At 50.9% G+C, this 72,089-nt stretch overlaps 1 long non-coding RNA gene across 1 annotated transcript; it reads right to left on the bottom strand.

Annotated features, from left to right (window-relative positions):
* Positions 1–14,407: 14,407 nt before the first annotated feature.
* LOC132813939 (uncharacterized) lies at positions 14,408–48,017 on the bottom strand. The gene is made up of 5 exons (XR_009644226.1): positions 48,001–48,017; positions 43,144–43,349; positions 24,888–25,102; positions 17,464–17,556; positions 14,408–16,432 (listed from the first exon to the last, which is right to left on the bottom strand). It is a non-coding gene; the product is annotated as an uncharacterized LOC132813939 (long non-coding RNA).
* Between the last annotated feature and the right edge of the window lie 24,072 nt (positions 48,018–72,089).

Here is a 72,089-nt window from a genome sequence, read left to right as displayed (position 1 = left end):
CCTATTCCATAACTACTTAAACGTAATATTTATCCGTAACAGTCTTGAAATGTTAAACAAACACTTCCTGCCCTCTGTAACAGGATCGAGAGACTGCATGGGACTCTCCTGTCCCTGTATAACAGCCACGAGACATTTAATGACACATCACCCCTGGAATACGAGAAGCCACTAAACTGTACCTGATGGAGGTCCATCCCTTCTCAGTTACAGAAACAATGAACTCCAGGTGCCCTCTCAGTGACACCTCATACAGCGCAGCGACAAAATCCTTTATTTTGAATGATTTTGTTGGCAAAATGTGCTTATATTCCAGAGTGCCACTTTTTCAAGTAGCAACAGGCTAATATTGGCTGAATGGCCTTCTCTTACCCTTCCTATCCCCATCTATAAGAGGCCCATAGGGACAGAATTGCTTTGGCCTGTTCTAAGCAGCAGTCTCAATGTTCTGTATCGAGGTCATGAAAGGATTGATAACAGGGCATTAAAACCCAGGAATAGCCTCACACTGGTAGTAAGTACGTACTTTGGTTAAGGTATCTAGAAACTTGCCCACCGACTTTTTTTTTATGTAGCCGATCTGTTATATATAACTGCTTTCTTCATAAACAGAGTGGAACACATATAGACCCCTGCAGTGTTCTGTTAATAATCTCATATGCAAGGAAAAAGAAATAAACATTGAAAGATTTATGGTCCATCTCTCAGCACCCTCATCCATCCCATCCAAAACCAGTAAATGTTCCCCTTTATAGTGATATGAAAAGTGATGTATGGAACTGGTTAACTGATCCTATTTGTTCAGTGACTGTGATTAATGCCAGTCTCGATGGATACTAATTATCCCATGGAGGGTTTCCATCTTTTAATGATAAATTGGGCGCCGTTCAATGTGTTATTCCATGATTTGAGCGAGACCATCACCGACAGTACTGACAGGGATCAGCAGATCCAGAGAGAGGGGGAGGCGAGATCAGAATCTGAGAACATTGACTGGAATATTCCAACAATGGATCAGAATCTGAGAACATTAGACTGGAATATTCAACAATAGACAGGAGTTTATCCTATTATTTTGGCGTCTTTCTGCATATTATTGGTTGTCATTATCATCGAAGATCTATTACGCTCTTCGCATTATTCAATATTTTTATTATCCCTTCCTGGCTATCATTGGTGTTCCTGGTAAGTGTCACTGTCCATTTTTTTCTATAAACTAGTTATGACTGTATTACTGTTCTTTCACATAGTCTACACTTCTTGTCACTATTATTGTTCCTGTTGAAACTCTGAATCCAGATATTTACTCTACAGACACTACTACTACATCAATGAAGGTGTTCAATTACTGCCTCCCTCTGCTCTGGCAATGTTTACTCATGGGTCTCTGTGTTGACCTACTCAGTTTCAGCGGATAACCCGCAATATACTGTATCTTTGCCTTTGTTATTTAAGTATTAAGAGCGTGGAGGTCACTGCCTACTGTTCTGGTTACAAAACTCCACTTCCTTCCAGTGTTTCCATCCCATGCCTGGCCAATGTTGCACTGAAGCAGACGAGTCATAACTGTGGGAGATCACTTTGACCATGAGCTGATTCCTGACACCATGTCCTGACCACTTCTACTTTGAAATACTCACCACTCCACAATGTATCTCACTGACTTATTCCATCTCCTGTTGAACTTTGAGTTATAAAATACAGTCTTAATGAAGTTAATAATCTGCTGCTGACGCTCCTGGCTTCAAACCTGTTGAAGCAAATCTGATTCGAAACTACACCAACCTCATCCATCTGTCATTCATGTTCACGCAGATATATATTGCTATTTTTATGCAATGACTTTATTTTAACATTTTCAAACACTTTACCTCATCTGTCCTGAAAATTCTCTCGTTTTCTCTCTCTCTCAATTAAATAAAAGCCTGCAGTTGTTCGCATTTAAAATAGTTTCCTGCATGTGCTCGTTCCTTCTCAATCATTGAGTTTCGCATTCAACCACGCAATCGCGAACGCGCACACACTCTCCCTCATTCTCTGATGAACACACACATACACGCAGAGAGAGCAAACCTTCCCATTGTAGGCAGTCATGTGATGCAAGTATAGTTAGCATATGATGTAAAGTTGCAATGCTTTCCATACTGGGCAGATACTGCAGTTTACTGAGGAACACACTAGCATGGTCTGCACAGCCTCCATGCTGGGCTGTCATCTTGTCCCAGTTTATGTTGTTGGTGGTGTTCTGTCCAGCAGATTCAGAATTTGATGTAACAAACCATTTCAGCTGATCTGAAATGCCTCTATTCAATGTTCTCATTCTTGTAATTTTACTCTCGAAAATCTCACTTCTCCAGTCAGTCCCGCTGCTCTGTCTTTTTTCCCCATATTTCCACACCATCTTTTCAGTTAATTAACTGTCTGTTTCTGTCTTTAATGTGAATCTCTGTCCCTCTGTATCTGTCCCTGGCCTTGAGTTTTGGCTATGCTTTGTATCGAGTGCTTGCACTGTGAAGCTCAGAAACAATGAAATGGTGTGTGTCAGGCTGTTTTCACTTCCCGGTATGTCCCACGTGATGGCCCATGGACAGGCGTGTTTCAGAAGTTATGCGACACATCCTTGTAACTTGTGAGGGTACCTGTGTTTGCCAACTCAGGTGACCCTGCGCTCAGTAACACGGGAAGCTCATTGAGTAAAGGACCAGGCATCTAAATTGTGTGACAATGCAGTCACATTCATTTTTAAAAAAGTTATTTTTCTCTTTTTTTAACAAGAGATCTTAATCCAAACTGCCTACTGTAAACGGCTCAAGTAAATAACTTCAGGGTTTTTGGGTTTTAATAAATAGTAGTAACAATGGTCAGCTCGCACAGACCAGCTTTCTCGTTTTTTCCTTATAGCTGTAAGTCATTAGGTGCTTGTGTCCCAGAAGGGTTGGAAATTTTAGTAAATTATCCCTAACTGCTATTCTCTCTGAAGCTTCAATTGATGCTGTTTCCTCCTGGATTGGAGAACTGTCTGTCTGAATGCTCCTTTTTATCATGGGGTGTGTTTAGGTGATGTTAGTATATTGGAACAGTTCATTTGTAGAAGGTTTTGTATCCATTGTTCTGTTAAGGTTTCCAATAGTGAAGTTATTCTAAAATCCTCTTATTTTGTATGGATTTTCATTAGAGGGTTTAAATATATTGTGTTTTAATTAATAGTGAGAGGTTTGGCGAGTAGCATCACATCTGGAAATTCTACTTCGCATCTGCCTTTTAAAATAAGAAAATGTTGGCATCAAGCTATTTTTTGGAAATAGTTCGAGGCAGTCTGGTTGGTCTAACTGTGGCCTCTTGTCTGGTTCAAATCATTTGGGTTTGAATTACAATCCCTACAATATGCAAACAGGCCATTTGACCCAACAAGTCCACACCGACCCTCCGAGGAGTGAACTACCCAGAAACATTCCTCTGCACTATTATTACACATTTACCCCGACTAAGGCATCTAACCCACACATCCCTGAAAACTACAAACAATTTAGCATGGCCAATTCACCTGATATGCACATCTTTAGATTGTGGAGTAAACCAGAGCATCCGGAATACTCTCATGCGGACACTGGAGAGTATGCAACGGAGATTATTGGGTTCAAAAGTCATGTATGGTAGTTGTTCGGATGTTGAATTCGGCTGGTTTAAAACGTGTTTTGTGTCTCAAAATTCTTTCAGTCACTAAGAGTTTGTTGGGTGTGGAAGCAGTGAAGTTGGGGGCTTTACAAAAGGTAACAAAGGCAAAGCTGTAGGAATTGACAGACAAGCTGGAGTTGGGGTTGTGTTTGTCTGTGAGAAAATGAGAGATAATTACAGCTATAGCTCAGCAATTACATTTGATGGAACCGCCATCAAATCTTTGGAAATGGCTGTCATTCAATTTGAAATGAGGCGCCTTGAACATGAGAAGGAATTGAAACCATTAAATTAAAATGAGAAGTAGAAATAAATGAAAGGAAATGAAAGAGAAAGGAGAGAGAAGAAAACCAGAGAGTTTCAACTTCAAAAGTTAGTAATTAGAGAGGAAAGTTGACATAGAAGGTGGAGATGAAGGTCGATCATAGGCTGGATGAGGAGGATAGTGAGTATGAGCAACCCTTTAGTAGCCAAAAGCCTGATGGGGTTCTGTTTAAATATGCCCAGGCATTATCTAAATTTGATGAGAAGGATGGGGAAGCATTTTAATTTCATTTTGAGAAAGTGGCTAAATAAATGCAGTGATCAGTGACCCTGTGGATTTAGTTGATCCACACAGAGCTGGTAGGTATTTCCATCCCGATCAGTGGAGGTCTCTGGCCAGTATGAGGAGGTGAAGAAAGCCATCTGAAGTGCATATGAGCTTGCGCCAAAAGCTGCAGACAGCGTTTCTGGAATCTAAAAAAAAACCTCCCTCGTTAAACGCACATGAGTTTGAAAGAATCAAACAAAGTAATTTTGAAAGGTGGGTATTAGTATTAAAAGCAAAGCAAAGCCATGGCACTCTTAGAGAGATTTCTTATTTTGGAAAAGGTTAACAATTGACTTCCTGCCGTCGTGAGAACTCGTGTGCAAGAGCAGAGAGATGGCAAGGTGAGAAGCTTAAATGTCTGATGATGATGATTGGGTTCAGAAATCAAAGTTTTGTTTCTGTGAGAGATTATGAAGAATGTGGGAGATCTTCATAAAACATTTACCTGTAAGAGTAAGGTTTACTGGCCAAGGCCAGGAGTAACAGGTAAGGGTTTTCAGCATGAAGAGGTACAGATGTATGTAATTCTTTTATTCTGAGACATGAGGAACTATGTCATTCAGAAGGACTGTTGGAGAGATGAGAAGTGCTCCATTATGTAACGTGTGATTGAGTATCCAGTGCAAACATCAACAGATTTATTCCACAATAGGGAAGGAGGCCTTGAGCTTGGTGTTGGTGTTACAACATTTCAGCATTTAAATTGTGAATAACATACCTGAGACAATTCTTTATCACTGATCGTGACCCCATAAAACGTTTGAAGACATTCAGGTGAAAAAATGCCAGTCTGTTTCGATTGAGCTGATTATTGCTGCCATTCAATTTGAAATTATACAGTTGACAGGGCGAGAAAACTAAGTTTTGACACATTCTGGAGACGTGGATGAAGAAAGACAAAGGCATTCTGTGGCATGAGTAAAATGACTCAAATCGAATCTCGTTGTGAACATTTACATGCTCAGAGTCAATATAAATATAAACATTGCAGTCATAGAATTACAGAGTCATAGAGATGTGCAACATGGAAGCAGACCCTTCAGTCCAACCCGTCCATGCTCCAGTTATCCCAACTCAATCTCGTCCCACCTGTCAGCACCCGGTCCTTATCCCTCCAAACACTTCCTATTCATATACCCATCCAAATGCCTCTTAAATGTTGCAATTGTATCAGCCTCCACCAAATCCTTTGGCAACTCATTCCATACACGTACCACCCTCTGCGTGAAAAAGATTGCCCCTTAGATATCTTTCCCCTCTCACCCTAAACCTATGCCCTCTAGTTCTGGACTCCCCAACCCCAGGGAAAGACTTTGCCTATTTATTATCCATTCCCCTCATAATTGAGTGAACATTTATAAGGTCACCCCTCAGCCTCCGATTCTCCAGGGAGGAAATGAGCTCCAGCCTGTTCAGCCTCTCCCTGTAGCTCAAATCCTCTAGTCCTGGCAACATTCTTGTAAATCTTTTCTAAACCTTTTCAAGTTTCACAACATTTTTCGATAGGAAGGAGACCAGAATTGCATGCAATATTCCAACAATGGCCTAATTATGTCCTGTCCAGCCGCAATATGACATCCCAAATCCTGTACTCAATACTATGACCAATAAGGGAAAGCATACCAAACACCTTCTTCACTATCCTTTCTACCTGCTACAAATAGAGGAAGATTAGGAGATCTAAAATGAATCCATCTTTGTATATTGATAGATCATTTTATTAAAAGTGGAGTTGTGAGGATACTATCACTATAAAAAGCTTATTTTCTCTTGTTTTTTTAAGGGAGGTTTAAGGCAGAGGTGCGGAACGGCTGTCTAAAAACAGTTTAAGTAAATAACTGAGGAGACCTTTAGGTTTTATTAAAACGGTTATAACAAATGAAGGGCAGTGGCCAGCTCTCCCAGACCAGGGTTTCTCGTTTTGTTTTTGGCTGCAGCATTCAGAAGCTGTTGGAGATCCCAACAGGGTTCGACGAGCTTCAATACATGATCCCTAGCTGCTTTTCTCTCTGAGATGGTTGTTGATGTTGATTTTTCCTAGATCAAAAAATTGCATGTAAGAATTGTATTTGAATTTATCTTTGTGCCAAGCAGTGTATACCAAGAAAGTACGGTATCTATTGTTTGTGTAAGTGTACCAACATATAAGCTATCCCAAAATTTTCTTTGACTGTGCATTAACTAAAGCATTTGAATAGATTATATTTGGCTTAATGTTGAGTGCTTTGACCAGTCACAACATATCTGGAAAACGCACTTCACATCTCTCTCTTTCAAATAAGGAATGGTTTGGGTCTAAGTGGCCTTCTTAAAATGTTTTGCGAGGATCTGTTCTGGTCCACAATATTTGAAGCCGAGGGGTTTCTGACTGACTCCTGTTGTTGAAAAGTTAGTGGAGTTGCTGGGGATGGTTTGCTGGGGCTTGTGCTCTGAGCTGCCTCAGACATTCAGGGAGACCGGAGGATTTGCGACCCAACTTTGGATGGAGCATGGGGACTATGGTATCAGCATCTGGGTGTGTAACATGAACACCAAATGGAACAGAGGCTGCAGACAGGGGAAGCTCTGAAACCACGGAGTGAGTGTGAGTAGGGAAAGGGATCTGCTGTATCCACCCGGGTTTTCCAGGAACAGCTTCCCAAGTTACACTTAACCCAGGAGCAGAGTGTGAGGGGATCTGGACTGAACACGGATCTGGTCACAGAGCAGTGTCACCTTCTTCAACACGACCTGCAGCTTCACACCAGGGGGAAGACGGTGCTGCCGGTGGCTATTAGGGTCACAGTTTCATTCAGCTTCTGTGATCCGAAACTTTCCAGGCCGGAGTCGGTGACAGCTCCATCATCTCCCAGTATCTCAACATCAATGTCATCATTCAGTGATGGAGGATGTATATGGTGGATGAGGTCAATACATTGCTTCTCCCTCAGCGGGAAGCTGCCAGGTGTATCCATATTTTCCCAGTATAGTGGGATTCCTGAAGGTGAACATGGTATCTGCAGAGTAGCCATATAAATGGGAGAGTTAGAGGAACTGAAGGAGCTCTCAATCTATTATGTTACAGTGTGTCCATGCACAATACATTATGTTGGTGAATACCCACTGTCCTGAAAGCAGCCACAGTTTCCTTCATTCAGAAGCAGGCAGCCATTTCCATCGTCTACGGGTCTCCATGTAGAAAGGAATAATTGTATCTTGGATAAAGGCCATCCCCTTGATACACATTTCAAAACACCATCCCCACCACCAACCAACCACATCAAAATATTCTATGTGAACGGAGAGCAATGTGGTCAGTTGGAGTGTCAATGAGCAGACGATGAGGATGAGCAAAACCTTCCATGTCTAAAGGGTCTCCGTGAACCCCACAGTATACAGTATCACTAAGTCCTGTAATTCCTCTCCATTTCAATAACATACTGCCTTCCATTATTCCTGTAAATGAAATTACAGGTTATATCATGTTGTATTGCTCCTTCCAAATTTATGTCCATTGCCTTGAACTTTCTGTATCTATTTGCAGACACTCCACCCTCTCTTGATAATTTAATATCTTGCTTATCCAAGCGACATCACCAAGCTCAGTATCTGGATATCTGTTTCCAACCTCCTGATCATTGATGTAATTGTAAATAGTTGAAGTCCCCGCACTGGTCACTGTGTGACTCCAGTGGTGACGTTCTGACAAACTGATTGAGACTGACTTATCCAGAGAGCCTGCTTCCTGTTTGATAGACAGTCTCCCTCTGTACTGTGTAACACGGTCGAAAGGCTGAGTGTGACGAGGAGCATCAGTCAGGAATCCTACCCCCTCGAACCAGCTCCGCCATTAAGTACAATCATGGCTGATGTATATGGGACTCTGTTCCACTTTCCTGCTATCTCTCCATCCTAAGACACCTTATTTGCAGGAATCAGTTGAGGGAACTATCTCTGAGCTCCTTCCAATATAACAATACACTTTCTTCATTGAGTAGAAAAATTCTTTACACACTACTCCAATGTGATCTCACTAAGATCCTGTACAGAGGCAGCAAAAACATTACCAGGCTGCTGAAAGGTTCCCATCCAGTTTAGAGCAGTCTCAGCTCTCTAGGGTAATACACAGCATTGTTTAAAAACATTGTCCTTCTCTACTCCACATACATAACGGGAGATCTGGAGAAAATCTGACAATAATGCTTGAGAAGAGCATAAATAACATGGCGAGATGACCTCTACCATTAATTTTAATTAGAATCTGACCTTAGGGGAGGTGCCAGAGTACTGGAGAACGATTAATACGATTCCACTTCACAGTAGCCATGATTTGGAGATGCCGATGTTGGACTAGGTGTCCACAGTTAAAAACCACACAACACCAGGTTATAGTCCGACAGGGTTTAATTGGAAGCACACTAGCTTTCGGAGAGCCGGACCTTCTTCAGGTGATTGTGGAGGACAAAGTTGTAAGGCACAGTATTTATAGCAAAAAATTTCAGTTTGATGTAACTGAAACTAAACATTGAAAGTTAACTTGATTGTCTGTTGAGTCTTTCATCTGTTCGAATACCATGATAGTTTAGCTTCTTCTGTGTGTAAATCAAAACCTTTTTTTAAAAGTTGCATTCTCAGGTTAACTGTAACAATTGGTTAGTTACACAATATGTCGAAAGTGTTAGCGCCCTGTGTTCTCTATCTATGTCATGATGTGTAGATCGATTCTAACGTAAAAAGTCAGATAACAGAGTTTTACTGTATTCATGCAGTTTTTGAGCAAAGTACAATGTAACTCTGCAAGTACAAATTCACGCCACAAAAATGTATGTGCGCATGTGGGTCTTGTGCGTCTGTCTGTGTGTATGTCTGTCTGGCTTGGGGGTTGTGAGTGTGAGATAGAGTGTATATGTGTGTGTAGTGATTGCAGAGTGTCTTAAGTCTGTGAGCGGGTGCATGTGTGAGTGTGGAAGTGTATATGTGTCTGTGGTGGGGGTTTGTGAGTTTCTGTGAGATAGAGGGTATATGTGCCTGCATGAGTGTAGAGTGGTCTAAGTCCTAAGAAGATGCATGTGTGAGTATGGGAGTGTGTGTGTCTGTAAGAGTGTGCGCGAGTGTCTGGGTGCGTGTCTGTGTATATGTGTGTCCGTGTGTGTGTGTGTGTATAGGAGTGACTGTGTGTGTGTGTGTGTGTGTGTGTGTGTGTGTGGTGTGTGTGTGTGTGTGTGTGTGTGTGTGTGTGTGTGTGTGTAAGTGTTTCTGTGCGTGTATATAGTGCAATGGCGGTCACCTGTAGTATGACATGAACCCAAGGGCTCGGTTGAGGTACCGAACTTAGCTATCACCCCTGCTTGGCCACTGTTCGCTGTTTCCTGTCCTGAAGTCTGCCTTGGAGGATGGTCACCCGAAGGTCCGAGGTCGAATGTCCTGTACCGCAGAAGTGTCCCCAACTGGGAGGCAACACTTCTGTCTGTTGATGTGTGGTGTGGTGCCCATTCATCCATTGCCGTAGCCTTTGCTCGTTTTTCCCAATGTACCATACCTCCGGGCGCCTATGCCTGCAACGTATAAGATAGACAATGTTGGCTGAGTCACATGAGTACCTGCCACATACATGGTGGGAGGCGTCCTCACATGTAATGGTAATACCCATGTCCACATTCTGACACGTCTTGCAGCGCCTACAGTGACAGGGTTGTATGGAGCTGTCCTGAAAGCTGGGCAGCTTGCTGCAAACATATGATCTGTTTGAGGTTTGGCCGTTGTTTAAAGGCAAGCAGTGGAGGTATGGAAGGTTGGCAAGGTGCTCATCCTCGTTGATAATGTGTTGCAGGTCACGAAGAACATGGCATAATTTTTCAGCTCCTGGGAAGTACTGAACAACGAAGGGTACCCTGTCGATTGCCCCAGCAAGGTACCGTAATGACTTCCTTAGGAGATAGACACGTGCTCCTATAACAAAGTGACAAAACCTGAACACAATACTCCAAGTGCGGCCTTACCAAAGTCCTGTATAACTGCAACATAAATTCCCAACTTCCATCCTCAATGTCCGGCCTGATGAAGGTCAGTGTGCCAAATGCCTTCTTCACTGCCCTGTCTACATGTGACTCCACTCTCAGAGAACCGTGCACCTGAATACCAAGGTCTCTCTGCCCACTACACCCCTTAAGGCCCTCCCATTCGCCGTGCAACTCCTACCTTGAGTTGAGTTTCCAAAATGCAAGACCTCACGTATCTATATTAAATTCCATTTGCCATTTCTCGGCCCACTTCCCCACCTGATTAAGGTCCTGCTGCAATTTCTGATAAACTTCCTCACTGATCATGCTCCCACTTATTTTAGTGTCATCTGTAAACTGACTAATCATACCTTGTACATTCTCAACCAAATCATAGATAACAAACAGCAATGGACCCAGCCTCCAGTCTGACAAACATCCTTCCACTAAACCCTCTGCTTCCTACCATCAAGCCAACTGTGTATCCAATTGGCCAGTTCCCCAGCATTCCACGTGATGTAACTCTCCAGATCAGCCTGCCATGTGGAACCTTATCAAAGGCTTACTGATATCCATAGAGACTATGGTTACCGCTCGGCCCTCATCAACCTTCTTGGTCACTTCATCAACGAACTCTAACAAATTTGGGAAGCATGATCTCCCACTCACAAGGGCCTTGCTGAGAGCGTGGTTGGGACACTCTCTACGGATTTGATCTCCTTTGTAAGGAATGATCTCCTTACCACAGACACAAGTGATGGTATCACGAGGATAGAGTGAAGAAGCTGAGTGTTTAATCAGTAGAGCTGTGAGAGAAGAAGCACGTGACTTTAAACACGAGGAGTGGCAGCGATCACTTATTTCCACAAGAGACATTGATAGGGTGAGATATTCCATACTTTACCCAGGTTAGTTGGTTTGATTTATTGTCACGTTTACCTCAGTACAGGGAAACACTTTATTTATGAGCAGTGGAGGCAGATCATAGTAAACATGGCCAGACAGATCATGCGGTGGAAATAGACTTGGACAGAGTAAGGCATACAGGTTACACTGAACAGGACGTGCACGAGACAAGATCGACATGAACAAGATCAGCATTATTTGAACTTAGAGAGTCCATCCATCAGTCTAACGTGACTTTCCTAATAGTTTATTTGCCTAAATTAACTCTCCCCACATTATTTTGCAGTTGGCGTGTGAACCCGTACTGAACGTCAGGTTACTCACAATCCCCAACAGCAGCCACAAACCTTCCATCTGAAACAGGTAGCCATTCCCACCAGCTTCCACCCTACATAGAGAACACCAGGCTGGCTTCTCGGAGATGGAAGGTGCCTTCTTGAGACTTCACACAAGACATATGCTTCCCTCCTCACCGCTAGAAAACCGCGTTAAAGTCCCACGTGTGTATCATGACAGACGGAGCTAAGAAGAACAACGTGGAGCAGTCTGTCTGTGCAGCCTCTGCTCCACTTGTTCACCATGTTAGAGCATCAATTAGGAGATAGCGAGGATTGTTGATGCTGAAGATCAGAGTAGACAGTGGTTTGCTGGAAAAGCACAGCAGGAGAATCGATGTTTCGAGCATAAGCCATTCATCAGGAATCAGCATCAATTACCTCATTCTGCCCCTGTGTAAGTGCATTGAGGTGGGAATGGCCTCCTACTGTTCCTGAATAAGTGACTCAAGGGACTGACTGGCTTCTTCCTCGTCCGATTGGACAGGGCCAAGGGCCTGACTGGTTACCGCTAGTTCCTGTATCACAGCTCGATGTGCTGACTGTGTGATGATGCTGTAGCTTTAAGAGGTTATTTTGTTCTGGTTTCTTTTAAGAGAAAGATTGAATGACTGTTACCCAGCTGGCTAGTTAAGACCACTTGAGTAAATAACTAGTGAGGCCTTAGGTTATTTTACTGCAGATGGAATGGGTGTGGTCAGCTCTAACAAATTAGGATTTCTGGGTTTTGGTTTCTCAGTAACATCAGAAATTATTGGGGTCTCCACTGAGTTGAAAACTTTAGTGAATGTCTCCTGGCAGCTACTCTGTATGGATTTCCTCTTGGTGCTGTTTTGAAATCCTGAATTGGAGAAATATTTGTGTCAATCAGTGTCTGAATATCCCTTTTTGCCAAGGGCTGTGTTCATATGATTTCCAGTATTAGAACGGTCATTAGTATTAGTTCCTAGATCTATTATTCTGTTAACTTGTCTAATATAAATACGTTACTCTAAATTCTTCTTTCTTTGGTTTTATTTCATCTATCATGTTTAAGTAAATGGTGTTTTGCTTCACACCAAGTAGTTTGACCACTCACATTGCATCTGGAATAGACAATTTACATTTTCTTTGAAATTAGGAAACATTAGAGTCTCAGCTACCGCCTTCAAATATTGTCGAGGGGCTCTGGTGTGGCCCATCACACTAGAATCCTTCTCTTCCTGAGTAATATTTTGGAGGCACACTGAATGGGCTGTCCCTGCGCTTCTCCAATAGTGTCAATGGGCTGAACGACTTCCTCATATTCCTGTGAAACCAGTGTGAGGTGCGGAATGAACTCTTATTTTACTGTGGCAATATGCATTGTCAGACAGTCCTTTATATGACTGTTATGGACTCTTTAAAAGCACAAGCCTCAATGGTGTCCATGTCTTGCTTCACATGGACACAATCCAGTTCAGGAGCTGACGGGGGCGTCAAATTATTCTGAACATTGTGGAATCCGCATTGACCATCCCCACTTCGGATCTTATGGTGGGGAGGTGGGGGTGGGGAGACATTGATGAAGCAGCTGAAGGTGTTTGTGAAGAGGAAGCTACCCTGAGGATCTCCCACAGAGGTGACCCAGGACTGAGCTGATGAACATCTTCCTTTGTGCCATGTTTGACTCCAAATACTGTAGAGTTTTCTCTGATTCCCATTAAGTTCAGATTTGTTAAGATCCTTGATGTCAACAGAAGTCAATAGAAGCCTTGATATCAGGGCCAGTTATTTTTATCTGAACCCATGTGTCCTGTCAGAGAGTTGAGGGCGATGAAGAATTGGATGCGAAAGAGGATTTGAGACCAAGACCAGATCAGTCATGATCTTAGTGGAGGAGAAGGAAGGCTTGGGGAGTGAACGACCTGCCCCTGTGTCTGATGTTCACACATTCTGTTATTGGAAAGTTAGTGGGTGTTATTTTCATGAATGTTCTGTTATTGAATGTTGCCGTCAGAGAGACAAGAGGATTTTGTGAGCCATCGCTGGGTGCGGTATGGGAGCTGTATTCATAGTGAATTTGGGTCTACAACATGACCAACGAACGGAGCACAAGTTTCAGAGAGGGGAATCTCTATAAAGAGAGATGAGGGGCCTCTTTCATACCCAGCCTGGGTTTTACAATTACATTTCTCAAATCACTCAAAGCATGTGGGACAATATTGAAGGGCCGAATGATCTCCTCTGTTTCTGTGCACCAGGTTATAGAAGTAAGTAGCCCCTAAATGCTCCTGCCTAACAGGTTTAATGGTCTGAATGGAACACAGGAACACGGGATTGAGGGACAGGAGTGAGTCATTAGATACGTTGAACCTTCTCCACCAGCACTAAGATTGTGGCTGATCAGGTTGTGGTCTCAGCCCCACTTTCCTGTCCGCGCCCCATTACCCATGACTCAGTTCTCTGTCAAATATTTCACTAACGCAGCTTTCAATCAATATGAACATAGAGGCAAGATAAACTTCCAGTGAAGAGGATTCGGATTTGAAAGGTACTTCCAGAATTTTTCGTCATCCCTCTTATAGAATCAGAGAATCGTGCAGAACGGAAACAGACCCGTTAGTCCAATCTGTTCACTCCGATCAGATTTCAAATCTGATCCAGTCCCATTTCCCAGCATTTGGCCAATATCCCTCCTCTTTCAGATACTTTTTTAAATGTGTGATTGTAACCGCCTTCACCCACTTCCTCTGACAGCACTTTATGTACACACACCACTCTGTGTGAAACATTTATCTTCACGTCCCTTCTAAATCATTCGTCCTCTCCCCTTCAACCTACGCTCTCCTGTTCTGGTCTCCTCTACCCTGGGAGCAGAACGTGGCTGTTCAGAATATCCATGCCCCTGATAATTTTATAAACCTCGATAATGTCACCCTTCAGCCTCTGACACTCCAGGGGAAACACCTCAAACTAATTAGCCTCTCCCTAAAGCTCAAACCCCCAGTCCTGGGACATCCATGTAAGTCATTTCTGCAGAAAACCGAGTTGTATGCAGTATTCTTAAATTGGCCTCCCCAACGTCCTGTACAGATACAACATACCACCACAACTCCTATACTCAATGCTCTGACTGATTCAGGCAAATTTGTAAAATGTGTTCTGTACCGCACTGTCTTCATTCGACTCCACTTTCAAGGAACAATGTACCTGCAGCCCTATGTCCATTTGTTACACAACACTCACCAGGCCCTTACCATTAAGTGTGTAATTTCTGCCCTGATTTGCCTTCCCAAAATGCGTAACCTCGTATTTATCTAAATTAAACTTCATCTGTCACTCCTTGCCACTTTGTTCCACCTATTTGTGGTCTTGTTGTACTCTGAGATAATCTACTACACCACCTTTCTGATGTCGTTTGTAAACTTACTAACTATGGCTCCAATATCCACATCTAAATCGTTACATAAATGATGAAATGCAGTGAAATCGGTACTGATTCTTACAGCACACTGCTGCTCACAAGCCTCCAGTCTGAAAAATACCCCTCTTCCTTCAAGCCAATTGTGACTAGCTTCTTCTGTATCCCATGTGACTGAAACTTATTAATCTGCCTACCAATCGGAATGTTGTGAACATCTTGCTGAGGTCCATATTGACAAGGTCTACCAAACTGCCTTCATCAATCTTCTTTGTCACCTCTTCATAAAACTCAATCAAATTAATGAGACATTAATGAGATCAGTCCTTGCCTTCCCAAACGTATGTAAATGCTATCCCACAGAATCCCCTCCAACAACTCACCCACCACTGACATCAGGCTCACCGGTCTATAGTTCCCCGGTTTTTTCGGTCTTTGTTTCCTTTTCTAGTCCCACCTTTCCACTGCTCAACAAATGTTAAATGGAACCAGGTCGGTGATATGTCCGATGATATCGGTCTCAGACTGGGTCAGGGTCAGTTTTAGGAACAAGTCTGGCTAGTTTCTTTAATCTGCTCAAATAGCACGTTTATGATCCAGAGCAATGCTACTCAAACTATGATGGAAAGAGTAATGGAAAAATGTTTGGATATTGCAAATAAAGAATCAATATTTCCCTTTCTAAAAACACTGACACACGCGCACACAAAATTAACAAAATCTCTGCAATTTCACGTTGAAAGAACTTTGTCCAGATATTATTGGAACTCATGACAAAAGGAAAAATTGAGAGATTGTCCAAAATGTGATTCTGCTTCTGAAGATATTGTACTCACACAGCTGCTAGCAATGGGATTTTATCCTGGGAGAGTTGGATTTGGCTGAATTCCCTTTGCGTTAGGCAGTCAGTAGGTTCCAGGTTAGCACAGTGGCTCAGTAGTTCGTACTGTTGCCTCACAGCATCAGGGACATGAGTTCAATTCCAGCCTCGGGTGACTATCTGCGTGGAGTTTGGATCTTCTCCCCGTGTCTGCGTGAGCTTCTGATGGGTGCTCCTGTTTCCTCCCACAGCCCAAAGCTGTATAATTCAAGTGGATTGGTCAAATAGTCCATAGTGTTCAGCGATTTCTACTTCAGCTGCACTAGTCAGTGGTTACTGTAAGGGCATGGGAAGGTTACTCTTTGGAGGGTTAGTATGGACGTGTTGGGCCGAAGGGCTTGTTTCCACACTGCATGGATTCTATAAAAATAAGAATGGTAATGATGACAGGAGAGTTTTGATTTAGTTCGTACACGTTACTGTGATGAGGAATAATGAAGGAGAGAGAGTGCAATAGGCCGTTTCTTCTCGGGCAAATGACATTTTCTCCCTCTCTGAGTTGAATCACACAATAATGTCATTCTCTCCCAAACTGGACCATGTGAGGTCTCCTTGTACATTGTCCAAATTATGTCTCCATCACATCCCTGTTCCATGTCGGTGCATCATTGCTGCTGTCATACACAGAGCCATACCCTGAGCAGAAAATGGTCTCGGTCGATTTGAAGATAAGTTTATATGGCACTGCGTCATTAAAAAATAAAATGTTTAATGTATTCAGAATACATAGAACATAGAACATAGAACAGTACAGCACAGAACAGGCCCTTCAGCCCACCATGTTATGCCGACCACTGATCCTCATGTAAGCACCCTTAAATTTCTGTGACCATACGCATGTCCAGCAGTCTCTTAAATGTCCCCAGTGACCTTGCTTCCACAACTGCTGCTGGCAATGCATTCCATACTCTCACAACTCTCTGTGTAAAGAACCCACCTCTGACATCCCCTCTAGACTTTCCTCCAACCAGCTTAAAACTATGACCCCTCGTGTTAGCCATTTCTGCCCTGGGAAATAGTCTCTGGCTATCAACTCTATGTATGCCTCTCATCATCTTGAATATCTCAATTAGGTCCCCTCTCCTCCTCCTTTTCTCCAATGAAAGAAGTCCGAGCTCAGTCAACCTCTCTTTATAAGATAAGCCCTCCAGTCCAGTCAGCATCCTGGTAAACCTCCTCTGAACCCTCTCCAAAGCATCCACATCTTTCCTGTAATAGGGTGACCAGAACTGGACACAGTATTCCAAGTGCGTTCGAACTAAAGTTTTATAGAGCTGCAACAAGATCTCACGGCACTTAAACTCAATCCCCCTGTTAATGAAAGCCAAAACACCATTATGCTTTCTTAACAACCCTGTCCACTTGGTAGCCATTTTAAGGGATCTATGTACCTGCACACCAAGATCCCTCTGTTCCTCCACACTGCCAAGAATCCTAACCTTAATCCAATAATCAGCTTTCAAGTTCGACCTTCCAAAATGCATCATCTCGCATTTATCCAGGTTGAACTCCATCTGCCACCTCTCAGCCATTCTCCGCATCCTGTCAATGTCCAGCTGTAGCCTACAACAGCCCTCTACACTGTCGACGACACCTCCAAAGTGTGTGTCATCTGCAAACTTGCTGAATCATTCTTCAATCCCCTCATCCAAGTCATTTAAAAAAATTACAAACAGTAGAGGCCCAAGGACAGAGCTCTGTGGAACACCACTCACCACTGGCTTCCAGGCAGAATATTTTTCTTCCACTACCCCTCACTGTCTTCGGTTGGCCAGCCAATTCTGAATTCAAACAGCTAACACAGATACCTGGGTTAAAATGAATGTTTTGTTTTAACAAATACAGAAATTGCTGGAAAAGCTCGGCAGGTCTGTCAGCATCCAGATGCCTTTTACATGATGTAGCTGTACCAGCTTCCACCACTTCCTCTGGCAGCTCATTTCATACGCACACCACCCTCTGTGTGAAAAGGTGCCCCTTAGGCCTCTTCAAAATCTTTCCCTCTCACTTTCCACCAATGTCCTCTAGTTTTGGACGCAGCTATCCTGGGGAAAAACCTTGACTATAAACCCTATCCATGACCGTTCTGATTTTATAAACCTTTACTGCTACGAAATGTGACTCCAATCAACACGAATGGCTGTACTTTCAATAATCCCGGGCCGAAATGCTCAAATTCAACACCAACACCTGTTCTTTCTCCATCAAGTCACAATTCTAAAACCCAGTTTAATCGGTTTGTTCAGATATATTAGGAGACACTTCTGTGGGATTTACACCTAGACCTTTGTGCCCGGAGGTAGGGACACGAGCACCATTCAGCAACACCCATAAAGCTGCAACATTATTCTCCTGTGTGTTTGTTCATCAGCCTGTCCTGACATGCTGTGACATACCTCTGCAACAGGCAGGACATGAATTCACACCTTCTGGTCCAGAGCTAGGAACACTACCAAACAATTTCAGGAATTGGAATCAAACCCAGAGCCATGACTCAGAGACAGGATACTACCCACTACACTACTATACCCAGATTTTGGGTCACATTTTAAGGGCAGCATTCAGCTCGGTGTGGATTTATTATAATCAGGTTACCATTACTGAGCTACACAAAACATTTTGTTTTGTTAAACAAGTGCAAGATCGAAATTAACCATGAACATCTTTAATCGCTATTATCTGTAGTCTGCAATATTAGGGACAGAAATCCTGCAGACACACTCTGCCCAATGAAGGGCCTCAAATAGATATTTATTACTGAACACCAGACACGGAGAAAGACCATAATTTCTGGTCCCAAAACACCGATCAGTATAACCCCACTCTCACGTGTTTCTGTCCTCGGTCTAAAACCATGAAATGATACCAGGCCGCTGATTACTGTCCAGCCTCTCCTCCCCACTGACTGTGTCTGCAATCCGTCCCTCCTCCCTCTAACCACACAAGGCAAACCAAGCTCAGGGTCTTCGTGAAAATCAAGGCCGGAGTGTGCAGGCCTCCTGGAGAGGGGGGGAATTTTAAAATTAAACGGGGAAGGTGAGGAGGTGGTAATATCACTCACTGGCCGAGGTGTGGCAGGTGGAATTTAGTTTGGATTAATGCGAGGTATTGGATTTGGTAAATCCAACAAGAGTAGGACTTATACAATTAAAGGTACGTCTTTTGGCAGTGTTGTAGAACAGAGACCTCGGCTATCAGGTATAATTCATTAAAAGTTGCATCTCATATAGATAACGTGATTAAGAAGGTGTTTAACACACTTGTCTGCAATGGTCAGACCTTTGAGTATCGGAATTGGGACGTCATGTTGTGGTTGTACGGGACATTGGTGAGATCTCTCCTGGAATACTGTGTCCAGTCTGGGCATCCTGCCCGCTCATTCCATAGGCACACCACCCTCTGGGTGAAACAGCTGCCCTCTTACCTTCCAACTATGTCCTCTAGTTTTGGTCTCCACTACCCCCTTATAAAATACCTTGACTATTCACTTTGATATCATTGACCTTGATATTATTTAGCTGGAGAGGGTTCAGAAGAGTTTAACCTGGATGTTGCTGGAAATGGAGGGATTGAGCTATAAGGAGAGGCTGAATAGGCTGGGACATTTTTCACTGGAGAGTATGAGGTGGAGGGGTAACTTTGCAGACGTTTATAAAATGATGAGGGTACAGATAAGCTAAAGGGCTGATGTCTTTTCCCTAGAGTTGGGATTCAAAACTGAGGGATATTTTAAGGTGCGAGGAAAAAAGATTTACAAAAGTCAGGAGAGGTAATTATTTTACACAGAAGCTGGCTTGTGTGTGGAATGAACTTGCAGAACAAGTGGTGAAAACAGGGACAGTAATAACGTTTAAAGGACATTTAGACCAGTACATGGATAAGACATCAGTTTGGACGGTGCTGTGAGCAGCTGCCCTCTCCCTCCCCCTCTCTGAATGAATCCCTGTTGGTTTTCTCCCTCTGCCAATGCCTTTGCAGTGGCGTGTGGAGGCCAGCAGAGGGTGGCATTGCATCACTTTCAGCCCCACAGAGACGCACAGATACACACACAGCAATTGTTAGGACACGGCATAGATCTCATCTGGTAACTTAAACTAAACATAAATAAATGTTCAGTTCGCGTTGTAAACTGTTAAAATATGAGTGACCGAGAAATCCCAAATTCCAAGTTTAAATAAAAACAGCAATGTATTTTTTAACACTGAAAGTGAACTGAAAGACCCTCTATCTGTTAACTGATTATTACCCGACTCCAGCTCTACAGCAATATACTGTTTCTGGGTCTGCCATCCTCTCATATCTCAAGTACTTCTAAGCTCTCAGTTCAGAGCAGCATTCACTCTCGCTTAAAGGTACAGTACATAATTTCAACTTCATCCCATTATACCCTGATGAATATAGATAAGGGGAACCTATCCGGATTTCTCTTGCTCTGTTGTTTGTTAATATTTCATCTACTCTGTCTCGTATGTGTCAGGATTTTGTTGATCCATTGACGGTATGTCATTATTCGACTCTGTCCGTGGGATTATATCAGTATTTCACTTGCTCACACTCGTGTGTGTGTGTGTGGGGCAGGATTTCAGATGTTTCATGGGCACTGTGACACTGTGACAATCTTAATGTTTGTAAATGGTACCAAACCTGCAAGAATTGTAAAGTCTATGGAGGACAGTGTGGCACTCTAACAGGACAGTGACACGCTGGTAGACGGGAATCAACGCAGAGCAGTGTGAGGTGATGCACTTTGGAATGAAAGATAAAGAAAGACAGTTTAAAACAGGCTGTGCCGTTATAAAGGGGCTGCAGGAACAGAGAGCGCTGCGTGTATAAGAGCAGGAGCCTTGTTCGGGGGGTCGGTGCTATAACAGATATACCGTGAGTGTGAGGGAGCAGAGAGAATACAGTGACCCTTATCCAGACAGAGCGGGGAAGGTTATTGATGCTTGTCCTGTATTGCTGGGCATTTCTTCAGACCGCAGATACTGCACTGAGCTGGGTGGGGAGCTCAGAACATGCTCAGTGGGTCTGGTGGTGTGGCTCCCTCTGGGAAGAGAATGGTCACCCTCTGTACTAGCCCATCCACCAGGACCTCTGTGCCCCTGTCGACAAATTGTGGTGTAATTGCCCCTTATCTGCCATGCTCGGGCTAAACTGTGCAAGGTAGCTCCAAGCTGAGAAAGCTCAACCATGTGCCCATTGGCCTTAAAGATGGCACCAGTGACAGGGGTCACAGAATATCCAGGGGCACCCGGGCGACTGTGAGTCCCTCCAGCCATGATGGGTGGGAGAATCGGGCTGGTATTGAATGACAGGGACACCATGGGGGAGGGGGGGTGCGGGGGGTATTCAATGAGCTGTGTTTGATAAGATAGCACCAGGAATCTAGCTTGGCCTCGGACAGATAATCTCTCTGTCACACTCCATGAAAATGACACTGAGGCAAATTATTGTTAGAATCAGCCCAGTGAGTCAGAGATTCTGTTGTAACTACTCCCATTTACAAAGCTGTAGAACAAATGCTCATCCAATCCTCTCCATCATTTCACCTCACACCAATCTCCCTTTTCCCATCTTTCTTGGGAAGACGGGCTCATGCTACAGGATGCTATCGAAGTGTCGACATTTCAGCATTCTGAAACCTGGGAACACATCCTTCCATGACGATGTCTCTCAGTCTCCCCCTCTCTGTTAATTCCCCAAACCCCTCCCACGTGGTGATATTTAAACTGATTCCCCCGCCATCTCTCTCTGGCAGTGATGTTCACACCCACAGCACCCCCTTGTCAGGGCACAATGGGGATATGGAGCTGGAAATGGGTGGGAGCTGTACGTCCTGTCACTTCCAGCATGGGCTGCAAGCTTCCCCTCACTGGGCAGGGATCTAACACAGTGTTACTGAGCAGTGCACTGGGGTGCTGCACACAGTCCTACATGCTGGGAGGGTAACTGCTCCTGGGTTAAAGATCAATGCACTGGGGTGGGTACACAGTCCTACATGCTGGGAGGGTAACTGCTCCTGGGTTACAGATCAATGCACTGGGTGGGGTACACAGTCCTACATGCTGGGAGGGTAACTGCTCCTGGGTTACAGATCAATGCACTGGGGTGGGGTACACAGCCCTATATGCTGGGAGGGTAACTGCTCCTGGGTTACAGATCAATGCACTGGGGTGGGGTACATAGTCCTACGTGCTGGAGGGTAACTGCTCCTGGGTTACAGATCAATGCACTGGAGTGGGGTACATAGTCCTACACGCTGGGAGGGTAACTGCTCCTGGGTTACAGATCAATGCACTGGGGTGGGGTACATAGTCCTACACGCTGGGAGGGTAACTGCTCCTGGTTTACAGATTAATTCACGGGTGATCACTGCACAGGTCTCTGTGCTGGTCAGACTGTCTGGTTGAGGTTTATAGGTAATGCAATGTTGTAGTCTGTGCAGCTCCCCACGCTGGATGGATATTTCTTTCAGGTTTACAAATTAGTGCACTGCTGTGGTCTCCACAGCTCCCGGTGCTGGACAAATGTCTAGTCCAGGGTTATAGATCAATGCACTGCTGTGGTCTACACAGCTCCCCATATTCCTGTGTGGCAGCTTTGAAATGCCGAACGTTCCCTTCCATTTCCTGTGTTACAGGCATGAGAGATTAAAAGATCTGCTCCAATCGCTGAGTAACCGCCTCCAATGGCTGAATGGCCTCATTCTGTTCCTGTTTAAAACTCCTGCTGGGCTGAATAGCCTGCCTCAGTAACGGTGCAGTTGGGAATGGTGCTGAATATTTTGAAACCATCAGTGAACAGCCCACTTCTGACTTTATGATGGAGGGAAGGCCATTCATGCTGCAGCTGCTGCTAGCCGACAGTGCCTCTTGGATGGCCAGCTTCCATGTGCTCGGTCCTTTAGAAGTATGTCCTACTTCACAGGAGGGAGTGCCACATAACACAGTGAGCTGTACGCCTAAAATGATTTATCTCTCCATCCCGGAGACTCTCAGCCTCATTTGTGATGAAGGTCTGCTGCCCGAAACGGTGGTTTTCCTGCTCCTCGGATGCTGCATGACCTACTGTGCTTTTCCAGGAACACACTAATCTTGAGTATGTCAAATGTGAGGCTGAGACTGTCCCTCCCCAGGACTGTGTGCTGGCTGTTCCTACAGATACTGTAAGGGACAGATCCCTCTGGGACAAGGAGTTTGGTAAGTATGTTTCCCCCAGTCTGGCTGTGGTGTAATGAAGCCTGTCCCTGCTCAGTCAGCGGGGGACCCGTGGGGACACTCCTGGTGATGGCCATTGAAGTCCCACACACAGAGAATGCTCTGTGTCCTTGTCACCCTCAGTGCTTCCTCTGATTTGTTTCCAACATCGAGGGGAACTGAGTTATCACCGAGAGGAGGGGTGGGGGAGCAGGAGATAACCATCCTCAGGCGATTTCCTTGACCATGATCTGTTACCATGAGATTTCCTGGGTTCTGGAATCAATGTTGGGGAATCGCAGGGTAACTCCTTCCCTGAATATATCCCAGGGTATCCCCACCACTGGTGGGTCTGTCCTGCCGGTGAGACAGGATATACCCAGGGATGGTGATGGGGCTTCATGAAACGTTCTGGGCGGCATGGTGGCACAGTGGTTAGCACTGCTGCTTCACAGCACCAGAGAACCAAGTTCAATTCCAGCCTCAGGCGACTGTCTGTGTGGAGTTTGCACGTTCTCCCCGTGTCTGCGTGGGTTTCCTCCGGGTGCTCCAGTTTCCTCACACAGTCCAAAGATGTGCAGGTCAGGTGAATTGGTCATGCTAAATTGCCTGTAGTGTTAGGTGAAGGGGTAAATGTAGGGGAATGAGTCTGGGTGGTTGCTCTTCGGTGGGTCGGTATGGACTTGTTAGGCTGAAGAGCCTGTTTCCACACTGTAAGTAATCTAATCTAATCTAAATTACCCATCAGGCCCGATCCTGTGATTATGACGGTGTTGGATTGTTTCCTGACTGGGAATGTGGTGCAGGAAAACCACAGCAGGTCAGGCAGCATCCGAGGAGCAGGGGAATAAACCCTTCATCAGGAATGAGGCTTCTGGGCTGGGGAGCTGAGAGATAAATGGGAGGGGGCTGTGCAGGAGCTGGGGCTGGGGCTGGGCGGGGGCGGGGGCGGGGTGGGGCTGGGGCTAAGGCTGGGTCTGGGGGGAAGGGAGCTGGGAATGTGATCGGGAGACGGAAGTGGGGGAGAGGTGATAGGTCAGAGAGGAGGGTGGGGTGGATGGGGGGGGAAGGTCATGGACAGGTCAAAGTGTTCCCCAAACGTTCTGTCCCCGACATTCTATAACTGCCATTCCCCGGAACGTTCTGTCCCCGACATTCTATAACTGCCATTCCCCGGAACGTTCTGTCCCTGACATTCTATAACCGACATTCCCCGGAACGTTCTGTCCCTGACATTCTATAACTGACATTCCCCGAACGTTCTGTCCCTGACATTCTATAACCGACATTCCCTGGAACGTTCTGTCCCTGACGTTGTTTGTTTGTGAACGGCCGGACGTCAGTGAATTGAACAAACGATAAGATCCCGAGGGAAGAGATCCCGTTCCAGGGAGAAGGAGACACTGTTCCGAAGGCCCCTCGGCAGTTAAAGGGGAGAATATTTTTTTCCTGCGTTTACATTTCTCCACGACACAGGATCGACCACAATTTATACCAAAATACGGGAATCCCAAACTCCGTTTGTCTTCAGGAAACTGGGAGAGAATCCTTCAGGACAGAAATGTTTCCACCCTTCATATTAGGAACTGGGAAAGAGTGATCTGTGTCTGCTCTCGAGTGATCGAGTGTGTGGGAATGTTCTAGAAACCATCTGTCCTTATGGATGTGTCTGTGTGTGTTTGGGGAGAGAGGGTTTGTGGTTTATGTCACATTTTTGTCAGTAATTCAGACTTTCCCATTTGTTATTCCAGCTCCAATTATTTTAATAAATCCCTAAATACAGGGACACATTTGAAAATCTCACTGGGTCCCCGATCAAACGGGTCCCTTTGCCTCCAGGCTGATGGATAATGGGTTTGTTTTCCTTCCTCACAGTTAACGTAGTGACCATCTACGTCCTGCTTTATAAAGATTGTGGATTGTCTCCATGTGTCAGACGTTACCTGGGGGCCATGGCAGCGGCAGATCTCCTGGTCATTATCCTTGACCTGATCCTGAGACACATTCCTATTGTTTATTTGGAACAGTTTTATTTCCTGAGGACTCCGTCCCCGTGTGTAATATCCACGCCGTCCTGCTTTATGCAGCCACTGACTGCTCTGTCTGGTTCACCGTCACTTTCACCTTTGATCGGTTTGTGGCCATTTGTTGCCAGAAGCTGAAAAGTAAATATTGCAGTGAGAAAACGGCGGCTGTGGTTCTGGGAGCAGTGACTGTGCTGAGCTGTTTAAAGAACATTTCCTGGTATTTTATGCTCACGGCTCGGTATCGGCTGGGAACGCCCCCTGGTTTTGTGATGTAACAGGCGCTGTTCTATTCTCCAGTGTCTGGGTCACAATCGAGTTCCTCCACCACATTCTAACCCCGGGTGTCCCATTTCTCCTGATTCTGCTGCTCAATGTTCTCACCGTCAGACACATTTTAGTGACCAGCAGAGCCCGCAGGAGACTCCGCGCTCACACCAATGGGGACGCTCAGTCTGACACTGAAATGAGAAACCGAAAAAAATCCATCATTTTACTGTTTGTGATCTCGGCCAATTTCATCCTGTTATGGTCAACGTTAATGCTGTATTCTATATGGAAACGGATGGTGTATATTGGGTATGACTCTGTGCATCTCCATTTTTTGTGCAGGAATTGGGCTTCATGCTGCAGCTCCTCAGTTGCTGCACAAACACCGCGATTTATGCCGTGACCCAGACTAAGTTCAGGCAGCAGCTGAAGAATGTGCTGAAATATCCCTTCACCCAAATCCATCCATCCATCAAATTCCCTCATTAATCACACCATCCGGGATTTTCTCATTTCAGTTCAGTGTTTCAGCGATGGAGCAGCCTGTCGCTATGGTAACAGACGGAGGATAGCGATGGTTTTTCCCTCCTTATCACACAGGGGGTTACAGGGAAACATTTCAATGTTTCTCACAACTCAGGGGCCAGTGAGAAAAGGCACCATCCCACTGACTGTATCCATCACTTCCATTTGTAACCAATAAAAATGCTGATGAAAGCGTGCCGAGCAGCAGAGGGACCGATGTTGTTGTGTGTCTTTGTGTTGGAGAAGCTGAGCTGGAGAGAGACAGACTCAGCCCCAAGTCCTGGTCCTCAGGGAAGGGGAGGGCACCGCGGCCTGAGCTCAGGAGCTGGGGTTAACTCCCTCTGTTCCCCCCACTGGGCCTGGCCTCCCCATTACCTCTCCCCTACTCTTTCTCCTCAATTCTCTCTCTCTCTCTCTCTCTTTTAGCACACACTCTCTTTCTCAACCCTCTCCCTCATCCCCCTCTCCCTCACACACACCGCCCCCAAACCCGGTTTCTCCACCTGACTCCACTTTCCCTCTCCCCCTCTCTCTCATGCCGTCGCTGTCTCCCTCCCACAATTCCATCTCTACCCCATTTTCCTCACCTCCCACATCTCACCCCCACGCCCCACATGCAGCCTCACCCCCAAATATCCCCAGTCTCTGGGTCAGAGGGAGAGGGAAAGACCAGGGAGACAGAGTATGTCAGAGAGAGTGAGGGAGGGAGGGACAGGAGGGAGAGAGATTCAGTCAGAGAGAAACGGAGGAAGGTGGGAGAGAGAGAGAGACTGATTGAGGGGGGTCAAGAGTGAGAGATGGGGTAGGGAAAGTGAAGGACCGGGGGAGAGAGAGAGGGGGCAAGGGAGAGATAGGTTGAGATAGGGAAGGACGAGGGATGGGACGAAGGGAGGGGAGGGAAGGTCAAGAGTGAGGGAGAGGCCGAAAGAGGGGATGGAAGAGGGAGGGAGCGCGAGAGACGGGGAGGAAAAGGGAGAGGGAGAAGGCGAGAGAGGGGAGGGAGGTAGGGAGGGAGAGAGAGAGGGGAGAGGTTGAGAGAGGGGAGGATGAGACAGGGGAGTGAGGGAGGGGAGTGCAAGAGAGAGGAGCACGAGAGGGAGGGAGAGTGAGAGAGGGGAGGGAGAGAGGGGGGGATGGGGAGAGACTGGAGTGCGAGAGAGGAGGAGGGCGAGAGAGAGGAGGGCGAGAGAGGAAATGGCGAGACAGGGGGAGGGGGAGAGAGGGGAGTGCGAGTGAGGGGACAGGGAGGTGAAGGCGAGAGGGATGGAGAGGGCGAGAGAGAGAGAGCGAGAGGGGAGAGGGCGAGAGAGGGGGAGGGAGGGAGGGGTGGGCAAGAGGGAGGGAGAGGGCGAGAGGGAGGGAGATAGTGAGATAGGGGAGTGTGAGAGAGGGGGAGGGCGAGAGAGGGGAGTGCGAGCGAGGGTGAGGGTGAGAGAGGGGGAGCGGGAGGGTAGGACGAGAGGGATGGAGAGTGCAAGAGAGAGGTGAGGGAGGGTGGGGAGGGAGAGAAGGGGGACAGAGAGACGGGACAACAGAGAGAAGGGGGACAGAGAGACGGGACGACAGAGAGAAGGGGGACAGAGAGAAGGGGGACAGAGAGAATGGGACAGAGAGACGGGACGACAGAGAGAATGGGGACAGAGAGAAGGGGGACAGAGAGAAGGGGGACAGAGAGACGGGACGACAGAGAGAAGGGGGACAGAGAGAAGGGGGACAGAGAGAAGGGGGACAGAGAGACGGGACGACAGAGAGAAGGGACGACAGAGAGAAGGGGGACAGAGAGACGGGACGACAGAGAGAAGGACGACAGAGAGAAGGGACGACAGAGAGAAGGGCGACAGAGAGACGGGACGACAGAGAGAAGGGACGACAGAGAGAAGGACGACAGAGAGAAGGGGGACAGAGAGAAGGGGGACAGAGAGAAGGGGGACAGAGAGAAGGGGACAGAGAGAGGGGGGGACAGAGAGAAGGGGGACAGAGAGAGGGGGGACAGAGAGAGGGGGACAGAGACGGGGGGGACAGAGACGGGGGGGACAGAGAGGGGGGGACAGAGAGAGAGGGCGGACAGAGACGGGGGGACAGAGAGAGAGGGGACAGAGACGGGGGGGACACAGAGAGAGGGCGGACAGAGACGGGGGGACAGAGAGAGAGGGCGGACAGAGACGAGGGGGACAGAGAGAGAGGGCGGACAGAGACGGGGGGGGACAGAGAGAGAGGGGACAGAGACGGGGGGACAGAGACGGGGGGACAGAGAGAGAGGGCGGACAGAGACGGGGGGGACAGAGAGAGAGGGCGGACAGAGACGGGGCGGACAGAGACGGGGGGGACAGAGAGAGAGGGCGGACAGAGACCGGGGGGACAGAGAGGGGGGGACAGAGACGGGGGGGACAGAGAGAGAGGGGACAGAGAGAGAGGGGGACAGAGAGACGGGGGGACAGAGACGGGGGGGGACAGAGACGGGGGGGACAGAGAGAGAGGGCGGACAGAGACCGGGGGGACAGAGACGGGGGGGACAGAGACGGGGGGGGACAGAGACGGGGGGGGACGGAGAGAGGGGGACAGAGAGAGAGGGGGACAGAGAGACGGGGGGGACAGAGACGGGGGGGACAGAGAGAGAGGGCGGACAGAGACGGGGGGGACAGAGAGAGAGGGCGGACAGAGACGGGGGGACAGAGAGAGAGGGCGGACAGAGACGGGGTGGACAGAGAGAGAGGGGGACAGAGACGGGGGTACAGAGACGGGGGGACAGAGACGGGGGGACAGAGAGAGAGGGCGGACAGAGACGGGGGGACACAGAGAGAGCGCGGACAGGGACGGGGGGGACAGAGAGAGAGGGGACAGAGAGAGGGGGGGACAGAGACGGGGGGGACAGAGACGGGGGGACAGAGACGGGGGTACAGAGAGAGAGGGCGGACAGAGACGGAGGGGACAGAGAGAGAGGGGGACAGAGAGAGAGGGCGGACAGAAACGGGGGGGACAGAGAGAGAGGGGGACAGAGACGGGGGGGACAGAGACGGGGGGACAGAGACGGGGGTACAGAGACGGGGGACAGAGAGAGAGGGCTGACAGAGACGGGGGGTCAGAGAGAGGGGGACAGAGACGGGGGGGACAGAGACGGGGGGGACAGAGACGGGGGGGACAGAGAGAGAGGGCGGACAGAGACGGGGGGGACAGAGAGAGAGGGGACAGAGAGAGAGGGGGACAGAGAGAGAGGGGGACAGAGACGGGTGGGACAGAGACGGGGGTGCAGAGACGGGGGGGACAGAGAGAGAGGGGGACAGAGAGAGAGGGGACAGAGACGGGGGGGACAGAGACGGGGGGGGACAGAGAGAGAGGGCGGACAGAGAGAGAGGGCGGACAGAGACGGGGGGGACAGAGACGGGGGGAGACAGAGACGGGGGGGACAGAGGGAGAGGGCGGACAGAGAGAGAGGGCGGACAGAGACGGGGGGGACAGAGACGGGGGGGACAGAGACGGGGGACAGAGAGAGAGGGGGACAGAGACGGGGGACAGAGAGAGAGGGCGGACAGAGACGGGGGGTACAGAGAGAGAGAGGGCGGACAGAGGCGGGGGGACAGAGAGAGAGGGGGACAGAGACGGGGGGGACAGAGGCGGGGGGGACAGAGAGAGAGGGCGGACAGAGAGAGAGGGCGGACAGAGACGGGGGGTGCAGAGACGGGGGGGACAGAGACGGGGGTACAGAGAGAGAGGGGGACAGAGAGGGGGGGACAGAGACGGGGGGACAGAGACGGGGGGGACAGAGAGAGAGGGGGACAGAGAGAGAGGGGGACAGAGACGGGGGGACAGAGAGAGAGGGCGGACAGAGACGGGGGGACAGAGAGAGAGGGGGACAGAGACGGGGGGGACAGAGACGGGGGGGACAGAGACGGGGGGACAGAGAGAGAGAGGGCGGACAGAGACGGGGGGGACAGAGAGAGAGGGGACAGAGAGAGAGGGGGACAGAGACGGGGGGACAGAGAGAGAGGGCGGACAGAGACGGGGGGACAGAGAGAGAGGGGGACAGAGACGGGGGGGGACAGAGACGGGGGGACAGAGACGGGGGACAGAGAGAGAGAGGGCGGACAGAGACGGGGGGGACAGAGAGAGAGGGGGACAGAGAGAGAGGGGGACAGAGACGGGGGGGACAGAGACGGGGGGACAGAGACGGGGGGGACAGAGAGAGAGGGGGACAGAGACGGGGGGGACAGAGACGGGGGGGACAGAGACGGGGGGGACAGAGACGGCGGGGACAGAGAGAGAGGGCGGACAGAGACGGGGGGACAGAGAGAGAGAGGGGGACAAGACGGGGGGACAGAGACGGGGGGACAGAGAGAGGGCGGACAGAGACGGGGGGACAGAGAGAGAGGGGGACAGAGACGGGGGGACAGAGACGGGGGCCAGAGAGAGAGGGCGGACAGAGACGGGGGGACAGAGAGAGAGGGGGACAGAGACGGGGGGGAAGAGAGAGAGGGGGACAGAGACGGGGGAACAGAGCGAGGGGGACAGAGACGGGGGGACAGAGATAGAGGGGGACAGAGACGGGGGGGACAGTGACGGGGGGACAGAGACGGGGGGGACAAAGACGGCGGGGACAGAGAGAGAGGGCGGACAGAGACGGGGGGGGACAGAGAGAGAGGGGGACAGAGACGGGGGGGACAGAGAGAGAGGGGGACAGAGAGAGAGGGCCGACAGAGCCGGGGGGGACAGAGAGAGAGGGGGACAGAGAGAGAGGGCGGACAGAGACGGGGGGGACAGAGAGAGAGGGCGGACAGAGACGGGGTGGACAGAGATAGAGGGGGACAGAGACGGGGGGACAGAGACGGGGGGAACAGAGAGAGGGGGGGACAGAGAGAGAGGGCGGACAGAGACGGGGGGGACAGAGAGAGAGGGGGACAGAGAGAGAGGGCAGAGACGGGGGGGACAGAGAGAGAGGGGGACAGAGACGGGGGGGACAGAGACGGGGTGGACAGAGACGGGGGGACAGAGAGAGAGGGCGGACAGAGACGGGGGGCACAGAGAGAGAGGGCGGACAGAGACGTGGGGGACAGAGAGAGAGGGGACAGAGACGGGGGGACAGAGAGAGGGGGACAGAGAGAGAGGGGGACAGAGAGAGAGGGGGACAGAGACGGGGGGACAGAGACGGGGGGACAGAGACGGGGGGGACAGAGACAGGGGGGACAGAGAGACGGGGGGGACAGAGAGAGAGGGCGTACAGAGAGAGAGGGCGGACAGAGACGGGGGGACAGAGAGAGAGGGGGACAGAGACGGGGGGGACAGAGACGGGGGGGACAGAGAGAGAGGTCGGACAGAGACGGGGGGACAGAGAGAGAGGGTGGACAGAGAGAGAGGGGGACAGAGAGACGGGGGGGACAGAGACGGGGGGGACAGAGAAAGAGGGGACAGAGACGGGGGCGACAGAGACGGGGGGGACAGAGACGGGGGGGACAGAGAGAGAGGGCGGACAGAGACGGGGCGGACAGAGAGAGAGGGCGGACAGAGAGAGAGGGTGGAAAATGAGGGGGACAGAGAGAGGGGGGACAGAGAGGGAGACGGAGAGAGGGGTACAGAGAGAGGGGGGAAAGGGGGGGAACAGAGGGGTGGGGACAGAGAGAGGGGGCAGAGAGAGGGTGGACAGAGAGAAGGGGACAGAGAGAGGGGACAGAGAGAAGGGATGTGGGTGTACGGGGATCAACAGAGAGACGTGGGGACAGAGAGAGGGGTATCAGAGAGAGTGGGGCCAGAGAGGGGTGGCAGAGAGTGGGGGACAGAGAGGAGTGACAGAGAGTGTGGGGACAAACTTGGGGGACAGACAGAGGGGACAGAGAGAGGGGAACTGAAAGAGGGGGACAGAGAGAGGGGTGTAAGAGAGAGGGGGCAGAGAGATTTGGGACAGTGAGAAGGGGACAGAGAGAGGGGGACAGAGAGAATGGGACATGGAGAAGAGAATAGATAGAAGGACACAGAGAGACCGGGACAGAGAGAGGGGCACAGAGCGGGGACAGAGAGAGGGGGGACAGAGAATAATAGACTGAGAAAACAGAGAGTGTGGGACACGTGGGGGGGGGGACATAAAGGGGGACACAGAGACACGGGGACAGAGAGAGGAGGACAGAGAGAGGAGGGACAGAGAGAGGGGTATCAGAGAGGGGGGACAGAGAGAGGGGGACAGAGAGAGGGGGGACAGACTTGGGGGACAGACAGTGGGGGAAAGAGTAAGAGGAACAGAAAGGAGGGGACAGAGAGAGGGGGATAAGACAGAGGGGCAGAGAGAGTGGGGACAGAGAGATGGGAGATAGATAAGGAGGACAGCGAGAGGGGGAGAATGAGAGGGGGGACAGAGAGAAGGGGACAGAGAAAGGGGCAGAGAGATTTGGGACAGAGAGAGGGGGACAGAGAGAGGGACAGAGCAGGGTGCAGACTGATGGGGCAGAGTTGGGTACAAATGGGGGAAAAAGAGAGGGGGACAGAGAGAGAGGAACAGAGATAAGGGGACAGAGAGAGGGGGCAGAGAGAGGGGGACAGGGAGAGGAGTGACAGAGAGAGGGGGGACAAACATGGGGGACAGAGAGAGGGGAACAGAAAGGAGGGGACAGAGAGAGGGAGGTAAGAGAGAGGGGCAGAGAGAGTGGGGACAGAGAGAGAGGGTGATAGAGAGGGCGGACAGAGAGGAGTGAATAGAGAGGGAAAACAGAGAGTGTGGGACACAGGGGGGAGATAAAGGGGGACAGAGAGAGAGAGAGGGGCAGAGAGAGAGGGAGACAGAGAGGGGGTACAGAGAGATGGGGTCAGAGACAGATTGGGCCAGAGACAGAGAGGCGCACACAGAGAGAGAGGGGCACAGAGAGAGGTAGGACAGAGAGAGGAACAGAGAGGGGGGCAGACTGAGGGGGCAGAGTGGAGGACTCAGAGGGGGGACAGACAGAGAGGGACATAGAGAGGGGGAACAGAGAGAGGCGAACAGAGAGAGGAGGACAGAGAGAGAGGGGACAGAGAGAGGGGAACAGACAGAGGGGGAAAGAGAGAGGCGAACAGAGAGGGGGGACAGAGAGAGGGGTGACAGAGAGAGTGGGGACAGACAGAGGTGGGACAGAGAGGGGGGGAACAGAGAGAGGGGACAGAGAGAGTGGGGACAGAGAGAGGGGAACAGAAAGAAGAGGACAGAGTGAGGGGGTAAGAGAGAGGGGGCAGAGAGATTTGGGACATAGAGCGTGACAGACAGAGGTAGGACAGAGAGAGGGACAGAGCAGGGTGCAGACTGAGGAGGCAGAGTTGGGCACAAAATGGGCAGACAGAGAGAGGGGGACAGAATGAGGGGGACAGAGAAAAGGGAACAGAGAGCGGGGACAGAGAGAGGGAGACAGGGAGAGGGGGACTGAGAGAGGGAAACAGAGAGGTGGGGACAGAGAGTGGGGGACAGAGAGGAGGGGGACAGAGAGAGTGGGGACAGACTTGGGGGACAGACAGAGGGGGAAAGAGAGAGGGGAACAGAAAGGAGGGGACAGAGAGAGGGGTGTGAGAGAGAGGGGCGGAGAGAGAGAGGTGACAGAGAGAGGGGGACAGAGAGAAGGGTACAGAGAGAGGGAGGACAGAGGTGGGGGGCAGAGAAGCCGAGGCACAGAGACGGGGTGGGACAGCGAAGGGGGCAAAGAGAGAATGGGACAGAAGTGGTGACAGAGAGAAGGGGACATAGAGGGTGGGACAGAGAAAGCGGGGACAGAGTGAGGGGACAGAGAGACAGAGAGAGGGGGCACAGAGAGAGTGGAGACAGAGAGAGGGGGACAGAGAGACAGGGGACAGAGAGGGGGACAGAGAGAGGGGTGACAGGGAGAGGGGGACAGAGAGAGAGGGACAGAGAGAGAAGGACAGAGAGAGAGGGACAGAGACCGCAGGACAGAGAGAGTGGGTCAGAGAGAGGGGGGCAGAGAAGGGGGACAGGGGAGACAGAGGGTGGAACAGGGGCACAGTGGTACAGAGAGTGTTAGGAGAGAGGGAAAACTGAGAGCGGGGGTCACGGGGTGCCATAGATGGGAGTATAGAGACATGGGCGACAGAGAGAGGTCAATCAGAGAGAAGGGATACGCGGGGGTGGGGACGGATAGAGGGAACAGAGAGAGAGGGGGACAGAGAGAGGGGATAGAGAGGGGGGACAGAGGGAGGGGGCAGAGAGGGGGGAAAGGGAGGGCTGTGGATAGAGAGAGTGGGGAAAGAAAGGGGAAACATAGAGGGGGACAGAGACAGGGGATTAGAGAGAGGGGGGACAGAGAGAGGGGGGACAGAGAGAGGGACAGAGAGAGCGGGAGACAAAGTGGACAGAGAGAGGGGGACAGAGAGAGAAGAGGGACAGCGAGAGGGGATAGAGAGAGGTGGATAGAGAGAGGGAACAGAGAGAGGGGACAGAGAGAGGGGGGAGAGAGAGAGGGGACAGAGAGTGGGGGACACAGAGAGAGGACAGAGACGGGGGACAGAGAGATGGAGAGAGAGAGCGAGGGGGGAGAGAGAGGGGGACAGATAGAGCGGATCAGAGAGAGGGGGAGAGAGAGGGGGGATAGAGAGAGGGGGTGTAGAGATAGGGGCAGGGAGGGGGGACAGAAACAGGAGGGACAGAGAGATGGTGAGGACAAAGAGGGGACAGAGAGAGAAGGGGACAGAGAAAGAGGGGACAGAGAAAGAGGGGACAGAGACGGGGGAGGACAGAGGGTTGGGTACAGAGAGAGGGGGACAGAGAGAGGGAACAGAGAGACGGACAGAGAGAGAGGGCGGACAGAGAGAGGGGGTGCAGAGAGAGAGGGACAGAGAGAGGGGGACAGAGAACCCGAGGCACGGAGTGGGGGTGGGACAGAGAGGGGGTGGGACAGAGAGGGGGTGGGAAGAGAGAAGGGGACAGAAGTGGGGACAGAGAGAAGGGGTCTGAGAAGGTGCGACAGAGAGAAGGGGACAGAGAGGGGGACAGAGAGAATGGGGACAGAGAGAGAGAGAGGGATAGAGAGAGGGGCGACAGAGACTGGGGGACAGATGGGGGTACAGAGAGGGGGACGCAGAGAGGGTGGGACAGGGGTAGATAGAGGGGGTAATGGGGGCACAGAGGGGACAGAGAGAGGGGGAACGGACAGCGGGGAGACGGAGAGAGGGGGCAGAGAGAGGGGGAACGGACAGCGGGGAGACGGAGAGAGGGGGCAGAGAGAGGGGGAAAGGGAGAGGGGTGGACAGAGAGAGTGGGGACAGAGAGAGTGGGGACAGAGAGAGGGTGACAGAGAGAGAGGGGACAGAGAGAGTGGGGACAGAGAGAGGGGGACAGAGAAAGGGGTGACAGAGAGAGGGGTGACAGAGAGAGGGGAACACAGAGAGGGCAACAGTAAGAGGAGGACAGTAAGAGGGGAACAGAGAGATTGGCCCCAGAAAGAGCGTGACAGAGCGAGCGGAGGCTGGAGAGGGGACACAGAGAGGGGAACAGAGACAGGGGGTCAGAGAGACGGGGTTAAAGGGGTCAGAGAGAGGGATTCAGGGAGAGTGGGTTTAGAGAGAGGGGGTACAGAGAGGAGGAGAAAGATAGAGCGGGTACAGAGAGAGCAGGGACAGTGGGGGGTGACAGAGAGAGGGTGACAGAGGGAAGGGGACAGAGAGAAGGTATCAGAAAGTGGGGGACAGAGAGGGGGCAGAGTGAAAGGGACAGAGAAAAAGAGACATATAGAGAGGGACAGAGAGAGGGGATCAGAGAGAGTGGGGACAGAGAGAGGGGTGTCAGAGAGAGAGGGGACAGAGAGAGGGTTGACAGAGAGAGAGGGACAGAGTGAGAGGGACAAAGAGAGTGGGGACAGAGAGAGGGAGACAGAGAGAGAGGGGACAGAGAGAGGGGGACAGAGAGAGGGGACAGAGAGAGGGAGACAGAGAGAGAGGGGACAGAGAGAGGGGGACAGAGAGAGGGGGACAGAGAGAGGGGGACAGAGAGAGGGGTGACAGAGAGAGGGAGACAGAGAGAGTGGTGACAGAGAGAGGGGGACAGAGAGAGAGGGGACAGAGAGAGGGGTGACAGAGAGAGGGGTGATAGAGAGAGGGGAACAGAGAGAGGGGTGCCAGAGAGAGGGGTGACAGAGAGTAGGGGACAGAGGGAAGGGGACAGAGAGAAGGTGTCAGAAAGATGGGGACAGAGAGAGGGGGCAGAGTGAAAGGTACAGAGAAAAAGAGACATATAGAGAGGGACAGAGAGGGGGGGTCAGAGAGAGAATGGGACAGAGAAGGGGACGGAGAAAGAGGGGACAGAGAAAGAGCGGGGAGAGAAAGAGAGGACAGAGAGGGGCGAACAGAGAGAAGGGGGCAGACAGAAGGGGACAGAGACAGGGGAACAGAGAGAGGGGGGCAGAGAGAGGGCGACAGAGAGAGGGTGGATAGAGAGAGTGGGACACAAAGAGGGGGAGATAGAGAGAGGGGAGACAGAGAGAGGGGGAACAGAGCGAGGGGGACAGAGAGAGGTGGGACAAAGAGAGGGGGGCAGAGAGAGAGGGGACAGAGAAAGAGGGACAGAGAAAGGGGACAGAGAGAGGGGGACAAAGAGAGGGGGGCAGAGAGAGAGGGGACAGAGAAAGAGGGACAGAGAAAGGGGACAGAGAAAGAGGGGCAGAGAGAGGAGTTCAGGGAGAGGCGGCCTCTTTCTCTGTCCCCCTCTCTCGGTCCCCACTCTCTCTATCCAACCCTCTCCCTTTCCCCCTCTCTCTGCCCCCACCATTATCCCCCCTCTCTCCGTACCTCCCCTCTGACCCCCATCCGCCCCCTCTCTCTCTCCGACCTCTCTCTGTCTCCCGTGTCTCTGTACCTCCCTCTATGTCCCCCCGTGACACCCGCTCTCTGTTTTCCATCTCTCTTAACCACTCTCTGTTCCCCCTGTGCCCCCATTCCCCCATCTGTCTCCCCCCATCCCCCACACTGTCCCCGCTCTCTGACCCCCACCCCTCCCTCTGCCCCGCTCTCTGTCACCCCTCCCTCTGCCATCCCTCTCTCTGTTACCCCTCCCTCTGTCACCCCCTCCCTCTGTCACCCCTCTCTCTGTCCCACTGTCTGTCCCCCTGACTGTGTCCCTCTCTCTCTGTTCCCTTCTCTCTGTTTCCGCTCTCTCTGTATGCCTCTCACTGTTCCCCCTCTGTCTCTCGCCTCTCTCTCTCTGTCCTCGTCTCTCCGTCACCCCACTCTCTGTCCCTCTCCCACTCTGTCCCCCACTCTCTGACCCCCTCAACTGTCCCTCTCTCTCTGTCGCCCACTCTCAGTCACCCACCTCTCACTGTCCCCCCCCTGTGTCTCTCTCTGTCCCCATTCTCGTTTCCCCCGTCCTCTCTGGACACACCTCTCTGTGCCCACTCTCTCTACCTCCCTCTCTCTGTACCCACTCTCCCTGAACCCCTCCCTGCGTTCCCCTCTTACTGTACCCCTCTCTCTGTCCCCCTCTCTCTGTCCCCCTCTCTCTGTCCCCCTCTCTCTGACCCCTCTCTCTTTCTCCCCCTCTCTCTATTCCCGTCTCTCTGTCCCTCTCTATATGTCCCTTTCTCTCTGTACCCCCCTCTGACCCCCCCACTCTCCTTACCACCTCTCTCTGTCCCCCGAGACAGAGAGGGGAGACAGTGAGAAGGGGACAGAGGGGCAGGACAGAGAGAAGGGGACAAAGAGGGGGAAAGAGAGAGGGGTGACAGAGAGAGAGGGAGATAGCGAGAAGTGGGACAGAGAGAGGGGACACAGAGAGAGGGGACACAGAGAGAGTGGGGACAGAGAGAGGGGGACAGAGAGAGACGGGGCAGAGAGAGAAGGGGCAGAGAGAGAAGGGGACAGGGAGAGGGGAAAGGAGAGAATGGGACAGAGAGAAGGGGACAGAGATCAGGGAGACAGAGCGAGGGGGCACAGAGAGAGGGCAGACAGAGGTGGTACAGAGAGAAGGGAACAGTGAGGGGGGACAAAGAGAGGATGGACAGAGAGGGGGGACAGAGAGAGGGGGGACAGAGATGGGGGACAGAGAAGGTAGGACAGAGCGTGGGGTCAGAGAGAGGAGACAGAGGGAGGGAGAGGGCGGACAGAGAGAGGAGGACAGAGAGGGAGGACTGAGAGGGGGGACAGAGCGAGGGGAGACAGAGAGAGGGGGATAGAGAGAGGGGGATAGAGAGAAGGGGACAGTAAAAGGGGGACAGAGAGAGTGGGGACAGAGAGAATGGGGACAGACAGAGGTGGACAGAGCGAGCGGGAGATAGAAGGGAGGCACAGAGAAGGGGAACAGAGAGAGGGGGACAGAGAGATGGGTTTAGGGAGAGAGGGTGGACAGGAGGGGGTACAGAGAGAGGGACAGAGTGAGGGGGACAGAGAGAGGGGAACAGAGAGAGGGGGACAGAGAGAGGGGGACAGAAATGGGGGGACAGGGAGAGAGGGCGGACAGAGAGAGGGCACAGAGAGAGGGGGACAGAGAGGAGGGGACAGAGAGGGGGGAGATAGAGAGGGGGGCACAGAGAGTGAGGGCAGACAGAGAGGGGGGACAGTGAGAAGGGGACAGAGGGGGGACAGAGAGAAGGGGTCAGGGGGGACAGAGAGAGGGTGGACAGAGAGGGACGACAGAGAGAGAGGGACATGGGGGGCAGAGTGAGGAGAGACAGAGAGAGGGGGACAGAGAGAGTGGGGACAGAGATGGGGGGACAGAGAGAGGGGGGACAGAGAGACGTGGGGACAGAGAGAGTGGGGACAGAGAGAGGGGGGACAGAGAGAGGGGGGACAGAGAGAGGGGGACAGAAAGAGGGGGATTGAGAGACATGGGGATGGAGTGAGGGGATGGGGGTATCAGGGTGTGGGACAGAGGGTGGGTGGCAGAGAGAGGGGGACAGAGAGTGGTTAAGAGAGATGGAAAACAGAGCGGGGGACACGGGGGAAATAGAGGTGGTACAGAGACATGGGGGACAGGGAGAGGTGGTAAGGAGAGAGGGGGGTCAGAAAGGGGGTACAGAGAGAGGGGGACAGAGAGAGGAGGACAGAGAGAGGGGGACAGAGAGAGGGGGACAAAGAGAGGGGACGGAGAGGGCGGACAGAGGTGGGGGACAGAGAGATTGGGGACAGAGTGGCGTGGGAGAGAGAGAGAGGGGGACAGAGAGACGTGGGGACAGAGAGAGGTGATCGGAGTGGAGGGCAGAGAGTGGGGGACAGAGAGTGGGGGACAGAGAGGGGGTTAGAGAGTCGTGGGGACAGAGAGATGGGATCGGAGTGGGGGCAGAGAGTATGGGACAGAGAGAGGGGGCAGAGAGAGGGGGACAGAGAGAGGGGGCAGAGAGAGGGGGACAGAGAGAGGGGGACAGTAAGAGGGGGTAAAGAGAGTGGGGGTAGAGAGAGAGGGACAGTAAGAAGAGGACAGAGAGAGGGTGACCAGAGAGAGGGGGGAACAGAGAGAGGGGCACAGTGTGGGAGACAGAGATGGGAGACAGATAGGGGACTGAGAGATGGGTCATGGGGGGCAGCGAGAGGGGTTCAGGGAGAGGGGGACAGTGAGAGGGGGGAACAGAGAGAGGCGGAACAAAGAGGAAGGCGGACAGAGACAAGGGGGGCAGAGATCAGGGAGACAGAGCGAGGGGGTACAGAGAGAGGGCAGACAGAGGGGGTACAGAGAGAAGGGAACAGTGAGGGGGTCAAAGAGAGGATTTACAGAGAGGGTGGGACAGAGAGAGGGGGAACAGAGACAGGGGGGACAGAGAGAGTGGGAAACAGAGAGGGGGGAACAGAGCGTGGGGTCAGAGAGAGGAGATAGAGGGAGGGACAGGGCGGACAGAGAGAGGGCAGACAGAGAGAGGGGAACAGAGAGAGGGGGATAGAGAGAGGGGGACAGTAAAAGGGGGACAGAGAGAGTGGGGACAGACAGAGGTGGACAGAGCGAGCGGGAGATAGAAGGGACGCACAGAGAAGGGGAACAGAGAGAGGGGGACAGAGAGATGGGTTTAGGGAGAGAGGGTGGACAGGAGGGGGCACAGAGAGAGGGACAGAGTGAGGGGGACAGAGAGAGGGGGACAGAGAGAGGGGGACAGAAATGGGGGGACAGGGAGAGAGGGCGGACAGAGAGAGGGGGACAGAGAGAGGGGGACAGAAATGGGGGGACAGGGAGAGAGGGTGGACAGAGAGAGGCTACAGAGAGAGAGGGACCGAGAGGAGGGGACAGAGAGGGGGGAGATAGAGAGGGGGGCACAGAGAGTGAGGGCGGACAGAGAGGGGGGGACAGTGAGAAGGGGACAAAGGGGGGACAGAGAGAAGGGGTCAGGGGGGACAGAGAGAGGGTGGACAGAGAGAGGGGGGACAGAGAGAGTGGGGACAGGGAGAGGGGGGGCCGAGAGAGGGGGACAGAGAGAGGGGGATAGAGAGAGGGATCAGAAAGAGCAGGGACAGAGAGAGGGGGACAGAGAGAAGGGGACAGAGAGAGGGGGATAGAGAGAGGGGGACAGAGAGAGGGGGACAGAGAGAGGGGTGACAGAGAGAGGGGTGACAGAGAGAGGGGTGACAGAGAGAGGGGGACAGAGAGAGGGGGACAGAGAGAGGGGGATAGAGAGAGGCGTGACAGAGAGAGGGGGACAGAGAGAGGGGGACAGAGAGTGGGGGACAGAGAGAGGGGGATAGAGAGAGGGGGATAGAGAGAGGGGGACAGAGAGAGGGGGACAGAGAGAGGGGGACAGAGAGAGGGGACAGAGAGAGGGGGATAGAGAGAGGGGGACAGAGAGAGGGGTGACAGAGAGAGGGGTGACAGAGAGAGGGGGACAGAGAGAGGGGATAGAGAGAGGGGGATAGAGAGAGGGGGACAGAGAGAGGGGGACAGAGAGAGGGGTGACAGAGAGAGGGGACAGAGAGAGGGGACAGAGAGAGGGGGATAGAGAGAGAGGGGGATAGAGAGAGGGGGGACAGAGAGAGGGGGCAGAGAGAGGGGGACAGAGAGAGGGGTGACAGAGAGAGGGGACAGAGAGAGGGGTAACAGAGAGAGAGGGACAGAGAGAGGGGTGACAGAGAGAGGGGACAGAGAGAGGGCGACAGTAAGAGGGGGACAGTAAGAGGGGAACAGAGAGATTGGCCCCAGAAAGAGCGGGACAGAGCGAGCGGAGACTGGGGAGGGGACACAGAGAGGGGGAACAGAGACAGGGGGTCAGAGAGACGGGGTTAAAGGGGTCAGAGAGAGGGATTCAGGGAGAGTGGGGATAGAGAGAGGGGGTAGAGAAAGGGGCACGGAGATGGGGTAGAGAGAGGAGGAGGAACACAGAGCGGGTACAGAGAGCAGGGACAGAGAGGGGTGACAGAGAGAGGGGACAGAGAGAGGGCGACAGTAAGAGGGGGACAGTAAGAGGGGAACAGAGAGATTGGCCCCAGAAAGAGCGGGACAGAGCGAGCGGAGACTGGGGAGGGGACACAGAGAGGGGGAACAGAGACAGGGGGTCAGAGAGACGGGGTTAAAGGGGTCAGAGAGAGGGATTCAGGGAGAGTGGGGATAGAGAGAGGGGGTAGAGAAAGGGGCACGGAGATGGGGTAGAGAGAGGAGGAGGAACACAGAGCGGGTACAGAGAGCAGGGACAGAGAGGGGTGACAGAGAGAGGGGGCAGAGTGAAGGGGACAGAGAGAAGGTGTCAGAAAGAGGGGGACAGAGAGAGGGGGCAGAGAGAAAGGGACAGAGAAAAAGAGACATATAGACAGGGACAGAGAGAGGGGGGACAGAGAGGGGGGGACAGAGAGAGGTGGGGACAGAGAGAGGGGGGGACAGAGAGAGGGGTGACAGAGAGAGGGGGGACAGAGAGATGGTGGTCCGAGAGAGAATGGGACAGAGGAGGGGCCAGAGAAAGAAGGGGGAGAGAAAGAGAGGACAGAGAGGGGCGAACAGAGAGAAGGGGGCAGAGAGAAGGGGAACAGAGAGAGGGGAACAGAGAGAGGGTGACAGAGAGGGGGTGGATAGAGAGAGGGGGGCACAGAGAGGGGGAGATAGAGAGGGGGAGACAGCGAGAGGGGCAACAGAGAGAGGGGGACAGAGAGAGGTGGGACTGAGAGTGGGGGGACAGAGAGAGAGGGACAGAGAAAGGGGGCAGAGAGAGGGAACACAGAGAGAGGGGTGACAGAGAGAGGGGGACAGAGAGAGGGGGATAGAGAGAGGGGGACAGAGAGGGGGTGACAGAGAGAGGGGTGACAGAGAGAGGGGGACAGAGAGAGGGGATAGAGAGAGGGGGATAGAGAGAGGGGGACAGAGAGAGGGGGACAGAGAGAGGGGTGACAGAGAGAGGGGACAGAGAGAGGGGACAGAGAGAGGGGGATAGAGAGAGGGGGATAGAGAGAGGGGGGACAGAGAGAGGGGGCAGAGAGAGGGGGACAGAGAGAGGGGTGACAGAGAGAGGGGACAGAGAGAGGGGTAACAGAGAGAGAGGGACAGAGAGAGGGGTGACAGAGAGAGGGGACAGAGAGAGGGCGACAGTAAGAGGGAGACAGTAAGAGGGGAACAGAGAGATTGGCCCCAGAAAGAGCGGGACAGAGCGAGCGGAGACTGGGGAGGGGACACAGAGAGGGGGAACAGAGACAGGGGGTCAGAGAGACGGGGTTAAAGGGGTCAGAGAGAGGGATTCAGGGAGAGTGGGGATAGAGAGAGGGGGTAGAGAAAGGGGCACGGAGATGGGGTAGAGAGAGGAGGAGGAACACAGAGCGGGTACAGAGAGCAGGGACAGAGAGGGGTGACAGAGAGAGGGGGCAGAGTGAAGGGGACAGAGAGAAGGTGTCAGAAAGAGGGGGACAAAGAGAGGGGGCAGAGAGAAAGGGACAGAGAAAAAGAGACATATAGACAGGGACAGAGAGAGGGGGGACAGAGGGGGGGGGACAGAGAGAGGGGGGGACAGAGAGAGGGGGGGACAGAGAGAGGGGTGACAGAGAGAGGGGGGACAGAGAGATGGTGGTCCGAGAGAGAATGGGACAGAGGAGGGGCCAGAGAAAGAAGGGGGAGAGAAAGAGAGGACAGAGAGGGGCGAACAGAGAGAAGGGGGCAGAGAGAAGGGGAACAGAGAGAGGGGAACAGAGAGAGGGTGACAGAGAGGGGGTGGATAGAGAGAGGGGGGCACAGAGAGGGGGAGATAGAGAGGGGGAGACAGCGAGAGGGGCAACAGAGAGAGGGGGACAGAGAGAGGTGGGACTGAGAGTGGGGGGACAGAGAGAGAGGGACAGAGAAAGGGGGCAGAGAGAGGGAGGACAGAGAGAGGTAACTGTCCCCCCTTTGTAGCAGGGGGTATTCAATCCCTAGAACAGAGCAAGCTTCAGAATTCAACCCTAAAACCAATCTGTACGGACCCGCTGGAGACCTGAAACATCAATACAGAGATTGCTGAAGAATCTCTGATGGGAGAGGGAGGAAGAGACAGACAGAGTTCACCTTTCAATCCAGTGATTTCTGCGGGAAAGCTCCTTCAGAACAGACCGTTTTGAGGAAGGGTCACTTGAAATGTGAATTGTTCCTCTCTCTCCTCACCGTTGTTACTGAATATCCCCAGCCATCTGTTTGCTTGAGAATTTGATCTGACCTGATCCAAGCGTCACTGAGTCATTCAGTCTGTGCTCAATGCCCTGAGGCTGCTTCTGCTGAAAGTTGACAAACAGGTTTAAAGCTTTATAAGGTGTTGTATTCGGAGGGCGGGCTACATGGGAGAACAGATACAGAACACAGGCACTTCACAAAGATCCTTATCAATGTAACTTTGTGATGTTAATTCAGAAGGAACAGCTCAGAGCTAACATTTCAGTTAATCAGCCAAGGGGAGTGTATATGTCATTGCAAAGACTTGTTGTAAAGAATATACAGAACTGAACTTTAGTGACTGTGTTTGTACGGAGAGTTTTTTTGTGAATAAAGTGTCTTTTTGAATTTGATATAAATATTTTTTCAAGGGGGATCAAGCATCTTGAGCTGGTGGAGGCATTGCCCTTATCTATAATCTTTCTTAAATAAACACTAGACAAGTTAGATACTCCCCGGGTATACACATCAAATGGTCACCAATGGGGAGGAGATGGTGGGATTGTCAGGGGGGCTCAGTGTTGCCTCACCCCCCCCCCCCCGGGTTCGATTCCAGCCTCGGGCGACTGTCTGTGTGGAGTTGGCACATTCTCCCCGTGTCACTGTCCAAAGATGTGCAGGCTAGGTGGATTAGCCCGAGGAATGAAGGGTTCCTGGGATGGGGCGGGGGGGAGGGGGATGCGGTGGGCGGGGGGGGTGGTGGGGGGAGTAGGATGCTCTGACGAGGGTCAGTGTGAACCTGATGGGCCGAATGATCAATCCAGAGACTCAAATAATGTTCTGGGCCGTGGGGGGAGGCTGTGGGTCATCGCAGTGAGAACAGGTTTGGGAATGATCAAGGTCCAAGGGGGTAACAGGTTTACTATCTGAGATGTTGAGGTTATGATGTTTTCTCGAGGTGATCTGGGGATAAACTTACTGAGGGGATGGTTCCTAAGGTATTGAGGGAGCACTATCTGTCAGTACAGGGTGCAGATGATACACTTCATAGATCATAGAACACAGAACAGTACAGCACAGAACAGGCCCTTCAGCCCATGATGTTGTGCCGAGCATTGATCCTCATGTAAGGTAAACCTAATGTACGGACCCTCAAATGTCTGTGACCATATACATATCCAGCAGTCTCTTAAATGTTCCCAACTTCGCTTCCACAACTGCTGCTGGCAACGCATTCCATGCTCGCACAACTCTCTGTGTAAAGAACCCACCTCTGACATCCCCTCTAGACTTTCCTCCAACCAGCTTAAAACTCTGACCCCTCGTGTTAGTCATTTCTGCACTGTGATATAGTCTCTGGCTATCGACTCTATCTATGCCTCTCATTATCTTGTATAACTCAATTAGGTCCCCTCACTTTCTTCTTTTTTCCAATGAAAAAAGTCCAAGCTCAGTCAACCTCTCTTCGTTAGATAAGCCACCTATTCCAGGCAGCATCCTGGTAAACCTCCTCTGAACCCTCTCCAAAGCATCCACATCTTTCCTATAATAGGGTGACCAGAACTGGACACAGTATTCCAAGTGCGTTCGAACCAAAGTTTTATAGAGCTGCAACAATATCTCACGGCTCTTAAACTCAATCCCCCTGTTAATGAAAGCCAAAACACGAAATGCTTTCTTCACAGCCCTGCCCACCTGGGTGGCCATTTTAAGGGATCTATGTACCTGCACACCAAGACCTCTCTGTTCCTTCGCACTGCCTTAATCCTGTACTCAGCTTTCAAATTCGACTTTCCAAAATGCATCACCTCACATTTATCCAGGTTGAACACCATCTGCCACCTCTCAGCCCATCTCTGCATCCTGTCAATGTCCCGCTGCAGCCTACAACACCCCTCTACACTGTCAACGACACCTCCAACCTTTGTGTTGTCTGCAAACTTGCTGACCCATCCTTCAATCCCCTTATCCAAGTCATTAATCAAAGTTAAAAAAAGAGTAGAGGCCCAAGGACAGAGCCCACCACTCACCACTGACTTCCAGGCAGAATACTTTCCTTCCACTACCACTCGCCGTCTTCTGTCGACCGGCTAATTCTGTATCCAGACAGTTACATTTCCCTGTATCCCATTCCTCCTGACCTTCTGAATGAGCCTACCATGGGGAACCTTATCAAATGCCTTATTGAAGTCCAGATACACAGCATCCACCGCTCGACCCTCATCAACTTGTCTAGTAACATCCTCAAAGAACTCAATAAGATTTGTGAGGCATGACCTGCCCCTCACAAAGCCGTGCTGACTGCATTTAGTCAAACCATGCTCTTCCAGAGGGTCATATATCCTATCCCTCAGAATCCTTTCTAACACCTTGCAGACGACAGACGTGAGACTGACTGGTCTGTAATTGCCGGGGATTTCCCTATTTCCTTTGTTGAAGAGAGGAATTACATTTGCCTCCCTCCAGTCCTCAGGTACGACTCCAGTGGAGAGCGAGGATGCAAAGATCTTCGCAAGCGGCGAAGCCGTCACATTTCTCTCTTCCTAAAGCAGCCGAGGACAAATCTGGTCTGGCCCTGGAGACTTGTCAATCTTAACATTCGTCAAAAATTTCAGCACATCAGCTTCCTCAATCTCTATCTGATCCAGCATGCTTACCTGCTCCTCAATGGTTTCATTCACTACAAGGTCCTTTTCTTTAGTAAAGACAGAAGCAAAAAACCCATTTAGGGCTCCCCGTACCCCCTCAGACTCTACACACAAGTTCCCTATGCTATCCCTGATCGGTTCTCCTCCTTATTTGATCAGTCTCTTATTCCTCACACACGTGTAAAATGCCTTTGGATTCTCCCTAATCCTTCCTGCCAAGCCTTTCTCGTGCTCCCTCCTGGCTCTCCTCAGACCATTTTTGAGCTCCTTCCCCGCCTGCCTGTAATCCTCTAGAGCTGAGCAAGACCTTAGCTTCCTCCACCTTACGTAAGTGGCCTTCTTTATTTTGACGAGAATCTCCTCCGCTCTCGTCATCCAAGGTTCCTTTATCTTACCCCTTCTTGCCTATCTCAGAGGAACATATTTATGCATCAGTCGCAACAACTGTTCCTTAAACCGTCTCCACATGTCTATAGTGCCCTTTCTATGGAACAATTGCTCCCAGTCCATGCTTCCTAACCCACGTCTGATAGTATCATATCCTTTTCCCCAATTAAATACCCTCCCATTGTACATGCTTCTCTCCTTCTCCATAGCTATGTACAATGCGAGGCAGTTGTGGTCACTATCACCAAAATGCTCTCCCACCACAAGATCTGACACCTGCCCAGGCTCATTGCCGAGCACCAAATCCCCTCTCCCCTCGTCAGCCCACCAATGGCCTCTCCCCGCGTCGGCCGCTTTAATGTACTGAGTTAGGAAACCCTCCTGAACACACCTTACAAAAACAGCTCCTTCCAAACCATCTGCTCGAAGGACGTTCCAATCAATATTGGGAAAGTTAAAGTCACCCATTACAACAACCGTACTCCATTCACACTTTTCCAAAATCTGCCGATCTATGCTTTCCTCAGTCTCCCTGCTGCTGTTTGGGGGGGGCCCAATGAGGTAACTGCTCCCTTACCGTTCCTAATTTCCACCCATACTGACTCAGTAGGCAGCCCCTCCTCGACAATGGTAACTTCTGTAGCTGTGATACCCTCTCTGATTTCCTTTCTGAAATCCCTGTATGTGGTGTCCCTCAAGGGTTGGCCAGCACGGTGGCTCAGTGGTGAGCACTGCTGCCTCACAGCAGGGACCAAGGTTCGATTCCAGACTCGGGCAACTGTGTGTGTGGAGTTTGCACATCCTCCCTGTGTCTGCGTGGGTTTCCTCCGGGTGCTCCGGTTTCTTCCCACAGACCAAAGATGTGCAGGTTAGGTGAAATGGCCATGCTAAATTGCCTGTCATGTTAGGTGCATTAATCAGGGGTAAATGTAGGGGAATGTGTCTGGGTGGGTTCCTCTTCGGAGGGTCAGTGTGGACATGTTGGGCTGAAGGGACTGTTTCCACACTGTAGGGAATCTAAGGATCTATCCTTGGCCCCTCCTTTTTCTCACCTACACACTGCCAGGAGGTGATATCGTCCAAAAGCACCGTGTTAGGTTTCACATGTACACTGACAATGCCCAGCTCTCCCTCCCCATCATCCCTCTCCATTATTCCACTGTTATTCAGTTATCAAACTGCTGACCACATTCCCACTACTCGATTGGCTGCATTTTCTCCAATGAAACATTGTAATGGTTAAACCCGTTGCCTTCAGATGCTATTAGAAATTACTTTCCCTTACTGCTGAGCCCCTCCCTCTCGCTGGGTGCAGTCTGAGGTAGAACTACACTCTTTACAACATTGCTGTTATATCTGTAACCCCAAGGTGACCTTCTGATCAGATTCTACACAATAACAAACACCAGGAATTCCAATCTTTAAAATGTTGCTTGTCTCCACCTCACCCCAGTCCCATTGCTACTGAAACCCCTTACCCGTGTCGGTGTTGCCTTAAACTTGATGAATCTGAAACAGAGCCCTTGATTCCTTGACTGACCCAGAATCTGCTAGCTTTCTGTGTTTCCTGCACAATGACCCCCCTGGTCCCTTTGTGGTGCAGCTTTCTCCAGTTCCCACCATGTAAATAGCACTCTGTTCTCTTACTATCCCCTCCAAAATGACCAACTTCCCATTTTCCCAAATTATACTCCATCTGGCAACTTGTTGCCCCCTTCTCCTGTGCATCTCTCACACTTACCAATCCTCTTAGAACTTTACAGTTATGCCTTTTCTGACAGATTCCACCCAATTCTTCTAAACGTTAACTGGTTGTCCTGGGCAGTGGGAAGCGTGCAGTGTTGCTCTATGGGAGGACTAGGAGGAGCTTGCTGCCCATTGGTCAGAATGGAGGCCACTTGCCCATCGAGCTGCATGAGCCTTTCACCCCCCATGTCTTATTGATGAGGCACAGCGGCAGCACAGAAGTTAAAAAAGAAGCAGCAACTCCTGCTCTCCACATCTCACTGACTCTTGGAACATTCTGTCCCATGTGTCAAAGATCTGCCCTGTTCAGTCACATGAAGTCCCAAGTTGGAAACTCCTAGAAACTCACATAGATTTCCCCCTGAACTGACTGCTGCCCTCCACAAGGGGTAATGTGCCCAGTCATCCTGGGCCAGGAGGAGGGGATGGTGCGAGTTTCTAACCTGAACTGACAGTGATGGATTTTATAAACTTGTATTACAGGATATTACAGGTGGACATTCAGATGGGAATCTCAGTAACTGTAATGCCAAACCCTGACAGAATTGCTCAATTCATCAGGAGCTGGATATTCACATTGTGTGTGAGGATTGTGTTCCAGCTCATTCCCATTTACTGCATCAAAGTTCTCCTTTGAATCATCCCATTCTCTCAATAGATCTTCCCAAACATTCAATGTGTGTCCTGTAATCCTTATATAATGAGCCGATGGGTGAAAGGTTTATTATTATAACCTGTAACATTTCTAAACCCCTCTGTCACAGTGCAGCCACAATTGCCTCTGCTACAAGGAGAACAACCTCAGTTTCCCCAAACCCCTGATTCCCCAATGTCTGTTTGCTCTCTATAAGGTACACATCAGGATTGTATTGGAACATTCTCCACTTGCCTGCATCAGTGCAGCCCACAACAATATTAAAGAAAGTGACCATCCTCCAGGACAAAGCACTGTGCCTGAGTGGTGTCCCATCCCCCCGCTTCAGCATTCCCTCTCCCCACCCCCGGGGTACAGTGACATCACTGTGTAAAAGGGAAAGGCAGCATTGTCCTCCCAGACCATAGGGCTGGCCTCTCATTAGGGAGAGATGGCTGGTGGTGGGTTTAACCTGAAGGTTACCACAGCCCAGGCAAGGGGAGAGGGAGAGAAGGAGAGTCCATCTGTTGTAGATGGATATTCTCTATGTATCAAAATCACCAATATCATAAAAATGAATAGTGTAAAAAAAATCCAGCCTAACCCTCACTACCACCCACACACCACCCACAGCCTGCCCCTCACTGCCGTACACACACCGCAACCAGACTGACACTCACAAACAGCCTGACCCTCACAACCAGCCACACACCGCACCCAGGCTGACCCTCACTACCACCCACACACCGCCCCCAGCCTGACCCACACTGCCATCCACACACCGCCCCCAGCCTGACACACACTGCCGTCCACACACTGCACCCAGCCTGACCCTCACTACCACCCACACACCGCCCACAGCCTGACCCTCACTGCCACCCACACACCGCCCCCAGCCTGACCCTCACTGCCGCCCACACACTGCCACCAGCCTGACCCTCACTACCACCCACACACCGCACCCAGCCTGACACTCACTACCACCCACACACCGCACCCAGCCTGACCCTCACTGCCGTCCACACACCGCACCCAGCCTGACCCTCACAACCAGCCTGACACTCACAACCAGCCGCACACCGCACCCAGCCTGACCCTCACAACCAGCCTGACCCTCACTGCCATCCACACACCGCCCCCAGCCTGACCCTCACTACCACCCACACACCGCCCCCAGGCTGACCCTCACTACAACCCACACACCGCCCCCAGACTGACACACACTGCCCCCAGCCTGACCCTCACTGCCACCCAACACCGCCCCCAGACTGACACCCACTACCACGCACACACCGCCCCCAGCCTGATCCTCACTGCCATCCACACACCGCCCCCAGCCTGACCCTCATTACCACCCACACACCGCCCCCAGCCTGACCCTCACTACCACCCACACACCGCCCCCAGCCTGACCCTCACTACCACCCACACACCGCACCCAGCCTGACCCTCACTACCACCCAGACACCGTCCCCAGCCTGACCCTCACGACCACTCACACAACGCCCCCAGCCTGACCCTAACTACCACCCACACACCGCCCCCAGCCTGACCCGCACTACCACCCACACACCGCCCCCAGCCTGACCCTCACTACCACCCACTCACCTCACCCAGCCTGACCCTCACTGCCATCCACACACGGCCCCCAACCTGACCCTAACTGCCATCCGCACACCGCACCCAGCCTGACCCTCACTACCACCCACACACCGCACCCAGCCTGACCCTCACTAACACCAACTCCATGCACCCAGCCTGACCCTCACTACCACCCAAACACGGCACAGAGCCTGACCCTCACTACCACCCACACACCGTCCCCAGCCTGACCCTCACTGCCACCCACACAGCGCACCCAGCCTGACCCTCACTACCACCCACACAACGCCCCCAGCCTGACCCTCACCACCAATAACATACCGCCCACAGCCTGACCCTCACCGCCACACACACACCGCGCCCAGCCTGACCCTCACTACCACCTACACACCGCATCCAGCCTGACCCTCACTGCCATCCACACACTGCCCCCAGCCTGACCCTCACAACCACCCACACACCGCATTCAGCCTGACCCTCATTGCCGTCCACTCACTGCACCCAGCCTGACCCTCACTACCACCCACACACCGCATCCAGCCTGACCCTCACTACCACCCACACACCATCCCCAGCCTGACCCTGACAACCACCCACACAACGCCACCAGCCTGACCCTCACCACCAATAACATACCGCCCACAGCCTGACCCTCACCGCCACCCACACACCGCAGCCAGCCTGACCCTCACTACCAACCACACACCGCACCCAGCCTGACACGCATTGCCGTCCACACACCGCACCCAGCTTGACCCTCACTGCCGTCCACACACCGCACCCAGCCTGACCCTCACTGACATCCACACACCTCACCCAAGCTGACCCTCACTGACGTCCACACACCGCACCCAGCTTGACCCTCACTGCCGTCCACACACCGCACCCAGCCTGACCCTCACTGCCGTCCACACACCGCACCCAAGCTGACCCTCACTGACGTCCACACACCGCACCCAGCCTGACCCTCACTGCCGTCCACACACCGCACCCAGCCTGACCCTCACTACCACCCACTCACCTCACCCTGCCGGACCCTCGCTGCCCCCCACGCACCGCCCCCAGCCTGACCCTCACTACCACCCACAAACCGCACCCAGCCTGACCCTCACTACCACCCACACACTGCCCCCAGCCTGACCCTCACTTCCACCACACACCGCACCCAGCCTGACCCTCACCACCAATAACATACCGCACCCAGCCTGACCCTCACTACCACCCACACACCGCACCCAGCCTGACCCTCACTGCCATCCACACACCGCACCCAGCCTGACCCTCACTGCCATCCACACACCGCACCCAACCTGAGCCTCACTGCCACGCACACACCGCACCCACCCTGACCCTCTCTACCACCCACACACCGCACCCAGCCTGACCCTCACTACCAGAAACACACCGCACCCAGCCTGACCCTCACTACCACCCACACACGGCCCCCAGCCTGGCCCTCACTGCCATCCGCACACCGCACCCAGCCTGACCCCTCACTACCACCCACACAACGCACCCAGCCTGACCCTCACTACAACCCACTCACCACCACCAGCCTGACCCTCACTACCACCCACACACTGCCCCAACCTGACCCTCACTACCACCCACACACCGCACCCAGCCTGACCCTCACTACAACCCACTCAACACCCCCAGCCTGACCCTCACTGCCATCCGCACACCGTCCCCAGCCTGACCCTCACTACCACACACACACCGCACCCAGCCTGACCCTCACTACTACCCACACACGGTCCCCAGCCTGACCCCCACTGCCAACCGCACACCGTCCCCAGCCTGACCCTCACTACCACACACACACCGCCCCCAACCTGACCCTCACTACCACACACAAACCGCACCCAGCCTGACCCTCACTACCACCCACACAATGCACCCAGCCTGACCGTCACTACCACACACTCACCTCCCCAGCCTGACCCTCACTTCCACCCACACACCGCCCCCAGCCTTACCCTCACTACCACCCACACACCGCACCCAGCCTGACCCTCACTACCACCCACACACCGCCGCCAGCCTGACCCTCACTACCACCCACACACCGCCCCCAGCCTGACCCTCACTACCACCCACACACCGCACCCAGCCTGACCCTCACTGCCATCCGCTCACCTCACCCAGCCTGACCCTCACTGCCGTCCACTCACCGCACCCAGCCTGACCCACACTACCACCCACACACCGCACCCAGCCTGACCCTCACTAACACCCACACACGGCCCCCAACCTGACCCTCACTGCCATCCGCACACCGCACACAGCCTGACCCTCACTGCCACCCACACACCGCACCCAGCCTGACCCTCACTACCACCCACACACCGTCCCCAGCCTGACCCTCACTGCCACCCACACAGCGCACCCAGCCTGACCCTCACTACCACACACACAACGCCCCCAGCCTGACCCTCACCACCAATAACATACCGCCCACAGACTGACCCTCACCGCCACACACACACCGCACCCAGCCTGAACCTCACTGCCATCCACACACCGCACCCAGCCTGACCCTCACTACCACCCACACACCGCATCCAGCCTGACCCTCATTGCCGTCCACTCACTGCACCCAGCCTGACCCTCACTACCACCCACACACCGCAGACAGCCTGACCCTCACTACCACCCACACACCGCCCCCAGCCTGACCCTGACTACCACCCACACAACGCCACCAGCCTGACCCTCACCACCAATAACACACCGCCCCCAGCCTGACCCTGACTACCACCCACACACCGCCCCCAGCCTGACCCTCACTACCACCCACACACCGCATCCAGCCTGACCCTCATTGCCGTCCACTCACTGCACCCAGCCTGACCCTCACTACCACCCACACACCGCAGACAGCCTGACCCTCACCGCCATCCACACACCGCACTCAGCCTGACCCTCACTACCAACCACACACCGCACCCAGCCTGACCCGCACTGCCGTCCACACACCGCACCCAGCTTGACCCTCACTGCCGTCCACACACCGCACTCAGCCTGACCCTCACTACCAACCACACACCGCACCCAGCCTGACCCGCACTGCCGTCCACACACCGCACCCAGCTTGACCCTCACTGCCGTCCACACACCGCACCCAGCCTGACCCTCACTGCCGTCCACACACCGCACCCAAGCTGACCCTCACTGACGTCCACACACCGCACCCAGCCTGACCCTCACTGCCGTCCACACACCGCACCCAGCCTGACCCTCACTACCACCCACTCACCTCACCCAGCCGGCCCTCACTGCCTCCCACACACCGCCCCCAGCCTGACCCTCACTACCACCCACAAACCGCACCCAGCCTGACCCTCACTACCACCCACACACTGCCCCCAGCCTGACCCTCACTTCCACCACACACCGCACCCAGCCTGACCCTCACCACCAATAACATACCGCACCCAGCCTGACCCTCACTACCACCCACGCACCGCACCCAGCCTGACCCTCACTGCCACGCACACACCACACCCACCCTGACCCTCACTACCACCCACACACCGCACCCAGCCTGACCCTCACTACCAGCCACACACCGCACCAAGCCTGACCCTCACTACCACCCACACAAGGCCCCCAGCCTGGCCCTCACTGCCATCCGCACACCGCACCCAGCCTGACCCCTCACTACCACCCACACAACGCACCAGCCTGACCCTCACTACAACCCACTCACCACCACCAGCCTGACCCTCACTGCCACCCACACACCGCACCCAGCCTGACCCTCACTGCTGTCCACCCTCTGCACCCAGCCTGACCCTCACTACCACCCACACACGGCGCCCAGACTGACCCTCATTGCCGTCCACTCACTGCACCCAGCCTGACCCTCACTACCACCCACACACCGCACCCAGCCTGACCCTCACTACCACCCACACAACGCCACCAGCCTGACCCTCACCACCAATAACATACCGCCCACCGCCTGACCCTCACCGCCACCCACACACCGCACCCAAGCTGACCCTCACTACCACCCACACACCGCACCCAGCCTGACCCTCACTGCCGTCCACACACCGCACCCAACTTGACACTCACTGCCGTCCACACACCGCACCCAGCCTTACCCTCACTGCCGTCCACACACCGCACCCAAGCTGACCCTCACTGACGTCCACACACCGCACCCAGCCTGACCCTCACTACCACCCACTCACCTCACCCAGCCGGACCCTCACTGCCACCCACACACCGCACCCAGCCTGACCCTCACTACCACCCACACACCGCACCCAGCCTGACCCTCACTACCACCCACACAATGCACCCAGCCTGACCCTCACTACCACCCACTCACCTCCCCAGCCTGACCCTCACTCCCACCAACACACCGCCTCCAGCCTTACCCTCACTACCACCCACACACCGCCCCCCGCCTGTCCCTCACTGCCGCCCACACACCGCACCCAGCCTGACCCTCACTGCCGTCCACTCACCGCACCCAGCCTGACCCTCACTGCCGTCCACTCAACGCCCCCAGCCTGACCCTCACTGCCACCAACACACCGCACCAACCTGACCCTCACTGCCAACCAAAAACCGCCCCCAGCCTGACCCTCACTGCCACCCACACACCGCACCCAGCCTGACCCTCACTGCCACCCACACACCGCATCCAGCCTGACCCTCACTACCACCCACACACCGTCCCCAGCCTGACCCTCACGACCACCCACACACAGCACCCAGCCTGACCCTCATTGCCGTCCACTCACTGCACCCAGCCTGAACCTCACTACCACCCACACACGGCGCCCAGCCTGACCATCACTGCCATTCGCACACAGCACCCAGCCTGACCCTCACTACCACCCACACACCGCCCCCAGCCTGACCCTGAGTACCACCCACACAACGCCACCAGCCTGACCCTCACCACCAATAACATACCGCCCACAGCCTGACCCTCACCGCCACCCACACACCGCACACAGCCTGACCCTCACTACCACCCACACACCTCACCCACCCTGACCCTCACTACCAGCCACACACGGCACCGAGCCTGACCCTCACTACCACCCACACACCGCACCCAGCCTGACCCTCACTGCCACCCACTCAGCGCACCCAGCCTGACCCTCACTACCACACACACAACGCCCCCAGCCTGACCCTCACCACCAATAACATACCGCCCACAGACTGACCCTCACCGCCACACACACACCGCACCCAGCCTGACCCTCACTACCACCCACACACCGCATCCAGCCTGACCCTCACTGCCATCCACACACCGCCCCCAGCCTGACCCTCACTACCACCCACACACCGCATCCAGCCTGACCCTCATTGCCGTCCACTCACTGCACCCAGCCTGACCCTCACTACCACCCACACACCGCAGACAGCCTGACCCTCACTACCACCCACACACCGCCCCCAGCCTGACCCTGACTACCACCCACACAACGCCACCAGCCTGACCCTCACCACCAATAACATACCGCCCACAGCCTGACCCTCACCGCCACCCACACACCGCACTCAGCCTGACCCTCACTACCAACCACACACCGCACCCAGCCTGACCCGCACTGCCGTCCACACACCGCACCCAGCTTTACCCTCACTGCCGTCCACCCACCGCACCCAGCCTGACCCTCACTGCCGTCCACACACCGCACCCAAGCTGACCCTCACTGACGTCCACACACCGCACCCAGCCTGACCCTCACTGCCGTCCACACACCGCACCCAGCCTGACCCTCACTACCACCCACTCACCTCACCCAGCCGGACCCTCGCTGCCTCCCACACACCGCCCCCAGCCTGACCCTCACTACCACCCACAAACCGCACCCAGCCTGACCCTCACTACCACCCACACACTGCCCCCAGCCTGACCCTCACCACCAATAACATACCGCACCCAGCCTGACCCTCACTACCACCCACACACCGCACCCAGCCTGACCCTCACTGCCATCCACACACCGCACCCAGCCTGACCCTCACTGCCATCCACACACCGCACCCAACCTGAGCCTCACTACCACCCACACACCGCACCCAGCCTGACCCTCACTACCAGAAACACACCGCACCCAGCCTGACCCTCACTACCACCCACACACGGCGCCCAGCCTGGCCCTCACGTCCATCCGCACACCGCACCCAGCCTGACCCCTCACTACCACCCACGCATCGCACCCAGCCTGACCCTCACTACAACCCACTCACCACCACCAGCCTGACCCTCACTACCACCCACACACTGCCCCAACCTGACCCTCACTACCACCCACACACCGCACCCAGCCTGACCCTCACTACAACCCACTCAACACCCCCAGCCTGACCCTCACTACCATCCGCACACCGTCCCCCGCCTGACCCTCACTACCACCCACACACGGCGCCCAGCCTGACCCTCACTACTACCCACACACGGTCCCCAGCCTGACCCCCACTGCCAACCGCACACCGTCCCCAGCCTGACCCTCACTACCACACACACACCGCCCCCAACCTGACCCTCACTACCACACACAAACCGCACCAAGCCTGACACTCACTACCACCCACACACTGCGCCCAGCCTGACCCTCACTGCCATCCATACACCGCACCCAGCCTGACCCCTCACTACCACCCACACAACGCACCCAGCCTGACCCTCACTACAACCCACTCACCACCACCAGCCTGACCCTCACTACCACCCACACACTGCCCCAACCTGACCCTCACTACCACACACACACCGCACCCAGCCTGACCCTCACTACTACCCACACACGGCCCCAGCCTGACCCCCACTGCCAACCGCACACCGTCCCCCGCCTGACCGTCACTACCACACACACACCGCCCCCAGCCTGACCCTCACTACCACACACACACCGCACCCAGCCTGACACTCGCTACCACCCACACACTGCGCCCAGCCTGACCCTCACCGCCATCCATACACCGCACCCAGCCTGACCCTCACTACCACCCACACACCGCCCCCAGCCTGACCCTCACTACCACCCACACACCGCACCCAGCCTGACCCTCACTACCACCCACACACTGCCCCCAGCCTGACCTTCACTACCACACACACAACGCCATCAGCCTGACCCTCACTACCACCCACACACCGCTCCCCGCCTGTCCCTCACTGCCGCCCACACACCGCCCCCAACCTGACCCTCACTGCTGTCCACTCACCGCCCCCAGCCTGACCCTCACTACCATCCACACACCGCACCCAGCCTGACCATCACTGCCATCCACACACCGCACCCAGCCTGACCCTCACTGCCACCCACACACCGCACCCAGCCTGACCCTCACTGCCACCCACACACCGCACCCAGCCTGACCCTCACTGCCACCCACACACCGCACCCAGCCTGACCCTCACTACCACCCACACAACGCCACCAGCCTGACCCTCACCACCAATAACATACCGCCCACCGCCTGACCCTCACCGCCACCCACACACCGCACCCAGCCTGACCCTCACTACCACCCACACACCGCACGCAGCCTTACCCTCACTGCCGTCCACACACCGCACCCAAGCTGACCCTCACTGACGTCCACACACCGCACCCAGCCTGACCCTCACTACCACCCACTCACCTCACCTAGCCGGACCCTCACTGCCACCCACACACCGCACCCAGCCTGACCCTCACTACCACCCACACACCGCACCCAGCCTGACCCTCACTACCACCCACACAATGCACCCAGCCTGACCGTCACTACCACCCACTCACCTCCCCAGCCTGACCCTCACTTCCACCTGGCAGCACATTCCATACGCACACCTCCTCTGCGTGAAAACCTTGCCATTTTTATCCCTGTTAAATCTTCACCTTTTCACCTTAAAGCTGTATCCTCTCTGGTTCATCTCCCCTATCGTGTGGAAAATACCTTGGAAATTCACCCTATCCATGTCTCGCATGATTATATTAACTTCCATAATGTCACCTCTCAACGTTCTCCATTCCATTTGAAAGTAACTTCAAGACAAGCATTCACTAATAAGAATTGCAAATTTGAAACAATATTTTTAAAATGACAGGTAAACAACACTCAGCCCAAACTTCATACTGTGATTTGTTGTTCTCCATGTTATAATACTAAGGCAGCGTGAAACTCTTACTAGTGCCAATAAGACGTCAAGAAAATAAATTCCTTTGTCTAAAGGGGATGATGATCTCTACAGTGAAAGTGTTTCTCTAGGCGGAGCTATGTAAGGGAATTGTTATGCTACACGGTCAACTTGCAGTTGCCTTTAGCAAAGTGAGATAAAGACTGAGAATACTTTTTGAAATTTGGATTATTCAGTGCAACGCGGAAGAGGTGTTTCCAATAACGTTTACTCCAAGAAGGAAATTTTCCAGAATAAGATGTGAGTGGGAGGTGTAAATCAGAATGAATGGATAGGCCGAACCACACTGAGACCATAGGCAAAGTGGCAGCGCAAACGGAAATTGATGCTACTGCTGGGAAGATAGACTTGATCAAAGAACTTCAGTTGTAGTGGATAGGGACCATAATATCAGAGAATGTGCTTTGTAATTGGAGAGGGAAAACCTGGAATCAAAAATGGGAGACAAGCAGGGAAGAGGATGGAGCAGCAATGACAGGGGTGTCAAGATGTAATTTCGGAAGCGCTATTGAAATTCATGCCTCGCATCTGCTTCTGGTTCCTTAAATGTCCGAAATCTGCGTACACACTAATGCTTGTTAATTTGTGATTGAATAGAATCCTTGACAGACTTTGTGAACCACGGGTGGTTCATCTTCTATCGAATCCTTCTTTTCGAACAGAAACAATAATTTCTCAGCAGTATTGGATATCTGCTTGAATGTATGCCCATCTATACCCATTGACCTTACTCTGGGTGTAATTCCACATCATGCCTCAGACCAGATGTGAGGCAGAAATCCACAATTTAGATGTCTGGTTCTATTCAATCATTCGGGGGAACGTCTGCATGTGGCTGAACATAGGATCAGCGGAGACCGACTCAATCACACCTCCCAGCTGAAGCAACAATGCACTTGTACTCTTTCAATCCAGTCTCCTGTCATTGCTGCTCATAATGCAGTCTCTGTTACACTGATGAGACCAAACAGAGACTGCACTGAGGAACATCCTCACTCTGTCTGGAGGAATAACCTTGACCTTCTCACTGCTTCCCATTTCAATTACCGTCCTTGCTTTCATGCTAACATTTCGGTCCTGAGCTGCTGCAATGTTCCAATGAAGCACAACCCAAACTCGAGTAACACCTCACTTTATGGGTTTTACGTTACAGCCCGTAGGAGTTAACATTCATTTCCATAACGTCACAGTCTGAACCCATTATGGCTGTTCTCCATTTTCCATACATTCTGCTTCCTGTTTTCCCTATGACCTTGTCTATATCTTCTTTATGTTGCACTCAGTAGAGAGAAACTATTTCTCCCATTCACACTTTAATATACACCCAATTTACATCTGTTCATCTTTCACCACAATCAAACGTCCCTCCTCTGTGACATTGCACCTCCACATGCTCTCTTTCCCCTCATCCCTCGTCCACTTTTGTCAAGGGATTAAAACGTCATTTTCAGTTCTGAACAAGGGTCAAGCTGGACTTGAAATACTACTTCTGTTTCTCTGTCTACGCAGCTGCTGCCAGACCGGCTGAGTTTCTCCAGCAATTTCTGCTTGTGAACAGCTTGAAAACGTGTATCAAAGCTGCTAAAACGCCCTGTCTAACATGGAACACCATAAACTGGAAAGTGCATAATAACAGAAGATGTACAAACTCATTGGTTCTGGAATTACATAAGATTGGCATCATTGACAATACAAAGTTCTGAATCGAGGCCATGGAGAGAAACAGAGAGAATCAGTTACAATGTTAAAACCGAAAGTGGCACGACTGGATGGAAAAAAATCAGATGAATATTAGAATTGAAATCGTTACAGTGTGGAAACAGGCTCTTCGACCCAACAAGTCCATACCGAACCTCTGAAGACTAAACCAACCACACCCATTCCCCTTTCATATATTTAGTCCTGACTAATGGACCTAACCTGCACATGCCTGAACACTAGAGGCAGTTCCGCAAGGTCAATAACCTGCACATTTTTGGATTGCATGCGGAAAAAAAACTCACACAGACACAGGGAAAATGTGCAAGACTGTTGCCGGAGGATGGACTCAGACCTGAGTCCCCAGTGCTGTGAGGCAGCATCGCTAACCACTGAGCCGCAGCACTGCCTCACGGAAAATATTTAGGGGTTTTCAGAAACATGACAAGTAAGAGGTCTGACACCATGGACAGACATTCAGAGGAATTAGAATATTAAAATGGAAGTGTTACCACATCAGTAATCGGAATAGGTCACGGGGTGATGGGTGAATGGGTCTCGGTGTGAACTGGGGGACAGACAGCTGAATTGCATTGCAGATATTGCAGCTCAAACCTGGAAATTCATGTGGTACTGCAGATCACAGCTGGACAGAAGGAAAATTGTATTCACTTACAACCTGTAACGTTTGCCCAGTCTAATCTTTCAGTCTATTATTCCCATTGTCGGATCGGTGATTCAATGACACTATACCAGGATCAGAACCATGTGTACCTAAAACTGATGACAATCCATTTACTGCTATCACATTGACTACTGTACTTACATTCCAAACAGCAGGACTAATATCTGATAGAGAGGGCAACACGATTACAAAGCAAACAGATCAGATCGAAGCTCTGCAGTCCTGCCACATCCAGTCAGAAATGGAGTTGAACCATGGAACAACTGACAAGATAAAATCACTCCACAAATATTATTTGAAAACAATATTCATTTGGATTATGGCGTCGCTGACTAGGTCAGCATTTATTGCCCAGAGGACTGTTAAGAGTCAATGACATTGTTGTGTGTCTGGAGTTACATGTGGGCCAGAGCAGGTATGCATGGCAGCTTCCTTCCCTAAAGAACATCAGTGAACCAAATCGATTTCTCCCACAATCAGCAATTGATTCATGATCATCATTAAACTCTTAATCCCAAATATTTATTGGATTTGAATTCCATCATGTACTGTAACAGGATTCGAACCCAGGTCACCAGAACATTACTGGGGTTAGCAAGGCCAATAACCTGCACATTTTTGGATTGTGGGAGGGAACACATCAGCAGAAACATCACTTGGCTATTGCTTTAACATTCCGTGAAAAAATGGAAACTTCCTGCACATCAGTGTAAAAGACAATGATGCGTAATTCACCATCCTCAGCCAGAAGTGTTGCTTGGATGATCCCCACAGAAGCACAGATGCCAGACTTCAAACAATTCGATTCGCTGCACGTGCCATGGAGAAACAGCTGAACACAGTAGATACGACAAAGGCAATGGGCACTGACGCAATTCCTGCAATAGAACGAAAGACTTGTGCTGCACAACAAGCCGTGTCTCTGTGGAAGCTGTTTCATTCCAGCCCCAACTCTGACATTTCTCTGGCAACGCGGAAAATTACACAAAAGTGTCCCGACCCTAAGAGGAGAATAATTAAAATCTGACCAATTACTACCCCCTCAGTCCCATCACGACAATCAAATTGATGGGAATTCATTTGATGGAACTGTGGACCAGCACAGAAATAACGTGCACAGTGCTGTGTCCGATCGGCCCCCATGTGGAGACGGTGTTGCTGTGAAAATGTCACTGGATTACTAATCCAGACCAGAATAATGCTCTGGCAGCTGGTGGAAGTTAGAAGAAATTAATAAAATATCGAGATCTAAAATCTGGTGCCAGTAATATTGACCTTGAAGCGCGTGTCAATTGTCAACGTAAATTTCCTTCCCCAGTGTACATTCAGGAAGTGAATCTCCCGTGCTTTCCTGGTCGAGCCAAAAAGTGACTCCAGACAGACAAACATGTGCTAAACTCTTCAATGGTCTCTGAAGCGGCCATGCAAGGCCGTTATATCAAACTTCTCCAAGGTCTTAATGGATAAAAATGAGATAACACCCGGCACCAGCCTCTGTATCGGAAAATGGAATAGGAAGCACAGTCCTGTCGACACTGCAGAGACCTTCTACCTTACATCTGAGAGGTGATGACAACATTAACAGAGCTTTCCCACAGACTGCACAGAAACATCGCGAAATGAGTGGGCCTTTCAACACATTGAGCCTTCCCCAATCTAGGTTTTGACTAAACAACTCTTCAATTAACTTTTCCGTAACACTATATTCTGTATATCCTTTGAAGTGATCATATATCAGAAAAATATGAAATAGGAACTTTGGTCCTTCAATTTTGCTCTCCCATTCAATATAACAATGGCTGATCCTGTATCTCCACACCAAACTCCTGCTGCAACTTCACCCCTTTAGTGTCTCCAAATCCTTATTTATATTCAGTGCCTTAGTTTCCACAGTCTTATGTGGGACAGAATTCCCCAGGTATATCAATCTGCGAGTGGAGACATTTATTCTCATCACAATGCCGAGTGGCTTGCCTGTACCTAATACTGTGACCCTTGTTTTAGACGTCCCAGCCAGTGGAATTACCATCCCTGTTGATACCCTGTCAGAGTTTTATATATTTCACTGAGATCTCCACCCATTTTCTTAAACTCCATGGAATACAGGCCCAGTCGCCTCAAGCTTTGCTCCCACAGGAAGCCTGTCATCCCAGAGATCAGTCTGGTCATCCTTCACTGCACTCCCTCAATGTCAAGTTTGCCCTTAATTAATTAAGGAGACCAGTACTGCACACAATACCGCACAATATTCGAGATGGGAGCTCACCAAGGCCCTGTGTAGCTGCAGTAAGACACACCTGGGCTCAAATCCCCCAGAAATGAAGGTCAACACATCATTTATCTTTCTACCTGCTTTCTGTTGCAGCAGTATTGCTTTCTGTGACTGGTGTACAAGGAGATCGAGATCCTTTTCAATGATACAGCTCCCCACTTGGTGGGTCTATGTATACTGGTCAGTGTTTCAATATTAATCCCAGTATTGATTTCTGGCTTCAGAACTCACTGCCCTGCATGGACCTTGGAGTTTGGGGTTGAAGAAGTCAACAAATGTATACACATAAGTATCTTCATGCAGCAACGTTTTTTACATTAATTCCTTTTGAAATGCTAGCCTGTTCGTATATTTTTTCCTACCAAATTGCTCCATGTTACGTCTATCCACATTGTTCTTCATCTGCCACGTATTTTATTATTTCGTCCACCTGTCTCGATCACCTTGAAACGTTTTTTATATCCTCCTCACCCACTCACAATCTCAGTTAGGTACCATCAGCAGAATTGGAAAGATTACATTTAATGCCCATGAACAAATATTTGATCTGTTTTCTGAATAGATGGGGCCCAAACATCAATTCCTGGATTATCCCGCTAGTCATTGCTTTCTACTGCAAAATATATGGAACGGTTTACTTTTTCATGTCAGCTCTCCTATTCTCAACCCATGCCAGTATATTAGATCTCGCTGTTAGACACTGTTATGGGCCAGGACAGACCCCCTCAAATCATTTCAAGGAAGTAGCACAGACCCAACGTTTGCTCGCTGACTTAAGCAAGTGTATGGCGGATATTCCAGGAGTGATGCAGCTGGTCAAATCGCTTAGTTTTGAACAAAACAGAATGTCTTTGCAAGATTACTGAGTGAGACACAAACACAAGAGGATACAATACAGAATAACTTAACCCAACCGAAAACCCAACAGATTATCCCAACTTAATGATGGTGTTCCAAGTACTTGATATAATCCTCATAAACACCCCATGGCAAAACCGAAAGGAAAAAACAAACAAACCCAGTTTCTTACAGGAGAGTTGTCAGAGAGAGGGAGGAACAACATTGACCTGCTTCTCTGGGTCCGGTAACTTCACAACTGGCTGCCTGCTTTAAGAAAACAGCCAGACTGCGGAAATCAGATCAAACAAACCAAAGCAGAGGAGCAAAACTGGGATAACTGGCCACTCCCCTTTCATAAGAACAGAAGAACTAGGAGCACGAGGCGGCGGTCTGGTCCTCTGCCATTCAATTAGATCATGACTGATCTACTCGTGGTCTCTGATCTACTTTCCCCGCGCTCTTACCGTATCCCTTATTTACTTTATTATTCATACAGTATCTACCTTAGTTTTAAATACATTTACTGAAGTAGTATCAACTACTTAACTGGGCAGGGAATTTCAGAGATTACAAACCTATGTGAAGAGCGTCCTTCTCAATTCAATCCTAAATCTACTCCCTCTAATGTTGAGGTCATTCCCTCTTGTCCAAGCTTCACCTGCCAGTGGAAGCATCCTGTCTACTTCTATCTTATATACTAACTGCATAATTTTACATGTTTCTATGAGATCATCCTGTCATTCTTCTAAATTCCAATGAATATAGTTCCAATACGCTAAGTCACACCTCATAAGCCAACCCCCTCACGTCTGGAATCACCCGAATAAACCACCTTTGCCCCCCCTCCAGTGCCAGTATACCCTTCCAGAAGTAAGGAGACCAAAACTGCATACAGTACTCCAGGTGTGGCCTTACCAGCACTCTGGACAGCTGCAACATAACCTCCCTGCTTATAACCTCAATCCCTTTAGCAATGGAGGGCAACATTCCATTTGCGTTCCTCAGCAATTGCTGTACCTGCAGATCAACCTTCTGTGATTCATGCACATGGACACGCAGGTCCCTCTGCACACCAGCATGCTGCAACGTTTTACCATTCAAGTAATAATCCTTTTTACTGGCACTCCCAACAAAATGGATCGCATCACATTTATCAATATTGTATTCCATCTGCCAGACCTTTACCCACTCACTCAAAGTATCTATGTTCATCCACGAAGTCTCACAGTCCTCTGCATGCTTTGCTATTAAACGCATCTTCGTGTCATCTGCAAACCTTGACACACTATACGTTCTCTCCAACTCCAAATCATATATATAAACTGTGAATAATTGTGGCCCCAACACTGATCCCTGAGGCACACCACTAAGTATTGATTGCAGCCAGAATATCACTCTCTTGCACTCACAATTTGCTTCCTGTTATTCAAGCAATCCTCTATCTATACTGATACATTACCCGTAACGTCATGCACCATTTTCTTATGCAGCAGCTTGTTGTGCGGCAACTTGTTGAAGACCTTTTGGAAATCTAGGTACACCATAGCCACTGGGGCCTCGTTGTCCACTTTGCTCGTATTATCTCCATAGATTTCCAAAAGACATGTTAAACATGACCTGTGGCTCATGAACCCATGCTGCGTCTGCGCAATGGGACGATTTCAGTTGAAATGCCTTGCTATTTCTTCCTTGATAATACACTCAAGCAGTTTCCCCACTACACAGGAAAAGCTAACTGGTCTACAATTTCCCATATTTTGTTTACCTCCCTTTTAAAACAGTGGCGTCACATGTGCTGTTTTCCAATCTGCTGGGAATGCCCTGGAGTTCAGCAAATTTTATCAAATTGCCACAATTGCATTTACTATTTCTCTCACGATCTCTTCTAGAACCATGGGATGCATTCCATCACGGCCAGGAGACTTGCCTACCCTCAGCCCCATTAGCTTCCCCAACACTATCTCGTCCATAATAATGATTGTTTCCAAGGTCCTCACCGACCTCCGTCTCGTCGGCAATTACTAGCATGCTATTAGTGTCCTTCACTATGACGATAGATATAAAAAAAACCTGTTCAATGCCTCGGTCATTTCGTCATATCCTATAAATAAATGACTCTTCCCATCCTCTGAAGGACCAACATTTACTCGAGTCAAGTTTTTTTTTTCGTTTTATATATTTATGGTATATACCATCATCTATTTATCTTTATATACTGTACTTGTTTTTTTTTTTGTTTTCTCTCGTGTTCTATCATATTTTTCTTTATAATTCATTTTGTGGCTTTCTGTTGACCTTTATAGTTTTCCCCAAGCTTCTAGGTTTCTGCTGTTCTTGGCCACTTCGCATTTCTTCTCTTTCAATTTGATAGCGTCCCTTATTTTCTTAGATACAATTAACAGATTACCCATTTTCTTAGAGTCTTTCCTTTTCACTGGAATATACTTTTGCCACGGAAATTAAAAATCTCCTTTGAAAATTCTCCAGTGCTAGTCAACTCTCCCATCATGAAGTATTTGTTTCGAGGCGACTTTCGCCAACTCCTCCCTCATTGTATTGTAGTCTCCCTTGCTGAAGCATGGGACCCTGGTATTGGATTTTATCTTCACACTCTCTATCTGTATTCTAAATTCAACCATACTGTGATCACTCCTTCACTATGATGTGAATAATCATTCTTGTCTCATTGTACATGACCAGACCTATGATACTTTGCTCCTCACTATGCGTGCGATTATTTTATACTTGAAAACATTCCCAAGTAGTCAAACCCAGACTTTTTGGATTTGTTGCTTTTAAGACATCCATGAAAAATAAAACAAGGACAGAATAAACTTGTTAAAGGAGTAGCATTGTCACAACACTAGACTTGGGACTTCATCAAAAATGTTTCTGATAATCCAAATTCACTGCATCTATTGCTGCGCCATAATTTATTTCTCAATCAGTTTCTCAAATATGATTGGCCTTCAATAAATCGTCAATGACTTTTCCTATGTTCATTGCTTTTACATTAATGTAATTTTCAAAGTTCCCTGGTAATTCGTCCTTTCTAATAGACTTTTGTATAGTCCTTATTGTTTTTTTGGTGCTAAGCAGACTCTGTTTCCCTGCCTCCATCTGAAATACTGGGGTTACATTTGCTGCTGTCAAATCTGTGAATTCAGTTCCAGAATCATCAAGCATTTGGAAGAGGATAAACAGAGTATTCATTGTTACCTTGGCCACCTCCCTTAGTAATCAACGAGAAGATTAACAGCTCATGGGGATTTATCAGATTTCAGTCAATATAATTTCTCTAAAACTGTTTATGTACAGATTTGATTCGATTTACTTTTTCTCGGTAGATTGAGATGTGCTTGGAATTTACTTTTTGAAATGTTTTCTTTTGTGCAGGCAGAACTGAAGTGGTTGCTTCATAGTGTTGACATCTTCCTGTTCTCCGTTCTCTGGTTTCAGCTACAATGATCTTCTCACACATTTCACCTTTTTATACTCTATGTTGAGAAGCTTTTACATTTCACTCCTGTTAATGTACGCCTCATAAACCCATCATTTCCTGTCTTAAGCTGCTTAGTGATTGACCTTTAACAGTCATACAATCACAGAAGCATACTCTGTACAGTCAGAAATACAGTACAATCTACATTATTCCCACTTTCAAACATCAGGCTGGTAGGCGCGAATGTTATGACACTTCAAGTGCTTGTCCAGGTACCTTTTCACGGCTGTGAGATGACCCACAATAACTTCCCTCAAAAAAGTGTATTCCAGACACCAACATCCTCTGGGTGAAAAACCATCCTGAAATCCTCTCTAAACCTCAAACCCTTCACTTTAAAAGTGTCCTCCTGTGTTCTTGACCCTCTGACTTCAAGCAACCACTGCTGTCTATCCACCCTGTCCATGCCCTTCATAATCTTACCCTACGGAATCGCGTTCCCCTTAGTATTCTCTGCTCCAAAGTAAACAACCCGAGCTTATCCAGCCTCTCTCTAAAGCTGATATGCACCATTGCAGGGAACATCGTAGTGACTCTCCTCTGTGCCACTTTCAGTGCAATCGCATCTTTCCTGTAATGTGCAGCCCTGAACTGCACACAGTATTCCATCTTAGCCTAACCAAATTGCTATATAGCTCTTGTAATCTATGCCTCGATTAGTAAAGGCTATGCCTATTGTCTCCAATTACTTCTTAACTAATCTATTACCCATTTCCATCACATTCAAGGATGTGTGGAGAAGCATCCTCTGAAATTCCGAGCCTGCTGCCATTTATTGGGTCCTCCTCTGTCTGGTTTCTTCTTCCAAAGTGCATTACCTCATATATCTCAGGATTACATTCCATCTGCCATTGATCTGCCCATCTGACCATTCCATCTGTATCTTCCAGTAACGTTAGACGTTCCTCCTCACTGCCAACCACCCGAGTAATCTATGTGTCAGACACAAACCTAATTATTACACTGTCTCCATGCCCCTTCACATTCACATCTATATCAATTTTGAATACCACAAATAATAAGGGACATAGCACTGACACACAAACAGTCTTCAACAGCCACCTGTTTTCCGCAATAGTTTGTCGCACATTGATCTGCTACTCACTGGTATGTAGTTCCCTGGTTAATCTCTACAAACCTTCCCATAAAGGATGTTTTCCAGTCCTCAGAACTTACCTGTGACCAGAGTGCATTTAAACATTTGCATCAGTGCCTTTCATCCCTTGTCTCCAACAGCAGCCTGAGGTGTAACTGAGCTGGACCTAGGGACGTGTCCAATTTTATACCAGCCAAAACTATCAAGCAAGCCCTGTACACATCTTACATCAACCTGCTCAAGAGCCTCTCAGTCCATCTTCTGGAATTCTGTCTCTGCATCATCCTTCTCCCAAGTAAAGCAGACATGAAGCACTCATATATCAATCTATCAATGCTCACCAGATTCACAAACAGATTGGCGCCTTGATCTCAGGCCAAAATTCGTCAGGAGAAAACCTTGCCTCTGAGGCATGAATCTGGAGAATGTCCATTCAGTATGTGGGATCAGTATATTTTATTTAGATCCAGACAGCAAAATTGTATACAATGCTCCAGGTGCAGTCTCACCAGCACTCTGTGTAACGAGTGCACAATGTTTTTATTGCTAGTCGGAATGAAGTACTGCAGAAGCTGGAATCTGTACTGAAACTAACACATGCTAGACAATACAGTAAGTCAGACAGCATCCGTAAAGAGAGAGCAAGTTAATGCTTTGAATCTAGTTGACACTTCATCGTCTGTATTCGGATTCCCTTTAAATGAAGGTAAACTTAACTTTTACCTTCCCTGTTTGTATATGTTCCTCCCAATACACTTTGCTTTAATGTTTTCTGCTGACATATCTTTTGTGTGTGCTGATTAAAAATCCTCCTGAATATCTGACTATATCGCATCCATTGCTTCTCTATGTTTAGGTCTACAAGATATATCTTCAAACAAAACGTTTGTAACTACCCTTTCATAAATGCAGAATAATTCTCTTGAAGTTTGTTATTACTTTCTCAGTGTCCAATATCGCATTCGTTCTGATAGATTGCAAAAGATGACTTCCTGTAGATGACAACTAAACTGGTCTGTAGTTTTCCACTCTCCCGCTTTCCTTCTTAAATCATTGGAATGCATTGATATCCTTTCAAATTGAATACGAATAAATACAGTCATCCACAATACAATCCATCTGTGTATTGCTGCTTTCTCTGAAATTGCAGTATGAAGTACATCTGGTCTGTCAGACTTACCAATCCTCAAACCAGATATGTTGTCGTATACTACTACCATGTCACTAGTATGAATGATTTTAGTGTTTAGTAACAAAAGTTCTATGGTATTTTTGGAATATTGTCTGGATCTTTGTCCGTGAAGACAGACATAATGTAACAGTTTCGTCTCCCTTTTCTGTTCCCTACAAAAAAAATTATCCTGTCCATACATTCACTGTGCCACATTTGGCCTGTTTCATTTTCCTTTCGAATACGAACAGACATTTTTCGCCAGTATTTACCAAGAACAAAAAAAATGCAGCACAGGAACAGACCCTTCGGGCCCGCCAAGCCTGCACTGACCCAGATCTTCTATCTAAACTTGTCACCTATTTTCGAAGGATCTGTATCCCTCTGCTCCCTACCCTTTAATGTATCTGTCTACATACATATTAATTGTCGCTATCGTGACCACGTCTACCACCTCCGCTGGCATTGCGTTTCAGGCATCCGCCAGTCTATGTGTAAAGAACTTTCTTAACGTATCTCCCATTAACCTTTCCCCCTCACCTTGAATTCCTGACCACTAGAAATTGAGTACCCTACTTTGGCAATAAGTGTCTTGCTATCCACCCTGTCTATACCTCTCATGATTTTATAGAACTCAATCAGTCCCCCGATCTTCCGTCAGTCTAATGAAAATAATCCTAATCTACCAAACCTCTCTTCATGGCCAGTTCCCTCCAATACCAGGCAACATCCTGGTGAAACTCCTCTGTACCTTCTCCAAAGCATCCACATCTTTTTGGTAATGTGGCGATCAGAACTGTATGAACTATTCCAAATGTTGTCGAACCAAAGCCGTACACAATTGTAACATGACCTGTCATCTCTTGTACACAATAAATTCCAACAGATTCCCTTCTGTGGATGACAAGTTAACTGGTCTTTATTTCGCCTCTATCCCTTTTCTTCCCTTCTTAAAATGGTGGAATGAGGGAAGCAAAGAATGCTGTATGCCTTCGTGACCACTCTATCGACCTGCCCCTCTAAGGAACAATGGACCTGAACACCCAAATCTCTCTGCACATCAATTTTGCCCAGGGCGTTTTCCATTTACCCTATAGTTCACTCTTGAATTGCATCTTCCGAAATGCATCATCTCACATTTGTCCAGATTGAACTTCGTTTGCCATTTCTCTGCACAACTCTCCAATCTATCTATTTTCTGCTGCATTCTCTGAGAGTCCCGTTCACTTTCTGTTACTCCACCAATCTTAGTGCCATCTTCAAACTTATTATCAGACCACCTTTACATTCCTTCAGTTCATTTATTCGTATCATAAACAATAATGGTCCCAGCACTAAACCCTGTGAAACAGCACACAGAACAGTTCTTCATTTTGAGAAAATTCCTTCCACAGCTATCCTCTGTCTGATGCTGCTCAGCCTGTTCTCCATCCATTTAGCTAGTAGACCCTGGACCCCTTGCAACTTCACCTTCTTCATCAGCTTACCTCGTCAAAACCTTACCGAAGTCCAGTATATGACATCTACAGCCCTGTCCTCACTATCAATTTTCACTTCCATAAAGAAATCTATTATGTTTGCGAAGATGTGACCTCCCTGGAACAAAACCAGGGAAGGTTATGTTTGGAGGCTGTTTAAAATCAGACGGGTTTTATTTCCAAGGCAGGACTTTACAAAATGCCACATTGGCTGACTGCCTACTAAGTGCATGTTTTTTTAGAAAACAAAATAGAATGTACTTGCAAATGCAAATCTGAAAATTCAAATTCACCCCACAGATTTGTGTGTGTGCATGTGAGAAATGTGGAGTGTGCGTGCACGGGGGTAGGGGAAGAGTGAGAGAGAGAGAGCGTGTATGTGCGTGTGAGAGAGAGAAGAGCGTGTGCGTGTGTGTGTGTGTGTGTGTGTGTGTGTGTGTGTGTGTGTGTGTGTGTGTGTGTGTGTGTGTGTGTGTGTGTGAAGAGCGTGTGCGTGTGTGTGCACATGTGCATGCAAAGGTGTCAGGTGTGTGTGTCCTCGTTAAGACACAGACAGATTTGGCAGATACCTTTCCCCACACAGACTCACGCCCTGGTTTCAGAGCTTCCACAGTCTGCAGCCTCTGCTCCATTTGTTGTTCATGTTACAGACCCAGATACTGTAACTACAGTCCCCATGCTCCATCCTGAGTTGGGTCACAAAATCCTCACGTCTCCCTGAATGTCTGTGGCAGCTCACTGCACAACCTCCAGCAAACCATCCCCAACACCTCCACTAAATTTTGAACAACAGGAGTCAGTCAGAAGATTTTCATAGAGTCACAGAGTCACACAGATGCACAGCATGGAAACAGACGTTTTGGTCCAACACGTCCTTGCCGACCCGATATCCCAACCCAACCTAGTCCTACCTGCCAGCACCAAGCCCATATCGCTCCA

This window comes from Hemiscyllium ocellatum, unplaced genomic scaffold (genome assembly GCF_020745735.1).
Source record: "Hemiscyllium ocellatum isolate sHemOce1 unplaced genomic scaffold, sHemOce1.pat.X.cur. scaffold_558_pat_ctg1, whole genome shotgun sequence".
Classification (NCBI taxonomy): Eukaryota; Metazoa; Chordata; class Chondrichthyes; order Orectolobiformes; family Hemiscylliidae; genus Hemiscyllium; species Hemiscyllium ocellatum.
The sequence above is the reverse complement of the archived record's forward strand: the minus strand, read 5'-3'. Positions and strand labels throughout refer to the sequence as shown.